This window comes from Lottia gigantea, assembly GCF_000327385.1.
Source record: "Lottia gigantea unplaced genomic scaffold LOTGIsca_63, whole genome shotgun sequence".
NCBI lineage: Eukaryota > Metazoa > Mollusca > Gastropoda > Lottiidae > Lottia > Lottia gigantea.
Window position 1 is genome coordinate 1,099,424 of NW_008710145.1, and position 72,089 is coordinate 1,171,512.

The 72,089-nt window shown below is 31.8% G+C and overlaps 6 protein-coding genes across 6 annotated transcripts in view; 4 read left to right on the forward strand and 2 right to left on the reverse strand.

Annotated features, from left to right (window-relative positions):
- LOTGIDRAFT_220592 (hypothetical protein) overlaps positions 1-651 on the reverse strand; it is a gene marked incomplete at its 3' end in the record, with an annotated part of 1,455 nt that extends 804 nt beyond the window's left edge. Inside the window, exons 1-2 of the mRNA XM_009064538.1 lie at positions 596-651; positions 1-121 (exon numbers count right to left, since the gene is read on the reverse strand). The exon at positions 1-121 is cut by the window's left edge and continues 804 nt beyond it. Of these exons, the coding sequence (XP_009062786.1) occupies positions 1-64 (64 nt within the window). The remainder of the gene's footprint in view (positions 122-595) is intronic.
- Positions 652-15,118: 14,467 nt separating this feature from the next.
- LOTGIDRAFT_220594 (hypothetical protein) lies at positions 15,119-21,585 on the forward strand. Its single transcript, XM_009064539.1, has 6 exons — positions 15,119-15,295; positions 15,416-15,503; positions 16,604-16,633; positions 17,419-17,533; positions 18,434-18,614; positions 18,856-21,585. The coding sequence occupies exons 1-6, from the start codon at positions 15,235-15,237 to the stop codon at positions 18,996-18,998; spliced, it is 618 nt and encodes a 205-aa protein (XP_009062787.1). The 5' UTR covers positions 15,119-15,234; the 3' UTR covers positions 18,999-21,585.
- Positions 21,586-32,906: 11,321 nt separating this feature from the next.
- On the reverse strand, positions 32,907-37,676 carry LOTGIDRAFT_235351 (hypothetical protein; the record flags this gene model as incomplete). The annotated part of the gene is made up of 10 exons (XM_009064540.1): positions 32,907-33,015; positions 33,428-33,506; positions 33,833-33,887; positions 34,350-34,409; positions 34,703-34,816; positions 34,973-35,062; positions 35,201-35,242; positions 35,582-35,705; positions 35,933-36,023; positions 37,625-37,676. 9 exons carry the CDS (start codon positions 37,674-37,676, stop codon positions 33,430-33,432), a joined length of 705 nt encoding a protein of 234 aa, XP_009062788.1. The 3' UTR covers positions 32,907-33,015; positions 33,428-33,429.
- Positions 37,677-38,000: 324 nt separating this feature from the next.
- LOTGIDRAFT_235352 (hypothetical protein) lies at positions 38,001-42,826 on the forward strand. The gene is made up of 11 exons (XM_009064541.1): positions 38,001-38,034; positions 38,663-38,816; positions 39,096-39,196; positions 39,391-39,597; positions 39,847-40,017; positions 40,196-40,321; positions 40,525-40,617; positions 40,968-41,057; positions 41,329-41,466; positions 41,595-41,694; positions 41,967-42,826. Exons 2-11 carry the CDS (start codon positions 38,801-38,803, stop codon positions 42,038-42,040), a joined length of 1,116 nt encoding a protein of 371 aa, XP_009062789.1. The 5' UTR covers positions 38,001-38,034; positions 38,663-38,800; the 3' UTR covers positions 42,041-42,826.
- Positions 42,827-45,390: 2,564 nt separating this feature from the next.
- On the forward strand, positions 45,391-58,949 carry LOTGIDRAFT_235353 (hypothetical protein; the record flags this gene model as incomplete). Its single annotated transcript, XM_009064542.1, has 25 exons — positions 45,391-45,483; positions 45,859-45,961; positions 47,087-47,231; positions 47,582-47,639; positions 47,890-47,995; positions 48,232-48,320; positions 48,475-48,586; positions 49,098-49,229; positions 49,455-49,739; positions 49,903-50,127; positions 50,346-50,489; positions 50,637-50,746; positions 51,194-51,312; positions 51,692-51,813; positions 52,535-52,651; positions 53,295-53,435; positions 53,675-53,854; positions 54,037-54,193; positions 54,425-54,528; positions 54,839-54,967; positions 55,652-55,786; positions 57,041-57,223; positions 57,396-57,603; positions 57,989-58,286; positions 58,777-58,949. The coding sequence occupies 25 exons, from the start codon at positions 45,391-45,393 to the stop codon at positions 58,786-58,788; spliced, it is 3,507 nt and encodes a 1,168-aa protein (XP_009062790.1). The 3' UTR covers positions 58,789-58,949.
- An 11,552-nt stretch (positions 58,950-70,501) lies between these two features.
- LOTGIDRAFT_71258 (hypothetical protein) overlaps positions 70,502-72,089 on the forward strand; it is a gene marked incomplete at both ends in the record, with an annotated part of 27,104 nt that continues 25,516 nt past the window's right edge. The window contains one exon of the mRNA XM_009064467.1: positions 70,502-70,861. Within this exon, the coding sequence (XP_009062715.1) occupies positions 70,502-70,861 (360 nt within the window). The remainder of the gene's footprint in view (positions 70,862-72,089) is intronic.

Consider the following 72,089-nt stretch of genomic DNA (forward strand, 5'->3'; position numbering starts at 1 on the left):
CAAAAGACATCGAAATATTTATCAGCACTTTGATGGTGAGCAAGATAGTGGACCAAATCTCCATCTTGTATTAATCTGGTTTTTTTTTTGCACCTCCACCACAAATTCTTCGTTATATGTTCTAAAAGATGTTTAAGACATCCGTTAAACATAAGAAGTCTCGTTGAGATGAAGAATCTGGACCTCCAACAAATTTAAAACCAATGTTCTATATCAGAATAAAGGATGGAATAGTAAGATCCTACAACCAAATGGCTCAATGTAAAATAAAATATCGCGCTGTCTGACCCTTTTAAGCGATAAGATTAGTTTCAGATGAAATGTGGCCTATTTTGTAACTTTCATGTTTTTTCTGTAATTTGAAAACTATGGGTTTTGTTAAAATACGTTTGTGTTCCTCATGTTGATATGGTTTAGTAAAACGGACGAATTTTAACTTTCTGTGTGACATTGTGTACGTAGTGGTACATAAACTATACAGTATATAAACAGACGATTGCATCAATGTTTGTGGTAAAAGTCCATACTGTAGCGACAATTTGTGACCTACATAAACAGAAGCGATGATAACAATTTATAGTTTTATTCTACTTACCACCATAAATTCTAGTTCTCTAATCTTGTCTTCTGTTCGTCTTCATAATCTTTATTTCGTATATATTCTAAGGTATGACAATTGCGATGACATCATTTTGATTTTAAGTATTATACAAAACCGGAACTATACATCCTTGAGTGGGAAATGCGATGTAAAGATAAGTAAGATAATGGGAGTTGTATAGTTGTATACGAAACCTCTTATATCTGTCATTTAAAATATCAAAGAGTAAGTATTCACTATTAAATTATGAATCATTTTGGATTTTCCAATCAACTCAAATCCCACGCGTTTCCTCTTTACTTAAAAAAAAATTATTTCATAAGATGAAACAGTATTTATCTGTTAAAGGTTATGAGTTAAGTTAATTGTGTGTCATATTTATAATATTTATGCATAAACTGAAAAAGTAAGGATCTAACATACGACCCTGTCTCATGCCTTTTTTCTCTTTATCGTTGCTCATATCATATCATTATATTATGATTTATTAAGTTACTTGGTGTAAAATTGAAATATGGCGAGGAAATACAAACAAGGACAGGCGAAATTTCCTAAGTTTAAATACAACGCACACCACTAAGCTAAAACCACTCTTAAGATTACTTTTCTGTAAAATAGTAAAATTATAAACTTGAGATTTGAAATTCTGAACCAATATAGAACATATAGGAAGGAAATATTATTATATAATTTCCTTTAACTAATACATAAACAAAACACTTGACATGAATTTATATAAAAAATACTTCACTTTTTATCGCTGATTTATTGATAGTCTGGTGGTTGACAGACTTTTATCAAGAATATCTATTGATATGCATCACATTTAAAATAATTCATTGATGCAATATGGAATGAACTGGACAGCAAGTGCTGTTTGCTTACATAAAATAAATTATCCACAAGAAACGCCACCAAAATACAATTCATAGTAAAGTTTCCACATTATTGTCAATCTGCTTGAAAACGGATAAAAAAAAACCTTTCCCAAACAGAGTCTGTCTATTCAAAGTGAACAAATTCATGTGCTATGTCGTGTTTGGCGAAAAATGGAATTTGTGCACAAAATTACCCGTATGAAATGTTAAACGATTCACAGCAATTAACATCCGCGATTAACCAATGCACAGCAGGGAGAGAGCAATCGGTGTGTATCAGATGGGAGCAACACACGAGCACGTGGTTAGAATCGTGAGATGCTGCAAATCGCAATCTAACAATGGTGCTGACAGTCAGGAGTGGCACACACAAGGTCCCAAACAGCGCGGATCACCAGAAACTTTCTGAACACGAACAACGTGGACTTCTTCCTACCGTGGCCAGTGAGATTACCTGATCTGTCTCTGACCATTGACGAGGGTCGCTTTTGCAGTTGCCGTACAAAAGGAATGCAATCTTATTAAAATGAGACCTTTTTTTTTTTAATATAGCCACTTCAGTTAGAGTCTAACGTCTAATGAAAGTTATAAAGACGAGACTGCCATATATAGAAAATGCACCTATAGGAATAAAAAAAAATGAAATGGATGGAGTTTTACGTCCTACTTTTCTGCACCATGCGACCTAATGAAGACGTGCAACGCCATGCAGGGTGCATTGAGGAAAATTTTGCCAGGACAGCGGCATAAGCCTACTCTTTTTCGATTTCCAAATGTCGAGGGGTCTTTAACGTGCACAGTCTGTAACACACGGGGCCTCGGTTTATTGTCCCAACCGAACGACTTTTTTCCATGTCAGCCTCTCTTACCTGCATTACTGACAGGGGGAAACCGGGTTGAAAATCGACTTATATTGGGATTGAACCCTGGATCTATCTTTAGGTCAAGCGTCTAACTCGCTGAGTCACCGCGGCCCCCTCTGTAGCAATAGGAGAAGAAATTCCCAGTTTGAGAAATTTAGAAGGAATCATACGATTTTCGTACATTTCTACAGGACTCCTGAAGACTATTTACTATTTATTCAAGGCTTAAATCAAACGCCTAAAATGGGGTTGTTAGATTGATAAAAAAATAAAGTGGGAGTACAATTGGAGATGCAAACCCTTTCTCTAGAGGGGCAAATCCAATCCCCCCTCCCCCTCCCCCACCCCATTGTACCACCACTGACTATTATCTTTTTAGGTCAAGGCCGATATCGCCTGTTTTATTTTTGTTTATGTTTTGGCTGCCACGAAAGAAGCATTTATTTAATTATAGAGTGGTTGTGATTGGTTGCAGATAAAACACTTGTAATATATCAGAACCTCGACGCACGCTGTGGTATACATAGTGAATAATACTGCAAACTCTTCTACAGTTTTGTCAACGTATTCAAATTTGTAGAGTAGTATAAATTTGTTGTGCACTAGTTAAATATCAGGGTATGATAACATACACCTGTCAAGTAAATTATGATTTATTGCAGTAAATTAAACACAGGTAATAATGACTCTACTGGAACTAAAGTCTATATATGTTACGTGCATATCGCATATTCAAATTCAGTTTAAATGGGATTCAGTGCACTTTACACAACTGTTTAAATAACAGCTTGACATGCCCTTTAACTAGTCTACCTTTTCCGCAATTTGATATGGCTAGGATCAACAAAAATAGTTCATTTAAAGGGTTTGTAGTGGTGTGCTACGGATTTTTATTCGGTCCTTTTTTGAACATTTTTGTTTAAATCAATATTACAGCACTGGTTTTGACCATACACGACTGTAATTACAATATATATTACGTCAAAGTGTGCGGAACTAAACACAGGATATGGAGATCTGATGTAACTACAATCACTTCACGCAGTGCATAAAACATAATAAACTTGAGCGCTCTGAAACTTTAAAACTTGAATATCAAACCCACTGAGCAATGTTTGACCTGTAAATGTATTTACTTAAATTAATTTATGAGAAGAGTAAATAACAATCATCTCTATTGGACATGGATCAAATCCGGATACATTAAGGAACTAATGGGCCTGGTATATTTCTAAGCAACAACCAACATACCTATAACAAGCGACTTACTAATTCATATACTTGACAATGACAATAATTCTTATGTTAATTATATTTTAAATACTTATTATGTACTAAATGACTAACTATACTTCCTACACCCATTGTCTTAACCTTTTACCCTGTATCACAAACAACCCAACCAACAATTAAATACATTCTATTATGACCATGACTCAGTAAAGGAATGATAAAACGTACAGGGAAACAATCCATGGTTTCATAATCCACAAAACCACTGACAATACATGAAATACTTTGTCTGTCCAGCTGAGATATGTATGGATACATTATGACCTTATATAGTCATACTCGTGTGTTAAAATCGAAAAGAGATAGCGAAGTGACTTTTAGCACGTAATGTGGTGTACGTTTGACACAAACATCGACCTAAAACGGTTATCAATAACTTTAAACCTGGGCTATTTACGTCAACTTAATATACAAATTAAGATTGAAACAGTCTCATCCCTAACAACTGTCCATGAAAAAGGCTGTTAGAACATTAAAAGGGCATATTTTAAGTAAAGTTCAACATCATTGAATAACATTAAAACAAACGAAAAGAAATCTTAGTAGATATTGGGAAGAAGGTAATTCACCAAACTCCTGTCAGAAAGTTATGATAAAACTTGACTGAAATGTTAGTCCTTGAATCACGATGCTTCCGTGCTGTCGTAGTTTATTATGTCGATTGGGTAACTATTTAAATAGGCTGTTTGACTGGCTTGGTGTTCCACAGAACTACAATGTGGTTAAGCTGATGTATTTTGGTGCTATTTAACAACTGCAATAGGTTAGTCAGATGATGACGATAGGCCTAAAAAAAACCGCACTCAAAAAGAGACAGATACACTATTTTTGGTATTAGAAATCGTACGATTCCTTCAAAAATACCACGAATTAGGAATTTCTTGTCTTTTTTATGGCAGCCTCAAGAAAAGTCAAGTTGTCATGTTAACTTTCAAACGCGGATAATTATGGACACACACAGGCTCACACTATTTTCTGATTAGCTTACCTAGGAAATTTCCGTTTCTAAGGCTAAGGTAGGATTGTTCAAAACGGATGGCGAACCTGTCCGATATAACTATATCAAAACCTTTAAAAAATGATGTCATTTTTAGCTATTGAATCTTTTAAATTTGTGAAGTGACGATAACTGAATCATATTGAACTAACCGAATAACAAGTTTCACAAGAATGACCAAGTACATTGAGTCTAATTTTAGACCTGTTGACACTAAATTTGACTGTAAATTCATTTGATTTCACCAATGTTCTATTACATATATTATATTTTATATATTTATAAGGCATTAAGCCTGCTTCAACTGTATTCCAAGTATCAGGTGCGATATTTCGCCCCCTTCTGACGTAAACCTAGCTCCGTCACTGCCAAGTATCCAATGTAATGTCAACAGAATTTTTGTTTTGATGAGTACACTGTTTTCTCACTGGTTAGTGGGTACTATCGTGATTCTCTAATAATGTCTGCACGTTTCTTTGAGATCGATCCAAATTGTTTCACAGCAGGAATCGTGATATCTGGGATGAGGCTTATATCTGAAATTCCCTGGTAATAATTGAATCAGATGTATAAATATCTTCAATAGGATTACCGGTATACTTTAAATACATAGAAGGATTGGCTTACTATTTGCCTGACACTACCTACACTATTTTATATTAATATTTAAATTATTTGACTCATCTATTAAGCATTTATTTCTAAAATAGGTCTCAATTGCTGTTAATGTCCATTATCCATTATTAAATGACATGGTTTGAAAGATTTAATTTGTAATGAAAGTAATAAGTATAATATACTATTATATTATTGAATAGTGAAGTGTGACAATAGATAAAAGAGAAAAGGCTATACAATATTATCAATAATGCGGGTTATTCATTTAACTTTTTTTTTTCAAGGAAATGTTTATTAGTTTTGATTATAGTTATATGGGTGTAATTAATGTATGTCAGCCCGTACAACATTACATGGAGTAACCTCGCAATTATTTATAATTTACAAGAGAAAATCAGAAAGTGTATCGCTAGTTGGCAAAGTTGCGAAAAACAATGCTGTCATAATGATCTTGAGATCGCTGAAATAGGTGTCTTTTTATATATTTGTCTTCATAACCAAGGATTAACTACCAAACCAACAGCACAGAATAATCAAACTAATCCAAACCAACTACCAACTACTACGACATACCAATAGCTACCTACAGTTTGCGTAATCAGCATCCACTGGAAGCGAACGTTAACTTGTCATCCACCAACCAACCACCATAATCAATGAGAAGAATTGTGATTTTAATGTACAGTAACTCGTGTTGTTCCATTCGTCAGAATCGCCTGAAATAAAACGAACAAATGCAAAAAATTATAAATATAATGTGAATAACGCACTTCTTGCAAATAATACAGCCTTGAAAATTATTCATTAATAATATCTGCGTAAGCTATCTGTACAGAGTAGTTAATGATATATTACCATGCCTGCGGTATCGTGTTAACCACACTTTTAATCGAATGTGGTCACTATAAAAATACCTGACCAACTGACCATCTTTTATATACAAAACTTGAAATCTGGCAGACATAAATACTATAATAGGCCAAGTAAACAAATCCGCTATAATATTCAGTTTTTCGCAAAAGCCATGGTTGTAATTACATGTATTTAGGCCTACATGTTTATATTTCAAGAAATGTGGACATATTCACATGCCCACAATCATACGAGTTTGGTAAACATGTCATTTTATATACTTCCAAACATATGTGGTTTTTTAACACGTGTTCTTTTGGTGGCATTTCCATGGGCATAATAGTGTGCACCTTCGAAACAGATTAAGTATTTTTCACAAAATTTTCTTGTAATAGACTTCATCAGCCGCATTTTTCTTATAAAATGATAAGATATAGTACTCATTTATGAACACTGAACATAACCGAGATATATTTGAACATGACCAGCTTAGGGCAAATATTAGACATGTTCATTTGATGCTTTATATTGCATAAACATTTTAAATATAAATGTTCAGTATAAAAGTTGAATGATACCAAGATAAACACTGAACATCACCAATATATCAATTGAGAGATAGCTTGCAGGGCAAGGCAACATACGCCAGCTATAAGCTGTCAGAAATAATAACAGTCTTAAGTGAAATTTTACTATTTTAAAGAACTTCATAATCGTTGTTATATTTATTTCAAATTTGTTGTTAATCAATAGCAATAACCCAAAAGCCATTCATCGAACTTCTCATCAATATAAATGATCACAACAATTTTCATCATAATCGGATGAAGACAATCGAATAATAACTCAAAAAATGTTCATCGAATAACCGTTAAATTTGAATCAGTCCAAGATCAATATATATGATCACACCAAGATTTATTGAAATCAATTGAAAACTGTAGTCTTTAATGTATTCACAAACAAATCTTTCAGAAACACTTGTTTTGATATATAGAGTAATCCACTATATACTTTCTTTTGGAATTGCAATGGACTTGTGGATCGTAAAGTTGACAAATTCGTATCATAATATTACCTCCCTTGAAATTGAAATTTCCTAATTTTTCCATGTTAGTTTTGATTCGAACCAATTTTTTGTCATGAAAACTATCTTCAAAAGATCTACCTACAATTGTTTTGTTATCCTTCAAACTTCATTTCTATACTGTATAATGTGAGTAAAGTCAGCACTTTGAGGTTAGAAAATTATTTCTTTCTTAATAATACCCCTTGAACTTGGAAGAGTTCTTTCAATTCAGTGTCATTCTTCAATCTTCTATATTTTAGCCAAATAACCAACCTAGACTTATATATATACTTTGACGAAATCTTTGACAATGAGAGCATCTTGACGATTGCTGAGATACGATTAACCTTTTGACAATGTTAATTTTCCAGTTTAGCTTGTGTATCAGTTCTTAGCCTGTATACGAAATACATTTTCGAACTGGCACAATGCAGGAATTAAACAATAGACCAAAACACCGAACACTGAAATACTGACAACAAATATGATCACTATACATCTATTTTTTTAAACGTGATCACTTTAAAATGAACATGGACATGACAATTAGTGAACACAGTCAATTAATGGAATAATATGCATAATTTAGTTGACCTCAGTCATTTGACAATAGAAAGTTCAATTTAGTCAAGCTGTTAGGATGAATAATTAGATTTGAAGAGAGGTTGAAAGATAAAAGTAGTGTTATGTGTTATCTAGAACAAACTTATCAATTACTTCATGAATAATTGAGTATATTAATTACACATTTCGCCAGATAGCTTCTTAGTACAAATATAACTGTTCTATGGATTGAGGTACCATCTTTAATTGCTTCGTTTATTATATGAAATCATCCATTTATGACAAACTGAAATTCTAAACATGAAATGCATGCATGATTTTTTAAAAAATGTTGATATATCGATTTCTAGAACGTTACTTTTAAAATAATAATAAAGCTATTCATAACGTTTTTCACTCATCACATCTTGTGCAGTTGCAAAAAATGTTGAGTTTGTAAACAATGCAGAGTTGACTTGGTGTATGTAAACACGCGGTAAATTTGAGTCATTCAATCCTCTTCAAATTAGTGTCAATATTTTGATGAATAAAACAACCCTTTTGCAGTGTAGCCATTTTCAAAACGTGTTGGTTTTTTTTTCAAATATATGATGCATCTTGCAAGGGTGATGGGTTACCAATTGACGTGATAAGTGACCTAAATTTGAAGAAAGGCGATGTCAAATGTCCTTGAAATATGTTAAGAAATTTAGTCTGTAACAACCATTTTGTTAAAGTTTAAGAGAAATAGCAAGCAGCTTAAAGGTTTGAGCGTGTCTTTAACTCATGCATTTCTTGTTGGAACTATATAGAGCGCCTGTATGTCTAAAAATAATAACTTCTTGAAATATAAGTGCAACTTTAATGAGGTCATTCTGTTTTGATAAAGCTAGGTATAATACATATAGGATGTTAAGGCACAAAAGTGTCTATTGTTTTTCCTGCATACTTAGTCCTGTATAAAATATTCTTTTTCCACAGAACAAAGTGTTTTTCTCAAGTTCTTATACAAACAAAATATGCCACGTATTTCGACAAATAAAAGGCAAGTTGTTCAGATAAAGACTGTCACTGGCTAGAAAAATAAACTACATCTATTGTATGTACCCCGTGAACTTTATAAGAAGTTTATGCTTCAAGGATCTGACAATAATAATAAGTAAGAATGATAAACAAGATAAAAATAAAATAGTTTGTGACATGGACATCAATCAGAAATGAACGATGTTATAGAAAGGTGAAATGGTGCCAAAGTAGTCCTACTAATTAACCGCACATGTTGATATCACAGTCAATATATCTAATATAACCAGTATATTATTTAGTTTGGAAGAAAACACCAAACAACATATTTCTCTTGTTAGTGTCGAAAACTGTTTTTTTCGATTTCAGTAATTTTGGGGGGAAAAAAGGTTACAATTTTAAAACAGTGAATATGGGTGCAAAAATTGCTTCCGTTGTATATCTATAGAGACGACACTGCACCAAGAAATACATTGCGACTGCCACAAAATTAATGTTGTCTCACGATGGTTAAATGACTTTAGATAGACCCTCCTCGTTATTCATGGTTAGAGAAATCTCGAAGTAGACAATCGAGTAGGCTAATGCCGCTATCATTGAAAAAATTTCTTTCATTGCACATTGGATGGCATTGACAGCAATACCCCAATCATGTGCAGGCATAGCTTGTAAGCCAAAGTGTAACATGAAGGTATTCGCCTCCTTTTATGATCTATTAGTCTGGTAGACATAATTTAATCCCGATTTACACACTTGTCACTCGTCACATAATTGATAACCTTTCTGCGATCACCGGGACAGTAGAAAGTGACCACAGTAGCATGTGACCTTCAACACTTCACAGAAGGTGACATACTGTGTCATACAATTAGGATGTAAAGAAAGTTAAATACGCACTAATTGCTGTGAAATCTTCATTAATTAGGATAGGTTAATGTTAATGAAGTTATTGAGTGTAAATCTTATTATAGTACACTACTGTATTAATAGTGTAGTCGATCTGAGAGAGAAGACAATATTGTTCTTCAATCTAAAGTCTACCCTCATTATATTTGTACAACGTAGATATTCGATATAATCGTTACCATTTCAATCAACTACCTATTGTTAGTCTATTATCATCAGACAATAACTGTACAGATCTAGAAGTATGGCAGGTTAAAAGGGTAATATTTAGATAGACAATGTCTTTGTGAAGTTATTTAAACATTGTCAAGGTTGTTACTACCATTGCATGTTTCTTTTGTTTACAGTATACTAATGGATAATTTAGATATTTCAGACGTAATTATTTAAATATGTTTGTTCATGTTAAAACATTTCTGTTGTTGTAAAGACTGAAAGTCGAAACAGTTTTTTGAATTGTCCAGATGAGTTGATAGTTACAACTTTATTTATTGATATTTCTCCATAAGTTGCCTCAATAAAGTGCACGTAATATAAAATATTAGTATGATAAACTGCACATTGCTCGATTTATTCAGACCAAAACATTTCCTAATAGGATTGTACTCTCATAAAATAGGCATTTCCTGTACACACAGAAAGACGTAAATCTCAAATCATTTCATTTTCATTTCTTTTATATACGTGGTTTCAATATTCGCATTGTGTCGCTGTAATTAATGTAACGACCCTCAGTGAATAAGTATTGCTTAATTTACGCTACTGTTAGATACAATAAATGTAACGCATTAATGGTGGCAACATATTTATATTAATTTATGCCTAGTTACATGGCACTTCGATTGAATGGTTCTAATATATTTTCTAATTCATAATATATATTATATTAAGTTCATATAAATAAGATATATATTACATTTTCTGAATCGATGTATGTTATAACATATTGTTCGTCATAGGTAGATTCATATTATTTTTAGTACCTGTACTAATTTTAAGCCTGTACTAAGCCTGCCCCCACCCCATCTTCTCATCATTGGTACTGTATAATAATAAGTAGAAATATAAACAACTCATTCTGGAAATATTTACACTGAAGATAACATAACAATTGGTTATTTGTTTTAATCTCAAGTTATATTAAAAGTTTGTTGACCCCAGTCACCTTTAGTTATTAGAGTATATTATCAATGTAATATTATATAACAATTAATCCCGTATTATACCTATATACCTACCTATTGGACAGATAGGTGTCGAACATAAATTATACATGTTATTATATAACCTACATAGCTATGTCTTATATTAAAGGGCATTTTAAAGTGAAGTGAGTAGATTTTAGTCATGTATTTTGGCTGTCTCGTTATATCCATCTATGATTTAAATTCATGTCTTTTTACACAAATACTAACGTGTCCAAAAGGTTTGACGTCCATTAAGACCGTAATAATCAGGGTTAAAGCGTACCCCCTCTTTCTGAAATATCTAGATCTGCCCAGTGGCGGAGCCAGGTTTACGTCCGAGGAGGGGGGGGGGGGGCGAAATATCTGAGGGTTGCCCGTATTTCTAACCTAGTTATGAGATTTTTGCCCGAAAAACATGCCCCTTTGGCTCCACCACTAGAACTGCCACAACTGAAGTCAATCCATTAGGATTACAGCCTAAAATGAACTTGCGTAAGAATATTTCAAAATGTCTATTTCATAAGCTTTTTTCTGGTCGAGCCATTTGATATTCAAGGTGTGGAAAATTTACATTAGATAAAATTATAATAGATCCATAAAGTATTCCGTATGATCTAAAATTGTTTACAAATTATCTAGGCCTTAATGTAATGTGAGACACAGTGTATAGATAAGTAAACTAATATATACTAGTACATGTTTATGGAATGTTGTTGGTCAAAAAGTACTGGTGTTATCTTTTGGCATGTGACAATCAAATTGTTGGCTCTCGATAGGGTGCATGGTTGGTCAAATCCAAGGGCAAACCGTCTAAATCATTTCCAAATTGATATTGAAGATAAAATAAAATATCTTATACCTTGTTATCAGTATTTGATAAATCAACCACCGCCTGCTGACCTCATCATTTCACTTTTTTATGAGAAATAACTTATGATTGTGTATTTACAGGTTACTGTCAATCATTGGTCAGTTTAATACTTACTGTCAGGTTGAAGGAAAGAAAAGATGAAGAAAAATATAAAGATACTTTGTCGAAAAAATCCATTTTTTACTTTTCATTTCTGATCTTTCTATAAAGTAAGAAGCTAATCAGATATAGGCTACCCTACTAAATTTTTGGACATGTTCGAAATAAATCCAGACAATATCGATCAAATACGTAGGACTAGAGTAGTTATTATATTATTTACAATAATTTATTGTATTTATTATACAATATCCCTTTAAATATATGAATTTGCTGATAAAAAATGATCTACACTCATACAAATGTACTGGCACAACTCCAAAATCATTTTATGGCTGGTATAATTTACCAATTTACCAATGAGCATGTGGTAGGAAACTTCAAAATATATGCTCTCTGTTTCCCAATCTTGTTTATTAGATCAAAGCTAGTTCTACAGCTAGGAATTCCATATTATCGATCAGTATGGGACTTCAAAGCAATATTTCTTGGCTATCCATTGAACCGACATAATGGCATCAGTCACATTAAATATGCCTTACTGAATACTGTGACCATAATTGATGAACTAACGACACTGAGAGGAGACGGCCGAAAAACTGCTTCTGCAATGCCAATGGCAAAAATACATTTCAACTCTTTGACAAAGCAGAGTATTTGTCATGCTCACAAATGTTACATCAAGTTTCTGGTTTCTTTCTTTGAATAACGCGATCAGGTCAACATGTATGTACGGATGTAAGAACCAGTGGAATCAGTTTAGAAAGGGTAGTACAGATTTGAAAGGTTATTTCAGGTTAGAAAGGGTAGAGAAGGTTTGAAAGGTTACAAGGGATTGAAATATTAGAAAGGGTGTATTAGAACATGTACAGGTTTCAATGGCTAGTTTGGATTGGAAGTAAAGATTTGAAAGGGCAATACAGGTTTGTAAGCTTAGTTTGGGTTATATAGGCTTGAAGTTTAGATCAGATTAGAAAGATCTTGAAAGGTTAGTTCAGATTTGAAGGGGTGGTACAGATTTCAAAGGTTAGTTCAGGTTTGAAACGTTAGTTCAGGTTAGAACGGGTAGTAAGGGTTATTTCATGTAAGAAAGGGTGGTGCGGGTTTAAAAGGCTAGTTCGGGTTAGCAAGGGTAGTGCAGGTTTCAAAGGCTAGTTCGGGTTAGCAAGGGTAGTGCAGGTTTCAAAGGCTAGTTCGGGTTAGCAATTGTAGTACAGGTTTCAAAGGCTAGTTCGGGTTAGCAAGGGTTAGATCAGGTTGGAAAGGGTGGTACAGGTTTGAAAGGTTAGATCAGGTTAGAAAGGGTGGTACAGATTTGAAACGTTAGATCAAGTTAGAAAGGGTGGTACAGATTAGAAACGTTAGATCAGGCTGGAAATGGTGGTACAGGTTTGAAATGTTAGATCAGGTTAGAAAGGTTAGTACAGATTAAAAACGTTAGATCAGGTTGGAAAGGGTGGTACAGGTTTGAAAGGTTAGATCAGGTTAGAAAGGGTGGTACAGATTTGAAACGTTAGATCAGAAAGGGTGGTACAGATTTGAAACGTTAGATCAGGTTAGAAAGGTTAGTACAGATTAGAAACGTTAGATCAGGTTGGAAAGGGTGGTACAGGTTTAAAACGTTAGATCAGGTTAGAAAGGGTGGTACAGGTTTGAAAGGTTAGATCAGGTTAAAAAGGTTAGTATAGATTCGAAACGTTACATCAGGTTAGAAAGGGTTATGGTAAGTTCAAGTCGGAAAGGTTATTTCAGGTTGGAAAGGGTAGAACTAGTATGGCTAGAATTTGAAAGGTTATATGGTGAAAGAAAGGGTAGTACAGAGATAAGTTCAGAATTTAACGGTCAGAAGGAGCAGTATAGGTTAAAATGTACCGGACAGCAAGGTAAAGTTAAGTAAGTAATCGTGCGGGTTAGCATGTTTAGGTTCTGGTTTGAAAAGTCATTTTCTTATAGCTTATAGAATTGTTTGCACATTTAGAACAGAGTTTGTAATGGTAAGCACGGGTAATATATTTACCGAAATTGGGGTGCATAATAGGTCAACACTCTCTCTGTATATAATTCCATCGTTGTTCATGACACTTGTATTCTGCCTTACTTCAGTTTGGAAAGTATATCAGCAATTGGAGTCCGATAGCCATTTTGACCACCTAATAATTACAGTAGACTTACATAAAGATAAATATCAAGTACATTTTACTTGCCAGAAATAAACTAGATTTCGTCATCACTAACTTGATAGATCGCGTGATACTTGTATTTATAGGGTATACCCATTCTTATTTATTTCTTTCGTCAGCATTGTAAATATCGTACAATCTATTACATTAAGCAGGTAGTCAAACTTATCTGATTGACCATAACTAATTTAGAATTTAAAACTTCACATTTTGCATTCCTGTATTCTCACTGGGAATATGAAATAGGTCAGTCAAATAAGGTCCATGTTGCCTACAACTTATATGTCAGCTGACATTCAAATGTGTCGAGAGAAATAAATTCTTTTCTAGCCAAGGGCAAATAGGATTATTTTTAGATCTAAACTTTTATTTCAATACAGGTTATACATATATACTCATTTTTCAAGTTCGCATGAATTATTACCTAAGGCATAGGACAGATTTTAACATTCGATACTGATGTTTTGATACCTACTTGTTCATGGTGCCCCAGTGCAGATATATGCTAGGACAGCTCTGCACTACATGTGCACCAAGTCCGGACAAATTTTAATTGCACAATAATAGCACTTAATACATATTCGAAAAATCAAACTGGTTAACCATTTTTGCAATGGATTATGATTTTAGAGTTACGTAATAATTAAGACCGTTTCAATGGTCAAGAAGTGATTCCACTACGTATTCGTACATTGCAAACTAAATTTGACATTGCTATCAGTATGAGACTAGGAAAGTAGACCACTTTGTTTACAAACCACTGTGTGTAAAAGGCCGATATGACCCAGTTTTCACAAAAACTGTACATTTGTTTAGTAGAATTTGGAAACTGGCAATCATACTGTTTTTTATATCTAACACGCACGTGAATTATTTTTTTTTCCCTTTTTCGTAAGATGTTTATTTCCGTGATTGGCCCCAATTCTGCATACAATCAAAGTGTAAAAAATCCTAATCGTCACGAGGTCATGAGATATAAACACAGAATAAGGCGTGGCCCTTTCACGTGGTTACCATCTCTTCTTTTTTATTGGTCCATTCTGCTGCATATTATTAGTAATTTATGCTGACGTCATCAGCCAATCAAATCCTTCGTTACAATTTCTTATTCAAATAGAAGGTAAACAAAACGATAGCTCGCGCTAGTCTTGCCTCAACGTGCGTTTATTTAGGTCCAAAACATTCGGGGAAGCAACTTTGTGTGGATTTTATCATCCATTCCCCATCGATTAAAGGAATTTGCAAATTATTTTAATGATGCAGAGTATTGCCCAGTTGTTACAAGCTGCAGATTTCATTGAAAGAAGAGAAAGAGGTATGTATTTTGTGGAAAAAATACATTTTTTCATAACATTGCCACGTTGCATTGGCTCCATTTTGACACTGACAGCTCTCATGTGGGATTCTCATGCGTTTGTTTTCGTTTCTCTTTCAGAAGCCGAACATGGCTATGCATCCACTTTACCTATGCCAGATACGTATTCCAAAAAGAGGACGAAAGGAAAGAAAGGACAAGGAAATAGGTATGCCAAATTCGACATTTTATGAAATATGAAAAAATGGATCTTTGTGATTTCAGGTCAGCTGTCAGCTGATTTTGCCCGCCTGCTCGCCTGTCATTTTACCGCCCATAATTCCATCCATGGAAAAAGGAATATTTTAGTTCTATTTTTCACTCCAATTGGATTTTGTGTTAAACTCTCATGTGGCAACGTTGATTTATTGAAATTTAGACTCCAAAAGAGGTGTTGAAAAAAAAAATATCATTCTTGTCAAAAGTCATGCGGACGGATGGAGTCCGCCATCTTCGTTGTTTTCATTTTGTTAGTATCTTGGAGAAATAAATCTAGGTTTATTCCTTGTAAACATTACAGTTTCCATCATTGACTTATTCTAATGAATGTACGTTTCGTAGTGCAAAACATGGGTGCTTTATTGCAACCCTGTTAATCGACTTTTTTTTATTGGGTTGAGTGAAGTCATTTTGACAGGTTGAGTGCTGAGAGGTTGTTTATGACATTTACGACTGTTTTAAAGCAGTATTAAGTTGTTTACAATGGTTAGCATTGCATATCTGGATTTATTTACACTTGACATTTGTTTCAGCGTAGGAAACGTAATATCTTAAATCCCTCTGGGAAATACTTTATGGAATTTTTTTCAACTCGCCCACATAAAATTTGCATGTGTTTTGGCGCGTGCGCCAATGGTAACTGTCGATTATTTATTGTCAACAACAAAGTGTCTCTTTGTGTCAATCTTGTTGAATATGACCGTTATTATTTACTTCTTGTAAATTCTGAAAAATACTGCCAGCCCTTTGACTCTCCTAAACAGCCTCTTTAATTATTATTATGAATAATTTAACATTTAGTTTGGTCCCATCTGCTAAAATGATGTTCTTCATTCATATGAATTCAAAATTTTGTAATATTCTTTCATAATGATAGATATTTCTTTTGTTTTTTATATGTGTGTATTAGGACTTTTGTTTTTTGGAAAGGGGGAGGGGGAGCGTAGTGTTTATGTTTATCTCGTTTCTCATTATCTCTTTGATAAGTTAGTTGCTATACTATAAGCATATTTCATCATGCATAATAAAATCTTTTTTGTTATATTTCAGGTCATCACATAACGAATTGGAGAAAAATAGGTAGGTAATAATGGAACTTTCTAGCCATAGTTCGTATTGATTAAAATTAGGTCATCCTATTAGAAAGTAAACAATCAGGTTTGAGGAGCTTAGTACTAATCAATTCTGTTGGAATATTGATTATTTCTTTGTATTTGGAGTCGGTGTGGAAACTAGTGATTGGATTATCATTAATAATAACTAGGAATTGACTTGGATTATACTTACTGAAGTCCTGAGTATTTTCACTAATGTAAAGGATATATATAATGTGTTGAAATAGGCTGCTGGGATACAGAGTTTATAAATAGATTTATAGGTCATAATATAAACAGGTTAGCTTGCCTCTCTGACATAATGTATACATTACATTGTATATGTTTATAAGTATGAGATAACAACAATCATACAATATTGTAACTGATGGTTTCATATCCCTGATACTCAAATATACCACAAACCTCATTTAAAAAACTCTTTATGCACAGGGTATTTTTATGTCTTGAGCCTGGTGTTTTGAACATTTACTTTTGAAAAATTTACAGGATTACCAGGATTCATTTTTTGCAATTTGAAAGCTAGTGCAGTTGATCTGGATATGTTAAATGGATTATTGTAGAAATAAATATTTGCATTTTCTGGCGATAAAGCTCAATTCTTATGCTCATCTATTCAGAGGAAAGAGTAGGCTAGTGGTGTGGAAAAAAAATATTAAATTCCTGAGTTTTATAGTGAAATTGTTATGGATTTCGAAGAAACCATTATGGGACCTATATTAAATGTGTTAAACTATTTATATTTTGCAGAAGAGCTCAGCTGAGAAATTGTTTAGAACAATTAAAGTCAATAGTACCATTAGGTCAAGATACCTCACGTCATACCACATTAGGTCTTTTAACTAAAGCAAAAGGCTTTATCAAGGTAAGTTCAGTATGATGTTTAAGATTTTGATAGGCAGCCAATATCATGGGCTATATAGAAGTAAACTTATAAATAGACTAAATAACAAAACAACCCTCAATATCACTAACAAATGGCAGTAATATTTTGTATTGGCTATAATAAATACAAAAGCATAATCTATATTTTGTACTACACAGTAACTATGCTATATTTAAAGTAAAACATTAATGTCTATATACTCCTGATTTAAAAAATGAGACAAAACATTAAGAAAAGTAAAACTTTGTATACTGAGTTAAAATATCAATGTTTTTTTACTACTGTAGGTTTGTTAAGGTATCATTTGTAAATTGTAATGAAATGAACAAATTCAAAGGTCTGTAATAAGTAGAAATGTGATGTTGGGTCGTTAAAATCTCATTTATTAGAAAGAAACTTAAACTTATAGCACAAGCTCATGAGTTCATTCGGTAAATAGAACAGAAATGTCAAAATAACTTTGTTGCAGTAAGCTATACAATCATGCTGACTGTGAATGGCATATTCTTATACTTGTATAACTAAAATATGTATGTCAATGCAATAGGCTGAAAACAATTTAAATATATATGTGATAAAGGGGTGTTGGTGTCTTTATGTGATATTTTCAAAAGCAGTGACATTTTTAAGCTTGAAATCTGAGCAACTAATTAATGCATAAGATTATGCACTCAACCATGTGTTTTCAACTTTCTAAATCACTGATGCTTGTTATAACAGAAGGCCTATTATAATTTTTTTTCTTTTTTTCAAAGTGATGAAAACCTGTATTTGCCTCAAGTTTCTGTAATGTGTACAGGAAAGTCAGTATGGTTTATGTAAACTTGAAATTTTTTTGAATATTGATAAATTATAATAAGTTACATTTTTCTTTAACAGCTGTTGGAAGATAAAGAACGAAAGCAAGCATGCCAAAAAGAAAACTTACGCAGGGAGAGACGCCATTTACAGCGTAAATTGGAAACCCTTACTGCTGGCCAGTATCGGGTTAGACAGGAGCGTAGTATTAGTGAATGTAGCACTTCAACCAACTCCACAAGTACCTCAACATCAGAATCTGGTAAGTTGTCTCCCTTTATACTGATGTTATGACATAATAATGTAACAAGATTCCAATTTCAAAAAAGGTTTGTGACACTTGTTCAAATTTTGAAGAAGATTTTTTTATAAGTAATATTTCTGATCTAGATACTGTGTATTTCTGAAAAAAACTTTTACCTCTGAATATTGAAAACTGAGCATTTCATAGGCTTTTAAAGTATATACCAACTACTTATTGGTTCATTGATTTCTCCTTTCAGATGAAGTAGATATTTTGGGCTATAATAGCTCTCCTAGTGATACCGATGATCATAGCAGCATTCTCAGTGGTGGCAGTGATGGCTGTGGTTTAGACAACAATTTAACTTATATGGAAGATTCAAATAGTTCTGATGTTCTCTGATATGAGTTCTATACATCCCATCATTGTATTAATGCTTCCTAGCATTATGATGGATGTCGTAATGGTGATAAAAATATAAAAACTAAAACTTACAAAAAAAACATAAAATACTTAGAAATGAATTGAAAAAAAGTCAGATCTGTTGAAAGAGGAGGAGTATAAAGATGATATGTACATGGAGACAATATGTTCTATTAATCCAAAGTTTTAACTTCTGCCAATCTTTCTGATGGAGTTGATGCCGTATTTGTTGCCATGTGATACTGGTTAATATAGGAATAGTTCTGACAGCTCACTAGTTTTAGACTCTAGACTGTATTTGTCTGGTTGTCTGGTAGATGAGATGAAATTCATAACGATGTTGTTGGCAGCCAATGGTTATACAGAATTCTTTTATTTTTATGTTGTGTTTTTGCCAGGAGTTGGCAGTCATGTGACAAGATGTCTAGGAAAAAAGACTACTAAATATAGTCCAGAGTGACTGAGGTTTAAAAAGATAGTGTACATGGAATATTAATTCTGTTATTACCATTGACATACTAGGCATATCAAGTGAAAAATAGACATTGGTTTTCAGCCAAGAAGGAAAAGTGAACATAAGTCAAAAGGTGGTTAACCTTGAATGCCTAGTATTTCACTGGTTATATTCTTTATTTATTTATGATATCCTTCCAACTATATCTAGTAATATTATATAACCAGTCCAGTGATTATTGCACGCCTTATGGGGAATATAACATCATAGTAACCAGTTACTGTTGATATGTATAAAACCATAGGTATCTTGAGGTAGCTATTATATATATTTATATTGAAACGATAAGTAACAAAAAACCGAGCCTAATCAATTCATGTTGATATGTAAATAGATACTTACTCAACAAGTCATTCTATGAAATTTTGCTGATCATTTATATTTCATCTGCTAACTGTCTTATTTTTCTTGTGGGAGTCTATATTGATTCTTAGTGACATTGACTGAGACAGTATATCTGAAGATTGTCCAAAACTTTAAGATGGTTGATTTATCTATTATTACAATGATATAGAAGTAATAAGGTTCTAGTATATATTTTTGGTTGAAGAGAGTGTTTTGATTCTGTTGAAACTTAGTGCTGCTGTAGAACTCATTCTTAATTTCAATTCATGTAAAATTATCTCTTAGAATATTCACTATTCTTAGATAAGAATTGATATGAAGTTGACTTTGACCTATTTTATATGTGCAATGAATCTATTGTGAAAGAAATGTGATATAATGTGGATAACGGATTAAGATCAAATATTTTGTTCAACATGTGCCAATTGTCAGTTGTAATAATCTGATGATAATTTGTTCAGGATCTGATAATATAATAATATTTAGCAATATTTCTATAACATATCTTTATTCTTCTTACTCTCTACTCTTTCAGTCAATACTGCTAAAAACTTTCTTTCCTTATTTATTATAGCACCTTTTCATTTGAAATCTAGTTTGTAAGATAATACACAAAACATAATTTAAAGATATTTTGTTTATTGACTTTGGTCTATAAATTAAGTAATAATATATTGTTATTTGATAAATCTTTTAAAGATTTAATTTTAGTTTAGTAGCAAATCTTAAACATTCATGTACTTAATTATTTAACTAAAACAATCTTACTGCATGCTTAATATTGTCCAATTTGTTTTCTTGTTAAATTTTCCTTTTAAATTCTTTATTTTTCTCTATCTATTTATATTTGAAGAAATTCAAACATGTTTTTAACCCAATTTTTAGAATGAATCATATATTTGGTGTTTTTAAGAAGAAATTTTAAAGATTTTGAAAAAGACCAGTATTGGTGATCATCTAATGTAATGTTATTAGAACAGGGTATATTATTCTCTATATTATACCTTTCTCTTTGTTTTTATTTATTTATTCCAGAATTTTAGTTGAGATTATTAAAAGAAATATAATGAATTATAGGGCAAATATGACCACCTCAAAACATTTCCATCAAGATGTTTTAAAAATAAAGAGCGCACTAAACAATACATGGTGCTATTATTTAAGATCAAATAATATCTAGTATAGTCTGTGATACCACCAACCTTGTCCTACTGTAGTTTTCAGGAGTATAAAAGATACACAATAAAATGTGCCTACTTCATTCTCTATCTTGAGTTTGATGTAGTTTGTATTATATCTATTACTCCCGGTTTCCTATAGCTTTGAGGTTAAAGGTTACCATTAACTCTCAAGTGCTAAGTTAGAAAAAAAAAACATGGTCAAATCGTTAGATCATGACTTGTTGTCATTATTATTATTTTAATATTATTATTTTGTGGGAATTCCATGTACACGTGGCAAGCGATGCTGTAAGATTATTTGTTATTATTGTATGTTAAAAACTGAGTTTTGTTAGAGAGTATGAGGTTGTTATCAACAATACAACTCAGTATATTTTAACATTTTATTGTTGTTGTATCTATTACCAGTAGGATTCCACTGGTCTATTGTAGAAACCTAGACATTTGTGTACATATGACAAATTAATTTTATTTGTTCAAACTTCTCATTTTGAGGAATAAAATGATCATTATAAAATGACATTTGAAGTTTTTGTGTATTATTTTCTATATTTATTACCCATGGATTTATAAAAATAATAACTGGGGCTTTATAAGTCATAGTGAATCCATTAATGGCTAAATCCTGGGATCACAAGTGAATTAAATCTCCACAAGGGGCAATATTATATCTCTAGCATGTTGAAACCAAGCAGTTTTATTATGGTCTCATGTTGTGAACAATAGGGTATTTGTATGATATGGTAAATAGAAGGATTGTTGTAAGACAGGGGCCTGGAGCAAGCTTTAAACTAGGCTTAATATTGTTTATACTTCAACCCTTGATAAGAAATTTTATCAGGTTGATGTTAAAATAAGAGTAAATGTATGTAATTATGTCCGTTATAATTAATGTGTGATCTCTTAAATTTAGTTGTCTTAGCAACCTCTATTCTCCTTCTGACACAATGAAAATAATGGCTATAATTATTATGTACTGTGATATATTATTATCTTGTGGTCAGTGTTATATCTCTAATATATACCTACACATGCTATTCTATTCACTACGCAGTTTTATTGTCACAATTAATGTAATATTAATGGTTATGCACATGAAAGCCTGTGGTTTTTGGACCCCAAGTGTGTTTTAATGCATAATCTAAGCTTGCATTATGATTATTTCAGTCAACATAATATGTTATCATATAGTTTACTCTGACACTAAATACTAATGAGCTTTGTATGTTATGTTAGGCCTGCATCATAGACTACATCACGAAAATCTAAGCTTTGGTTTAAAAAGCTTAAAGTTGAATTGCGGTCGATATGAAATGAGACATTATTATCCTTAATCATTGGGATGATATAATATAGTTTGGACGATCCCAAGGGTTCATCTCGTCTCTAGATTATCTTGCTACAACTGCACCAACAACTTTATTGTCATAATATAGCTCTATGCCTAAGGCTAGGTAAGACTAATGATGTATGAGAACCATTTACAATTAATATCTAAAATATTTTAATGCTGAGCTTGCTATTTCCACTCATAAAAGTTTAGGCGGTAAAAATCTCCATAATGTCTAATGTTTCTGCTTTAACAGCTGTCAAGCTAGATTGAACAAAGAAGAAACATTTTCTTCAGACGACCATGAAAAGAGGCACATTATTAAATAGCAAGACGATTAACACCTGGCTATTATTCGACATGAAAATAATAACTTTTCACAGGAATGTTATATATCAATTATTGATCCTTTAATCTTCAAAACTTCATCTTCGGCTGACAAATGTTTTTATAAATGACTACAACGAGCTATTATCACCGAGCCTCTTATCGGACATATGTTGGGACAGGTGGTTCAACACGCGTCTTCCAAATACTTCAAAACAACAATTGAAATGGTGTTGAACTTTGAATATTGTGTCGAACATTAAAACTAAATTCATCTTGAACCAAAGTCCACATTTTGATTTAAAATAATACAGGTCAATTGCCGTTCTAATAGCTCGTGTCATATGTTGAAGTAATTTGATGGTTTAACTGATTTATTATATGATTTCAGAATATATTCCAATATCTATTATTTATTTTAACAATGGACAGATGCAGTCAGATTTTAAACAATGATACTACATTGTACAACACTGCAACATTCAGTTAGGTGTATATGAGATCAAATGATATGAGGATAATTTAACTATGTGTATGATCATATTTATACCACTCGATGAATTCCTTAATCATTGTGTATGATCGTACTAATAGAAGCCCGATAAATACCTTAAACACTGGTTATGATCGAAATTATAGCAACCGATAAATAACTGAAACACTAGATGACATTTAGATGGTCGAATAATTTGAATAGGATTCCTGACATGAGATCCAAGATGAGGATACATGACTTACCCATACAAAAAACACACCTGGCCTAGTTATCAGAATCAGATCCTCAGAATATACCAGGCTTTCAAAAGGCCTACTATATAGCTACAACCCTACCCTTCCTTTCACCCAGTTCTTGTTTTAATGCAGACACTGGAAATTTTCAGACTGTAATTATAAGCATTATATAATAAGATTAATGCCCTTTCATTATCACCGACTGTATAATTTCACTCATGGCTAATGACACGTATTATAACACGCTCTCAAAATCTGAACACGATATGTTCGCAGTGGCTGAGCACAAAATAATTACAGTAGAGTGGGGTGGGTGGTGTCTAAGAATAATGTAGAATTTTTTAATTCTCAAAAAATCGATAAATGTCATTTCATCGACTTGAAAAAAGACTTGGTGTATATTGTGGTACATGTATATTGGTCTAGAAAACAACCACATCTTCACAATGTCAAGCTATTATGAACTTCATATTATATCTTGACTGCAGTAGCCACCTTTCTTGTATCATGGAATGCAGCGATTCGACCAAAAAATACAGCCATTCAGGTTCCTTGATAGTTAGACTGCAGACATTATGGCTTATTTTTTTACAGACTTTCTGTCGAGGCCTGACTGGCTGTATTCGCTAGCGTACAATCCAATCAAATCGCTGTATTTACAAATTTCTGTGATATTGATATCAATGTCAATTGGATATTGAAGTCAGTGTATAAAATGTTCATTATAGCTTGACATTGTGGATTGTTACGACTCAAATGGAACAGGTACAATGGCAGAGGCTTTATTCTTGCTATCTAAAATATTAGTCTTTATGCTGTCTGTAAGGGAATGCTATTCTTATGTTATTCTGCTATACTTGAAAAGGACAAAATTATTAAATATATTGATATTTTGTAAGTGTGATTAAAGAACAACAACGGACTCTTCAAATATAACTGGAATTCCGGATAATTATAATATGCTAAAGATGCTAAGACCAAGTTGTACCAAACCAAAAGTATATTTTTTGTTACATAGGCAGGACCGGTACAAATTTTTATCCACGAGAATAGTCGAAAAGATCCTTTTATTGACTTCACCAAGTCCGTAATGGCCTTATCGATCCATGCTAAGTCCTTTCCACCTGTTGATATTTAAGTTTAATTGCTAAAAGGATTACTACTAAGCGATTATTTTTTAAATTCAAATGATTAGAGTTCTGAAATCTTTTTTGACAATATAATACAAGCTTGTCATTATCATTTCGATTGTATGCTCTTTACGTCGATTTTACATAGAAACTAAGATTTGTTATTTTAGTGGCCATGTCCTTTTAATAATATAATAATGTTGATTATGTGACAGAACATGATATCATTATGTCGTGTTTGGATCTATAATGAAATAATAATATTGACATTATATTTACAACATATAATATGATATATAATTTCTCCTTTCCTATTCTATAATATGTCAATTTAGTGTTTTAGACCACGACTGCTTACTAAATAACTTGTCGGGGTAAGGAATTGTCATGGGAATGCTCCAGGGAAGCGTGTATCATAGTTCTAACCCCAGTCTTATCCCCATCCTATCCGTGGGCAGATCTATATTGCTGCCAATAGTGACTGAATGCCTATGGTGATTCCCTTGATTAATTAATTTGGGTTAGATGAAAGCCATTATGGTGACGTCCCAGATAGAAAAAGTGTCAATTTACAGATTTGTCTGAAATCTATGATTAGTTGACCTAATACGTGTCCATTTCATTTTACTTTTTCTATCCTTTTTATTCTGCACATCAAAGGAACTCCCTTCTTTATACAATAAGTCCGCATCCAAAGGTATCTAATTAAAACGAAATAAATAGGCTAAATGAGACGGGGCGTTTTGAACCATTCTGAAGTGTGAAATGAAGTAGAATTGCTGCAGGTGGTCCAGAGGGTCTGTTTGTTTCGGTTTTAACGAATCCTCTGACCCCTGTCCTGTTATCAGTTCATGTTTACCAGTACTGGCACATTATATTTAATGGCTCATTCAGATAAATACACTCTTTAATAATTATTGTCTAATTAATCATGTGGTGTCCTCATTAGTCTAATGTCTATTATTTTAAGAGTATACTGATATACCAGAAACAATATGATCTAGTCTTTGATGAATTCTGACAAGAAATAAACCAAGAATCTCTAAACTCATATGGTATCAATTAGAAGGAATGTGAACATTATTCTCAATCTTCAAATAATGGTTAATATTCCCACATTCTTCAGGGCCATTTTAACACTTCAATGTCCATAAACCAGTGTAGAGTATGCAGTTCCATCAGTTCTTCAAGATACCAACTATCCTTAATTAACTCTCCACTATTCTTTAATACCGTTTTAGTCCTAATTAAAGCTGTAAGACGTCGATAAAATCAAGGTAGACTTAAAAAAAATATTGACTGTTTTATACAGTAAAATTGTATTGAAAGAACTATGCTGCAAAATATTGTATGTTAGCAATAAATTGTCGACTGGAATATACAGGGATAGAAAGAAGACCATAGTGTTTTGCTGCACAATACTTTAGCAACTAGAGAGGAACATAATATACTTCAGAATATTGAGCAGTAACACCGAAACCACTACTTACAAAAGGGATCGACATCTAAAACACCTTATACTCTGATGAAAGACGGTCGTCTCATTTTCTGCCAGATACCGCCATTCTGTTTCTCGAATACTGTAAAAAAGAATCAGGAGGATCTGTGTTATTAGGGAAACCAGATTTTAACAAGAGAAACAGTTCGATCGAGAAGGAGTGCAGGATCTGGTCATTGGTTTATGTTTTAATATTTAAAGGCATATAGTCGTTTGAATATTTGCTTTACAAACTGACGGAATTTATTTCGGCTATCACCCGAACAGTTCCCCTCACAACAAAAGCAGAAGTCCAGTCTATAGTCATTTTCAAACCGTTATATACATATTTATTGGTGCATACTGATGTTTAGTATCACAGTATATATCTGGATTATACTGAAAGACAACAAGGCATCAAATTCTAATAGTGAAAGTAATACTGCTCAAATCTATCATTTCGTAAAACAAATTTTCAGATGAGTAAATCCCTTTCTTTGCACCAAATGTGTTTAACATATTTTAGCTGGTCTCCAATTGACAAAGCTAATGTGTTCCAAATCGAATATATGCACAGACTGTATCCACATATCGACGCTGCATCTTAATGAACTGAACATGATGTCTGACACTGAAATCTTGAGACAGATTGTTTATTTGGTTGATGGTGTATACAATATAGGGTTATTTAAATCACCGATTAACAGTCAGGTGAAAAGCTCTTTAAATCCCACAATTACATCCCCGACATGTTAAATGAGAGGTCCAGTTTCCGCTTGACCATGCAGAACACATATTTTATAGGGTTGGCACTTATTTTGAACAAGTTAACAGATTAAAAGAGACGAAGTGAGTATTATATTTTGTTAACTGAGATGGGTTATAAAGAACGACTTGAAATAAGAAGACATGTTATAAGATATGTTAACAATACATGGACAGTGTCCATTAAATGTCTATAAATTATATTCATGCCCAGTTTAAATAATTACATTACACCCAGGAAGACTATAATTATGTCCATGTTTATAGCACTGTATCGAATGAGAAAAATTGAATTCTACTCATTATTTTTTCTTGAATTTTGTCCTTAACGAGCAGAGCTAGTGTGTAGATCCCAATTTATGTGTTTTCGAGGCTTTCCGATGGATTCGAGGCTTTTCCACACCAATCTTTATGAACAATCCGACGATACCTACAGACCTCCAAGCTAACAAGCTTCGTACTTGAGTAAAGCCCGCATAAGACGTCTGTATTAACAAAGGTATGAAAAACTCTTGAACTTGAAAGAGGACACAGATTCAAAAGCCATTGTCTTGGGAAAAAAATCTGCAATTTTGATTTTGTTCGGCTTTTCGATACCCAAATCATTAGACATTGAAGTCGGAACCTCTTGTAAGTGGTCCATACACGCACACAAAGACGATAAAAACGATTTCTAGATACAAAAGAAAATATCAAAATATTTCCTCATCAAAAGAATAATTGGTATAAACAATCCTTTACAAAAATAAGTTCTGAAGGCATAAATTTGTTGTCTTAGCTTACACGATTATTCCTCTTCAACTCGGATAATTCAGCTCAACCCAAAATTTGGCATTATTTTGTGTGGCCATGTGTTCAAATTCTCGTGTATAATTGAAAAGAAAATATTAAATCTTTCTACATTATTAGATTCAATAAACATGTTCAGGGTCAGCTGTAGGTTAAATTGTAACAAGTAATCGATTAGAAAAATAAACAGATAGAAAGTGACCATGGAAAACTAATCCCGCTTCAACAAAGTCTTAATTAAAATCACCTGTAAGACGATATTTTCATATAATTAACTTAAACAAATTTTCCCCACGATTCATTAACTTCCGATGTCTTCATTATAATAGATTATTTTCTTCATTTTAAATTCTACTGTATTACTAGTTTATTATGTTGTATATTGACCTAATATTAGGTCCAAGAGACTCTCTAGTTTCAAACAAATTTTAAATGCATCCAAGTTTTATGGCGGTTTTGAAGCTTTAGCCTTCTTTACATTAACATCAGGGAACATACATGCTACCCACCTCCCCCTTGCCATGAAAGGTGAGTGAATTGAAAGATGAACTGAAGAAAATGAATTTAATTTTCAAAGAGCGAATAATTATTGTGCTCTATTGAAGGAGAACTGTCTGCAATCACATGATCCAAACGTTTTCCCGTCACATTAGTCGATTAAACCGTATCAACGATTGCCAGCATTATGTTCAGAATATGACACAATTAGGTAATGCAAATCGATGTTGTCTATAAATTTGGTCATAATTTAACTGCTGTTGTCAATATTGTGCACCCGCTTTATTGTGAAGTAAACTACATTGCATTTTCACAGTTTTTATCTAAACGAGTTTCTGAACTCGCAAAAAGGTACCACCAAATAAAAATAGACTATTTTGACGTTGTTTTAAAACAGTAGAATCACTTGAACGTATTAGGTAGCTGATATTTCAAAAAATCATGAACTATTAAATAATGGAGAGTTAAGATTTTTTTTAAATGAACAAGATGAAGTTAATTCACCAGCTGACTAAAATAAATTGTATAGTGGATGTCAGCATCTAAAGTAGATTCTTAAATTATTTAAGCAACAGCTTGATCGTTTAAATGTTTTTGTAAAAAATTATACTTTTCGGATATTCTGGTTAAATGAGTTTTTTTTATTATGGAAAGCTGTTTAAAGACATTTACTAATTTGTTGGTTTATTTGGAATTGTCAAATATAACGAACCATTTTGAACTTAAACCTAATATGGTTTTTTTACAGACTATTGGTTCGTCTCCATTTTAATTCAATACTCTCTCTTTAGTTCATAAGATGTTGGTTACAGAAAAAGAAAACGACAAACTTCATTCACATTAATATATATACTCTATTATTTTAGAATTATTTAATTTATAATTAGTATTACTTTATAATTTAATTTCATTACTTTATAAAAATTACGTTGATGTAACTGAATTTTGACCTCGGCCTGTGCTTTCGTAACTTCAATTATATGCTGTTGTTACAACAACTCTTACCTAATATGCACATCAAGCTCATCAAATGGGGATACAAACTTGCATAATGATTGTATTCACGACAGTTAATAGGCGGTCGGTCGGTCGGACAGAAACATTATAATATAGCATCACGTATAACATAACGATAAAAGATATATAAAGGTATAATAAAATAGAGTTCACAAATTAACTTTATGCCGGCAATACATCAAGATGAATACGAATCAGTTAACCAGTCAAGAGAACATCAGTTGCTTTGATTTGTATAGGTATTGATATACTGTACATGTATTAGTCTTATTAAAGGCCTACACATTCCCACGAATCTCTCCTTTAAAAACAACACAGTCAATATTGTATACGATTACTCTAGAAATATCAATATAATGATATGCTTGAAAAACAGGTTATTTTTAATACGCACTCTGACCGTATTTTCAATATGTATTTTAAACTTGGCACGTATATAACTAAAAGTAAACATGTTTATTAATGACTGTATATAGAGAAGTAGTATTCCAAGGTCATCACCTTTTTTTTTTTAAATTTGGTTTTATTGTGTTCATTAAAGAGAATGCACAGTTCTTAATCTATGACGGGAAACCTGGGAAACAGTTTTACAATAGGCATCTTATCGCATATCTATAAAAAAAAAAATTTGAAAAAAATGTCGACCTTTCGGACAGATTTTGAGAGCGACGGCATATCCAAAACTGCTAGCAAACACAATAATCCGACTACTCTGATCCTACCCAATTTCGTAGTCATGTACGTACATGATATCATTGTTTAGGGCCAAACATAGAATTGATTTAATGTCGTTTTACGTAGGCGTTGACCTCAAACTTTTAAGGTTCAGTATTTGTAACTGCTACGGATGTGATGAGATGCTAAATGGCCAATCGATTGAGCCTACCTGTAACTAGTCCACTTTGTGATAGGCGTTTCCCAAAAATTTTGTTTGTCAACTAAAATATACGTTTTATTATTTCATTGAAAATAACAGAAAGAGCATCAACCTTCAATTATAGTGCTTTACAATTGTAAAATAATGTTCTGGATTTAAAAAAAAATGAATCTGCTTGTTATTGACGGTTACATTTATAAATAGGCTAATTTCATTTTTATCACCAGCAATTACTGAACTATAATATAATAAATCTTGCAACTTGTTTCTTATTACTATTTTTGATCAAGTCAACCAAAACTAATATGACTTTCCTATAAAAGATCTATTATAAATTCACACCCTGGTAAATAAATGTTAAAATAAATGGGAAATTGGTTTTGTTATTCATCAAAAATGATTTTCACAAGCATGTATCAAACGGTAAACAAGAACAGAATGACAATTTAATGAGACATAAAAAATAGTTGTCAAAGTAAAAATAACTCATTGATCATTCTCAAGATTTGTTTCTTCCACATATAAATTGACCTACAGTATATTCTTAAACGTGTGACTTTGATTCATTTGAAAAGACTAATATTATGCTGTTCTAATGTCCTGATGAGAAATATATGAATTTGTATGAATGAATGGGAGGGGCCAAAGACGGGTCAGCGTCTTTTTTAGAAGAAAAAATTGTTTGCACATAATACAAGGGGAATAACTCCATTATTGTAAATTTAAAAGAGACATGTATCATGTACATAGAGACATAATTAGCCTTCATGGAATTTAATTCATTTTCCTCTAACTTACACAACCTTAATAAAATATAATCTCACAATTTATTAGTGGTTATTTTGATTTCTTGTCTACAAAAGGCAGATATATCTACACATGTATATTTACTATAAAGATGAGTCTACATGATACAGAAATAAAGACTAGAAAGGAATGATTTTTTATTTCAATAGTATCATATATACCAGTAACATAGAATGGTAATATAAAATGTTAAAGAAAACCTCTCTAACAAAGTTAGGAATTAATTATCCTAATTAATTTTGATTTATTATAAACAAATAGTTATTGAAGATTTTGTCAAGATATATATTTATATATATATATAACTAGAAATGGAAATGCATCAAGAAATATTTTTCACAAAATAAATATCAAAAAAACAAATCCATACTTTAATTGAAAAAAATATGAAACAAATTTACTAGAGCCATTTTAATGTCATATTTGATATGACAGCCCTGAGTATAGGTTACTATAGCTACAAGATAATATAGCATATCTATTTAGTATAATAACTTGAAGATTAACTCTACAGCATAGTATTAAACACTTTCTAAGATAACAATGAATAAGCTTTATTAGTTGTATAGGACAAAACTAACATTAGTGAAACTTTGATAGGTGTTACCACACAAGTGTTAAAAACTTGCTGTTTGGATGGTTAATTTAATCTATAATCACTGGTACAATGTGGAAGGCAAGTAATATTGATATTATGTACACTTATTCATACCTCTTATAACTAAAAAGTGACCAATATCTCAAATATCCTTACAATAAAAGAATAAAAAAATTGACTGAGTGTCAAAATACATTAATAAGTCTCTCATGAAGTTTTATGTGTTTTCATTTAGTTTTGATTAGAATAATAACAAATTTACTTAATATTCTATAAACTAAAGTCTTTGACAAAATATTTAACTTTTTAAAATCATTTGTCATTGTTTTAATGCCTTGTAACTCCAGAAATATTTTGCAATGCATATATTCAAAACATTACAAATCAGTTTACAAACAAAGAATAAATGTCTAGGTTTGACATTTTTGATTAAGATGTATATATAATACAGCTACAAACAATTCAAATTATAAATGGACATATGGTTTGATGGTATCTTGACCTATGATGTTCAGATTTCCAGAACTTAACACAAATCTATTCAGGTGTATCTTGGCACTATTCTATACCAGTATTTATAAAGCAATGTTCATAATTCTCCTAAGGTTAGTCCAGTGATAGTCTTGATCCATGTTCTGCTATTGTCAACAAAATTTGTGCAATACATATTAACAATTATGATATTTACAAAATGGATGATAAAGTTTACAAGAACAGATATAAAATTCTGATTCCAGCATAACATCAACCTGAATTTGATAACCTGTTCCTTGACTGTACATTGACACAATCTTGTATGCTTGATTCAGATTCCTTTACATAAATCCATAATTATAGTAAGTCAAGTTGTTCTTATCATCCAACACGATCAGATCAAATTACAATTCAAGTTTCAACATCTGTTTCAATCTAATTTGCAATATTTAAAGCTTGAAACTATTATCACAAGTGAGAAATATTAAGCTAACTAAGTCCTAATATTCCCTTTTGGCCTGGCAACAAGAAATAGGCGAAATAGCTTCTTTCTACTAACTCTGTGATAATCAGATTAAAAACTACTTTGGACAGAACTACCCAACCTATTGTAGTAATTAAAGTTTTGGTTTTGACATTTTGATTTCGACACAAAACTACATAACTAATGGCAATAACCATCAATAGATTTCATGTATTAGCCAATAACCCATTCTTGCTATCAAATCATTCCATATGTGTATTTTGTCAAAGGAAATATTGTGCTATATTGATATGGTATTGATATTTACAGCACCAAAATATAATGAGCATTGGTTATATTATTTTGTCAACAAATGAAATCAAATGTAAACAAAATTCATTTATTCCAAACATTTAAAACTTAATATCAGTTTTCTAATAATATTAGTAAGATTCCTGAACTGGATTTTTTTGTACTATTTTTCAAAGAGTACCTGCTCAATAGAACATAATAAGTGAACTAAAACAATAAAAAAGATGACTATGATAAAAAGAAATAAAGCTTTCAATACTTGGTATAATAAGCTTGATATAAAATTTTCATTTCTGGCACTAACTTCATCATTCATACACTTCAAATATAGCTCTTTATATAAAAAATATGTCTATTACTCTGAAATATAAAAATCAAAACTTATATTAACATACTTCAAATATAGCTCTTTATATAAAAAATATATCTATTACTCTGAAATATAACAATCAAAACTTATATTAACATACTTCAAATATAGCTCTTTATATAAAAATATATCTATTACTCTGAAATATAACAATCCAATTCTTATATTAAAATACCTCAAATACTTAAAATATAACTTGTTTAAATCTCTCTGAAACCCAAAAATAGTAAACAATGGAATGTATATTGTTGAAGAAATCAACAGTAATCAAGAACTATTTCTTTTTTCCCATTTGTTTAAGTGCACCAATCTCATAACATGTCTTGATTAAATAAAACTAGTGAAGTCCAATTAAATGTTCAAAAATACCAGAAAAATTTGACATATATATATGAAACATACCATCAAACTAAATCTTTAACATCTAAAATATGTGGTTTTAAATCTTTCATCATTCCAAACATTCTCACACGTTTTCTTCCTGCAATTAACAAAATCAAAACCATATATCATTTGATGGTGATCAATCAAGCCTTTTTTTTGTAGTTATAAATTCTAGAGATTTCATTGGACTTTATCAGATAAGTTTTAGAATATCCCATGAATTGAATAAAAAGTCTTGATAAACTCAAGTGAAATACTCTATAACTGGTACACAAGGAGATTTTATATGGGATAAATAAATAACTATTTCTTGAAGCTAACTGTTAACACCTTACAAATAAATGACATCACATAAATAGAGTGCATTAAAACAGAATGATTCATTAGACTTCAAACTACTGTAAATGATTATAATATACTAACCAAACACTTTCTTTAACTGATCATCGCATAGCATAAACTGTTTATTTTTAGGATCCTATAGAAAAATAAAGATAATGTTAAACAGGTTAAGGTGTGTATGTCATATTATTTTCTTAGTAATTCTGGTAAAATGTGATCTTAAGATAAGACTAAATCATTCGAAAATATGGCTATACCTAGCAAAATTACTGCCAGACTCTGGCCATACTACTATTGCAAATATTAGTGAGATTGAAATTTGGACAAATAACCCACGAACAAGGTGATGAAGTAAGAGATATAAATCCACCTGTTCTTTAATCTTGTGCCTTTTTACATACACCTCTTTTTAGAAGTCATATAAACTTAATAATTAGCTGTGCTAATGTGATAAACAAATTCAAGGTATCTCAAATCAAACATATAAATCAATATACATAACATTCACCTTTATTGATATATGATAATCAAAGGTTGAGCAAAACTTAAATAGTCCATGTGATTGTATAAATTTTTAAATGAACCAATATTGATTTACCTGTAAATTTCTCTCTCTAGCTATTGCCCACATTTTCTTCACCACATCAGATCTAGCCAGCTAAAATATAATGTTTCATATTGTAGGTTATTATTTCTCTTTTGTGGTCAATTCATAGTTACAAATCTAATCCATCTTGAGAAAAACAACATGTCTGTGAAAGATTGGAAAGATTGGAAATGTTAATGAAAAAATGGACAAATCATTTTACCTCTTACAAATGGAGATTAAGGATGGCTTTACTGAAACCTACTATCAATGTCCAATAGAGTGTAACACTTAGTCATGTATCCACCTGTTTGCTTAGTTCATCATGGGGAAGAAATTCATTCCAGAAATAACCTTAATATTACCTGATCTTCTCCCATTATAGCTGCTAATTCAGGAGATAGCTGACATTTCTTACTGTACATACTTGTTCCCTTTCGGTCTTTCTTTTCTTTCTTAGGTTTTTCAGACTTGGCTTTCTAAATTTAAAATCACAATTAATTCAATCAAAATTTACATTGTATTGACAATCACAAACTATCAACATCACCTTCAGGTTAAATGAAATTCTTGTGTATTGAATGACTATTGCATAAGTTGTTAGAAATTTTATTAGAAGATTCAGAAAAACTCACTGCTTTACTCTTTCTTCCACCTCCTCTGGTTCTACTTAGTTCTTCATCTTGTAATTTTTTAGCTAATTCTTCATCATTGTCATCACCATTCTAAAACAATATTTACGAAATATTAGTACATTTTTTTTATGTTTTTATTTTAAAGAATTTCGTTCACAATTTTCGAATTATTTTCAAAAAATTTCTTCTGAAACCTATAAAATGGTTCAAAATAAAAAATTAACTCACTTTTGATACTTTCTTTTTTTTTCTTACTGGCTCCGCATCAAGCTGTTAAAGCAAAAAAAATAAAATTCATCAAAAAAAGCCAGTACTTGGCACAATACCAATATTACAGATCTAGGTAACAACAGTTAATTATGATTCATTACATGCAGTGTGATACAGTGTAAAATGCTATAAATCACTTTTTTTTTAAGACATATAGAATTAGACCTAGCTACAGAAGCACATGATATATGGTAAATAACCATTGTTTTATACTACTTGCAAATTTATTTACTCAATGTTTCAAATATGAGCATATGAAAAGTCTGGTTCAATAAATATTAGAAAAAGTATAACCGTCCATATTATATCTTGTGCTTCTTTGTGTAAAATGTCACCTACCACTTCATCATCAGAATCACTATCTGTGGTACCATTAGCAGCACTACCATCTTCTTCATCTTCTTCTTCTGTATTCTGACTCTCTGATATCTGATCCATAACCATCTTATCTATCTCTTGCTTTCTGCAAATTGGAGTCAATATAGTGTATTGTAAGGAATACAATATGAATGACCGCTAGATGTATTGAATTATTATTCATTTATTATGAATGATTGTCAACTATAGTTTGTCTTATGTCCAATTATCTAATGCATAGTTAGCACATACAGTATACACAATTTCTTTTGCAAAAAAGTCAATAAAGAATTTTGAAAACCTAGTTTACATAGAAACTGCAAAAAAACTAACCTATCTGTAAAATCTGCATCAAACTTTGATTCCAACATCTTCCTAACTTTCTTAGCTGATAAACTGTCCAGATCGGCATCTTTTAATATATCTACAAAATCAAATCAATTATTGATTAGTTTAATTATCATAAAACCACACATATCTAAAAATCATCATCATTGTATAATAACTAAGCTTATTCATTAATAACCCACAATCAGGTAGGTTCTTTGAATCTATATAAAGAATGTGCCTTAAGCTGCGGGCAGACTTGGTGAATGGTTCGGGTGAGTCAATCGCCAGCGAACTTCGTCTAGTGTGTCCAGTGCTATGACATTCGCCCGATCATCAGCCAAAGCGATTTGCCAATATCAAGTGTGTTTGATATAATTCGTCCGAATATTCTTCACCCTCAACTCGTTCAGCAAGTGCGCACTCTGGCAAAGTCTATTGTGAACCAATCACAGACGCCAAAAGCTTCTTGTGACAAATAATATGATGACCTTCAGTGATGCATTGTGGAGTGCAGAAAAGAAATAGAAATAAATTATGTTATGTGAGTCAAAGCTCAACTTATACGATATAACAACTGCCACTCTTCGCTTGTTTTTGGACACCACATATTTTCATATTTCATAAGTGCAGTGAGCATGCGTAATTTAATTTGCATGCGAGTCAGTTGAGGCTTTTGCCCTGTGTGTCCACTGCCTCAGCCAAATGAATTCGGCAGTGAATTGTTCGGCCAAAGTACCAGCAAGTAAAATTCGCCATGTCTGTCCTTAGCTTTAGATTGTTTACTCTCTGGCCACATTGAGTTTTTAATTGAATTTTTTCTCTCATGTCACAAATATTCAAATATGATTTTCAAGTGCATACCAATTGTCTAAGAATGCCTTTGGGTACATAAATATACAAGTTTTGAAAATTTTGCACTTGAAATGAACACCTTTCTCTCGAAGAAATTTCATGTGAAAATGACACACATTTTGAACTGAAAATCTCCCTCTGTAAAATCATAGTTTCAAGTAATTTTGTTTTCAATGGTTGGCATTTTCATCAACCCAAAGACAATCTAAGACTCTCAGCAATATTTGGAGATTAATATTTCAATTCATACAAAAATGATAGCCAAAATGTGATTTAGAACTTGATGTCACCAGAGAGTAGATAGTTATTGAAACAGTGGAGCTTAGTAGGGTTAACTTTTAAAATCACTGTCACTAACTCTCACTTCAAGTCAATGAGGACATCCTTGCATGGTTAAAGGTCTGACCTTGGGTGAAGTCTACCTAAGTAATACACCACTAGGCCTATAAGATAACCAAGTCCAGATGGAGATGACCATTATCACTCATCAGTCATGTAGTTTGTACAGATTCTATGCTATTTACTCTGCTGCATAATTCTCAAGATCTGATATAATACAACATAATACTGAAATACTTAAAGAAAAGTACTACTGTTTTAAAACCTAATATTATTTCCCATTACAACTGGTGCTGTGTGGCTACAAAATTGCCACACCGATGACACCACAGAAACTCGAGCCAAACCCACAAACAAATAAAACGTGATCACCGTATGAATAATAAAAAGGAGGTAAAAACAAATTTCTTCCATGTTAGTTAAACATATTGAGGAAAAACTTCTAAGAAACATTAAAAGGATTATTCCTGAGTCGAAAAATATGAAACAAGCCTTGAAAATAACCTTTTATGCTTGATTTTAATTCAGCTGTAGAAACTTCTTTCGACTGCGCCATGTTGACAAATAAAGCCGAAGGGAACTAACTCTGATTAACGAGGTCATTTCGACCATATACAATATCGACCTAAAATAGCGCAACAGAATCTAAATTAGACGTACATTACGGACTATTCTTGTGAAACCATGATATGATATTAAAAAATTTCTTAAGTCGATCCAGTCAATATCAATGTCACGATTTCCTGCAAATACAAAACTGAATAGATGTGATAAAAAAGCAAAGATTGCTTTAAATGTAAAACCTTCTAATGACCGATTTGTCTAATTTTGGTCCAAAGAATCTCAGAAAAGATTACTGGACAATCTGCAAAAAAAACATGGCAGCTTTTTGCACTTTTCGGAATTGTCTCAAGGTTGATTTATTTATTTTTATTCACATACGTCAATCATAAACATTTTTTAACTTTGAAACATAACCATATCGATGTCGGCATCCTTTTGATCTTAATGACATATTTACAAGCTGTTACACTGCGACATTTTCGAATTATAGCTAGTCATTTCGGCATTTGACATTTGTTTACATAATTTGACTGATGATCAAACATTGAAAGTTTGGCAGTTTAAAACTGATAAACTGATCAATAAATATTTATTCAAGCCAATGTAACTAACAAATGGCATGGCTATCTCATAATTATGTAGGCCTATTGATTTTTTCCGATAAATTAAAAGGTGTATTATGTAAACCATAAAAGGATTATGTTTGTCTAAATAAAAATGTATCTTCCTGTTTGACTTCCAAGAATAAACTTTTGATGTCCAGGTCAAGTTCATTCTCTTCTTAAAACCAAATGAGATGTAACTAACTAATAGAATGGATAATAATAATAAAATAATGATATCTTTATTACAAAAGAGTAAAAAAATTACGCCATACAATATCGATGATAATTAAATTGATGTCTACATTTGAGAGGGCAAAGTTCGTATTTTGCAGCTGATTTTAACATTAATTTTGTCCATATTTTATACTTACAGAATCTGACAACCAAAAATGTTGGTCGAATAAACCAGAGTTTCAGAAATGTCAAATACTCCACAGTGAATGCAAGTGTAAACCAAGATGGTGTCGTCTATAGATCATCACCTCTTGATTTACTCTCTGACGAAGAAAAAATGATGAAAGAAACAGGTAGGGATTAGAGATATCAATTCTAACTATCAGTACATGTACTTTTATATAATGTACATCCTTAAAATCTTTGAAGCAAGCTTAGAGCTGTCTTTGTCTGGAGTATTATTTGTCCAGAAATGACATTAGTTTTGAACATTTCAGCTCACAGATTTATAGATCTCTTGTCATTTTGCAGGTCAATCAGCCTAGTCCAGTATACAAGACTAGTGCGATTAGTGTATCATCCTTCTGATGCAATTATTCACCTCATTTCTGGTAAATTATCTGTTATTTTAGTTTCAAGACTTGCAACAGAGAAAATCAAACCATTAGTAAGAAGTATGGATGAAAAGAGTGAAATGGATCAGAGTGTAATTGATGCTTTATTTGAAAATGGGGTAAGAAATGAAGTAATAATTATTCTAAATAAGTAATATCATTAGAGAGCGGGTTAAATCACACCATCAGAATCCAAGAAAAATCCAAGATAACCTGTTTTTTCACTTTGAAGTTTTTTTGACAGCTAAAGCACTTATCCACTTATCCCAGTGAAGGAAAATGATATACAATCTTATTAAATCATTTATTTTAGTTAATGGGTATTGAAGTAGATAGTGAATATGGTGGAACTGATACAACATTTTTTAATGCTTGCTTGGTGATAGAAGAATTGGCTAGAGTAGATCCATCAGTTAGTGTCATGGTAGATGTACATAATACTTTAATTACAGCTTTATTTATGAACTATGGTACTAAAGAACAAAAAGAAAAGTATTTACCGAGATTGTGTTCTGATATGGTAAGAAAAAACTTATTTATTGGTTTATACTTTATCATACTATTCAGTAACAGCTTGTTAAAAAAATACCGGTATTTATAATAAATAATGATCTTAATTTTTTTTCTTTTTCATTCACATTCTACTCTATAGTTTGTTTTTGTCTAGTTTAATTAAGAACATTATATATTCTTAGCTTTTGAATAAGGTAGAAGTGTTGTAAAATGGGTGAATTGATTCAATTACATTATCACTGTTATCTGTTTCCAGCTTGGTAGTTTCTGTTTATCTGAAACAGAGTCTGGTTCTGATGCCTTTGCTTTAAGAACAGCAGCTGTAAAACAAGGAGATTACTATGTTATAAATGGTGAGAAGTGTTGGATTACCAGTGCTGGACATGCAGGTGTATTTCTTGTTATGGCTAATGCTAAACCTACAGATGTAAGTTTCATATCATGTGTGTATTAACATGTGGTAAGATGAAATTATAATTGGTATATGAAAGGAATTCCGCTAGGTAAAACATCAAAGATAAACTCAAAAAACTAAAAAATTTTACAAATTCTTGTGAAAGGTTTGTCTATTTTTCCAAAATATAATTGAGGAGCTTTATTTTCAGGGTTATAAAGGTATAACATGTTTTATAGTAGACAGAGATACAGAAGGTTTAAGTATTGGTAGAAAAGAAGATAAATTAGGAATCAGAGCATCATTTACAGGAACTGTTACTTTCGAAAATGTTAAGGTATTTCTTTTTCTTATGTTTAGTGCTAATGATATGTAATCACTAGGTAGAAGCAGACACCTATAGAAACTATGATGAAAGAGGTTAGATCTCTATGAAAAGAGGAATGAACATTGCACTTAATGGGTGATGGAAATACATACATTTCCTAAACCTTTAACTACCTAATAGCATTATGAGTTTATTATTTATGTATTATATAGGTACCAGAAAGTAATATATTAGGTCAGTTTGGACATGGATATAAATATGCTATTGGAATGTTAAATGAAGGAAGAATAGGAATTGGTGCACAGGTAAAATACAAAATTTAATGCAGTTTTACATTCCACTTTTCTGCACATGTAAGAATATAAAAGGATTTAGTGTACCACCATATAAAATTGATTCTTGTGTTAAGTATTCTCAGAGTTAAAAGTAGCTATGACTATGTAAGTGTGTGTCAATTTGAGTTGTTTTTTGTAATAGGTGCAGAGTGTTTCCAAAATGTGGTGGTACACCTAATACAACCAATTTAAATGGAACTTTGTTAAAGTTTCTCATTTTATCAATCACTGCCAATGTTTGGATATTTAGGCATAGTCCCCAAATATATCGAATTATTTGTAGATCTTATTTTTATAGAAAATTCTTTTCTGCGTTTTAGATGCTTGGTCTAGCTGAGGGTTGTTTTGAGAACACTATACCCTACTGTAGAGAAAGGAAACAATTTGGTAAAAGAATATTTGATTTTCAGGTAATTTTAAAATCTGTGATTTTGACAGACTTATGTAATACATAAAGGCATCGGTGTTAGTTGATTTCTTTTAGACACTCATGTAAAGATATGCTACATATGATATTAATATGATATCTATATGTAGATAATTATCAATATTTGCTCATCAAAATCAAATATTAGTTAATAACACAAAACAAACCTGAACATATTAACCCAATGTTCCAGAGTTGATGAGTAAGACCAAATAAAATGTTGAGTAATTATATGCTATTCTCTAAACTTATAGGGCATGCAACATCAAATAGCTAATGTAGCCATGCAGATAGAAGCAGCTAAATTGTTGGTTTATAATGCTGCTAGAAGAAAAGAAGCTGGTCTTCCATTTGTTAAAGAAGCTGCCATGTCTAAATTATATGCATCTGAGGTACTTTCTTTTCTTTCTTATTCTTAATGATAAAACATAAAAATAAAGATTGTACTGGTTATTAACAATAGCTATATTGGCCTATTTTAGATGTAATATTAATTGTAATTAAAATGATATTTATTTAGGTAGCTACATTAACAACATCTAAATGTATAGAATGGATGGGAGGTGTAGGCTTTATTAAAGATTATCCGGTTGAAAAATATTTTAGAGATTGTAAAATAGGTAAGTAATAGTTTAACTGTTGTAGATATTCATCATCAGACTATGAATTGAGGAGTGACATGAGGATACAAGCTGATAACATTATATCTTTCAAAAAAGCTAAGATTTAAATTGATCCTTAATATTTCTATTGATTTGGTATGATAATGTGTATTATTTTTTGAATAAAAGTTTGGAAAAGTCCTATTTGTATTACAAGATATCCATGAGTAGAAGTAGTAAAATATTAAACAATCTTTTACACATATTTACATATATATCTGTAATTACAGGAACTATATACGAAGGAACCAGTAATATACAACTCAATACTATAGCTAAAAGTATAGATCAAGAATATCAATAAAACAACAGAGATTAAAAGACTGATGATGATATGATGTGTGAACTATGTGACATTCCTATAGTGTGAAGGTGCAGAAGAAACTGACCTCATTGTGGAGAAACCATTTAAAACTTTGAAGTGAACCAGCACAAATTTCAAACTATCCTTAGATAGCCTGCACTGTAGATATAAACAAGAAAAACAACTCCATGTGAATTTTTTGTAGACTACAGAAATTCTGTACCAAACTCATCAGGTGATATAGAACCATCACAAATGTTTAACCGCTGACAATTTTACTGCGCTGTTTCAATGTTACTATCTTCGATGTATAAAAAAATACAGCTCTTTGTACTATATACTTTGTGTAGACTAAGGTGTGTTTGTTAGGTAATCAACAGTAATATTTTTCAGGTTTAAAACTGACAAATTGTTATTGTTATGGGACACTTTGATTCTCTAGTCTACTGCAATGTTCCTGTGCTACTATCTTTGATGTAAAAAAGAAAGACAACTTTGTGTAGACTAAGATCAAAATTTATGTGAGATGAAATAGATTGAAATATTTTCAGACTAGTTATTAAAAGAAACACTCATTGTATTTGTAAATTATATTTCACTGAATGAACGTTAGTAAAAAATTTGTGATAGTATTATGTTTAATCAAAACAACATTTAAGAAATAAGAGAACTGATTTAGCTCTTGATAGTCTCTATGACATCTTGTTATATAAGTTGACCAGGGCTGTTTCTAACATTCGCTCTAGATACCAATCATGGCATCATATTATTACTTACCAGTATATCATAGTTTAAACCAGATAAAAAAATGTACCAACTCACTGACTCAATGAAAATCAATAACATATAATTGCGAATATTATGCGCAAGCTTGTATAATTCGGACCCCTTCTAACCCTCTAGTAAATGTGGACAAATGTTTGTCTCACCCAAATTACACACCCTGTCCTATACCTAAAGTTGGTATAACGCAGACCCCATGATATTGATTGGTAATTTCCTGTATTTTACAACCCTACATTACTAAGGCCTACATGTAATCTTTGTACAATATTTCTTCCATGTAGGCTTGTCAAATACTTCTTTTCATCGTATCACGAGTACGGGTTATGACATGGTCCGAGGAAGGATGACGAATGGGGGCGTGGTTTGGACTTCTTTTATAATCTAATGTTAATTGTGATGTAATTTATATTTGTATATTTGTTATATATATATACTTTGAGTCTAAATTGACAAGGTAGCGCGCATACGAATCTCGATTGAAAGAAGACAAACTTTTACAAACATATCACTCTGAATGGCATCTGCAAGTATAAAAATAAAAAAAAACATAAAAGCAAAAATTGAAATCAATTTTGTAAGGTTTCTGTTCATTTTTCAAATTCTTGCTACAAAATTTAAATTATTGTGTAGGAAGGGGAAAATAAAATTGAGTAATGAAACTCTGTTTATTTTTATTTGCTTTGGTGGCTTTTGATAAAGAAGTTGTTTTGTCCACTTATTTTGATTTTGTAAAATTGATATACGTTGTTTAGAACATTAAAAAACGTCTTCAGCTTTATATTTGAATATTACTGATATCTGAAAAATTGGCATGTAACTTTTATTCCTGTGTACATTCTTAATTTTTTTATCTGGTCTTAGTTAACTTGAAGATTTCCAGCCATTGAAAAGAATCTGACGATTTATATTATAATTCTGTACAGTTTATATGATACGTTAGTCTGACCACAGAAAACATGCACAGAGATTTGTAGCTGTGAGCGTTCATATTAAATGTGAAGCAGGCAGGGCTTAAGCCTCTAGTAGTCAGTAGCAAAGCGGAATAAACGCAACAAAACGTGACATTGTGCAAAATGGCATAACAAAACTTGCAAGCTGTCCGCATTGCGACGAACGGCATGTGTCTTCCCCCACTACCTCACGGTAGTTCCAACATTGTTCTTTTTGACGAAGTTAAGCTACTTCTATAGTCCCTTTCTGAGTCACAATTGCTGTACATTTTACTCCAGTTTATTGCGTTTGCTCACGACAAGGTAGGTTGTATACTTGAAGGTTTTTTTTGTGTGTTCAATCACCGCGTATGGCAGTTTATGAGCGCAGTCGCTGACTACGTGACGGACCGAAAGGTTTCGTGGTAGAGGACTAAACTGCTGTGCCATAAAAAAAAATTACGTTTTGGGAAATAAAGCTGTCGTGAATATGGTAACTGAACGTAGCATAAGGAAGGGATTGTGCGTACCGCACCCACAAAGATGGTATTTACTTTTTATGTATGTATGAAAGAAAGCTAGGTGTTATCACTTCAATAAATTTTACCGGGGTAAAACACTTTTGTATACACTGTTAAAATTTCTCAAGAAAAATAATAGCGAAAGAAGGATCAAAATTTACGATGCGAGAAGCATGTTTGGATGTGAACAGCACTTATATGTGAAGCTATTGTATAAAATATATGTAGGCCTACATTGTATTTAGTAGTTTTGCTTAATGATAAAAACGCAAATTTATATCATGATCGCAATAAGTTCCGTGATCAGCCGCAAATAGACGATGTGCGGGGTACGGTGCAGGGTTATAAATACAGAAGAAAACAGAACAAGTGAAAACACGAGGAACGGGCCTAGACACGATGCGGACACGATTCGCTTCTACTATTTTCACTGTATAGATAATCCCGCACCGCACCCCACCGCACCGCACCGCACCAGAAACCACACCTCGTCTATTCGCACCTTTAAGCCGCGAATAGACGAGGTACGATATCCGGTGCGGAATAATCGATACAAACGAAAATAGAAAGAGTGAACCCACGGTACGGACACGATCACTTCTTCCCCGACCAGCTTCAATTTCTTGGTTGAGAGTAATGAACTTGTGTCACCACTTAAGTATGAAGGACAAAATAAATGTTAAAAATAACGTTATTGGCCTTGAAGAGTATATAGCATTGTGACCGTCACATTGCTTAATAATGAATACAAGAATTTCTATGCCATGTCCCCAATCCTTGTATAATTAATTTGTGAAATGGATATATGAAAACTTATTAAATTCATATCATTACCTTTTGAATAACTATATGACAAATAACCGTTATGCAATGGAAGGTTATTCAAAATTTCTATTCAAAACATATTCTTTAGAAAATAATAAATCCTTAAGTATAGACGCATTGAAATGATAATATATACCCCTTAAGACTAGACACACTCGATTGTAAAATACAATAACCCTATTGCTCATACTTGGTCAAAAGTAAAATTAACTTGCCAAGGATTACATACACACCTTGTGAAAGGTTGTGGGAACTTTTATTAACTTGTTTAGAACGGATAGCCTCAAGCATGGATTCAAGAATAGTAAAACTTGTGTTTTTTCTTTCTTGTTTTTCTCCGTCCGTTCAAGATTCGGATAATTCAGCAGAATCTCTAAAAACTGTAAGTTTACCACATATTCTTTAAGTTTCGGTTGACGACACTGTATAATCTCAAACAATTCATATTTATATACACAGTTTTGTGTGATTGTATTAGACAGAATATACAAGAAAACATATTGAAACTTTCCTGTGTTCACTACTTTTAACGATACCAATTCTCATTCCCTTATCTCAACCAAAAGCATAATGAAGAATAAAAAATGCTGAAAAGTGTAACACTGCAAGATATTAATCATTGTTGGCGGCATTGACATATGCAAAGGCTCGATGATTCGGTATAACCTCAAAACGAGGAAAACTTTTGGCTTAATGCGTCGGTACTCACAGAAACCCAATCGAATTACTTTGCTTATAAAATTGTTTGTGTATTTAGAGCAAAAAATCAACAGAGTTATTAAGTCGCCATAAACGTCTAGTTTACACCAACCATGAATGGAAGAACGGAATTGTTCCTTATATTTATCTCCAAGGGATAGGTAAGATTTAAGTTCAATTTTGCCTAAACACTGTTGAATTTTAAAGGGATATGCCTACTACGTCTTAGAATAAACATAAAATTTTAAAATTTTAAACTTGACCAATAAGAGCATATATTCATCAGTAGATATACCTGATGTCATAAAAAACATAACAGGATCCTCATATAATCCGATAAATCCCAAAATTTTAGTAAAAATGCAATTAACTATTGAAAAACGCTCAAGATTATGATTAAGCGTTTTTCAATAATTACCTAGTTTTATGAATTTTCTAGATTTTATAGGGATTCTGTTGTAATTTTATGACGCCAGGTAAGTTCACTGATGAATATATACGCATATTGACCATTCTTGAGAATTAAATTTTATGTTCATTCTAAGACGTAGTATCACTTTTAGGTGGAATACTATCGATTCACCAATGATCCACCAACTTCCATCAACCATGCGAAGTTCAGCGAAACTATTTGCAAGTTTTGTCCTTGATATAATAAAACAACAAAATTCTCTGTTCAATAATAGCTTTTAATACGAGATGTTAGGGATATTGCTAAACATTGACTGATATTGTAACAATTTTTTGACTGCTTAGCTTTAAATTTGACACAATTGGGTCATAAGTCAGAACATGATTTAAGGATGAGATTCGGGTTTCGAGTCGCCACATCTACCATTTTCATCTAATTAGACTCTTAACAGTAGTATAAGATATGGAACACATTAAGACATTGGTTTGTGATTTGTAGAAAATAGTAACCGAATATTATTAAGTGTACTTAAATACCATTAATAGAAGGGGTCAGATTGCTTCAAAGTAAGGCGATACATCATTATAACAAATAAACAAGATATTACATTACATATATATATATGTAAGTTAATCCCAAGTCATTATAAGTATAGTATTATCAGTGACGGTTAATTGTCAATAAATTGAATTAAAAATACAAGACAAACGAACAATAATGCTACTTAAAACCCTGGAACATCTACACCACTTAAGTTGACTCTGTTAATTCTGCTTTAGGATTATAAAATAATATTGTTGGTTATGGATTGTACTGTATATTCAGAAAGGATTCCTTGTTGACAAACTGATTTTGGTTTTATTATTTAACACAGGTGATAAAGAACAGAATGAAATAGAATCAGCTATGTATTTTGTGGAGAAGTTTACATGTATCAGATTTGTACCATGGACTACTGAAACTCGTTCCATGTATGATCTAGATCATAATGGTTATGTTAAATTTTCAAATGAAAAATCGTAAGTTACAAACTCCTGCAATTGATAACTAGTCTCCCTTAGATCGTTACACTTTTATACAAAATTTTCTTGGATTGGTCTGGTGCTCTTAATAACGATACCAAGAAGAAGCTATTTCTGTTCATGTCAATGAGCATCAGAGAATTTTATATCTGGCTGACATTCATTTATATATATATATATAGATAAACAGATATAACAAACTTCAAATTAAAAGTCAAAATATATCGCTAACATTTGGCACAGGTTCAGGTTTGCTGTGACCATTTTACGACATTAACGACAAGTTAATAATAATGGTAGCATTTATTTATGGGATAGCTACTTTAAATATTGGAAAACTATTTTAGGTGTTTTGCTGATGTTGGGAACAAGAAGAAACCTCAAAGGTGCTCATGTTGTGATCGGGTTGGTATCAATAATTTATTCTGTTATATATATCTAATTTCTTGTTAATTCATTTTGAGTCACACCCAAATCTATATATTTTTTGCCATTTATATTCATTTACTTTATATCATATAACTTGTATCTTGTTTCGATGTTGCATGGAACTAATCAACTAATCAATATATTTGAAATGGCTCATTGCTATGAGATTCATTTATACTTTAAATATGACAGTAGTTGTTAGAATATTTCCTTTGGTGTATTTCAGTTTTCTTGTGTTCACGAGTTAGGACATGTACTAGGTTTATATCACACTCATCATTCTCACCAAGCATCTGGATGGATCAGAATTAACTTTAATGAACTGAGGAAAAGTAAGATGGACTATTTTCTACATAGCCATTTATTGGAAAACCTAAAGATCATTTGATAAAATCTGCCCTGATCAGTTGAAACAAGAAACAAAGTCAAAGTATCATTTATATTAATATCATTACTTTTTTGGAACCCAGAAGTTGGCCTACTCCAAGGTCTTGAGACTATAAGCAATGAATAACACTAATTCACTACCCATATGACATCCTATCATCCTATCCTATTCCTTTCCCAGGTCACATGTACGTATATAGAGTCATGGAGGAAAAAAATATACACGATTATGCTTATGATATCACATCAATGATGCATTATCCAGAATATGTACGTATATCACAGATATTTTCTTTTCCGATTGGAGTAATGATGCCAATGATAATAACAATATCAATTTCAATAATAATTTAACGAAGAATAATATTTTCAAATATTGAATAGTTATGGAAATAATGATATAAAATTCTTAATAACATTGCAGATGTATAAAACAAGTTACAGACCAACGATGAACAAGCTTATTCGAGGACTAAAAACAACTTCAAATAGATTTTATGCTTTTAGAGATATAAATTGGGTACACAACTGTAAAGGTAGGGAATATAAAGCCGAATACTTCTTGTCGACACATTCATAATGTGGCAAGCTTTTTAACATTACATTAGCCTGTTGGATTTGCATGTATAATATACATTTATGATGGATGCTATTGGAAGTGATAAAAGTGATAAACTCATCTTTTGATGTTTTCATTCGGTTTGACTGTTGTCATGTTAGAGGAGAAAGCTGAGACCGTAAGACAGTGCATTGACTTTAACTTAATTTTAACACTAGTAATAGCCAGTACATATTGAAAACCGAAACCGGCAATTGGCTCATTCATGTGAGAAACGCCTTTCGAGTTCTTTTGGAGCATTAGACATAAAATCTTGATATTGACAATTTGATATTGAAAACAATCCACAGTCTCTACTTGTGGTCAGTGCTTCTATAAGAGAGTTTCCCTTATAAAACCTTATACAAGCAGCGGGCTTCATCGACACATACATGAGGTTGACTTATAGTTTAACTATATCATAATCAAAATTTTCTCTGCAATTTCAGATAAAAGATGCAACTGGTTCCATAAGAAGTGTGAAAATGATGGTTATATAACAACGGTAGATGGGAGGTGCCAATGCAATTGCCCTCTCAGACTAGATCCTGAAACCGGATGTACTCAAATGATAAAAAGAAGTATATTTATTGTTTTATTTCCAAATCACCAAATCCAAGAAATATTATGACAATATCATAAGAACATTCATAGTATGGGATGATTTTAAAAATTCAGAATCGAATTGCCAAAAGTTCAAATAAGTTTAAAAGAGATCCACGTGATCGATGGAAAATTAGCGAAAATTAATTAGTGACCAGAATAATGATACCCTTCCTTATGGTTTGTAATGTACTTCATTTCAGGGAAAAAATTTAGCTGGCCTGCAGGACATTTTGCTCTTATGGCAACTGAAAGTGGATGTCCGGAGGGTAAATTTGGACATGGTTCGTTGACTCATTGGGGAGATGGTAGAAACTGGCATTCATATACAACTAACAAAGCAAGATCGAATCTCCATTTAAAAGGGGTACATAATGCTAAACGACATACGTATCATTTTTGTATAAGTAAAAACTATTCACCATTAGGAAAAGAGTGGCCTGCTGGATCCTATTGTATTTTACGAGAAGGTGGATTCTGTCCATACAGTAAGTATCACTTTTAATGGTTTTCTAATAAAATCTTGTCTTCCATGTTGCAAAAATTCACATCCGTACAATGATACGTATTGTACTCACACTGCAGTATATGTTAATCAATGTAACCACTAATTGTTAAATTCTGATATTTTTTGTATTTTTTTGAATTCAGAATTTAAAGAGGGAAGTGTCCAGTTTGATAATGAAATTCGATCTAAAAGACAAAATAACACATTTCATGGCGAATTACCTGATGGTGAATATGGTGCAGATGTGAAATTAATCTTTTGTTGTCGTGATGATGGTCTTTCAGAATACCCAATGACTTTACCCAATGACAAGCCGTTGATATTATTTCAAGCTAAAGCTCTTGGATATAAATGTCAAAAAGTCAATGGTATGTAAAACAATCTACGTTTTAATATCAATGAATCAATAAAACATGAACATAAACCTGTATTACATACTTGTTGGGACCATTTACATTTCGATCTTTTTTTTCTTTCTTGGCCAAACGAAAACAAAAGTAATCCGTTTTATTTCTTTTCATATCTTAAGCTTTAATTCAGGCTTTGTTTCCTAGTTGTATATTATGTTAAATGTATGTATTTTCAGGAATGTCTTATAAACTGGAATTTTTTACGTTTGATAATCATGATACGGGGAAAGCAAATATAAGTGGTACTGCACCTCGAAATATTATATATAAAGGAGATCAGTTTTTAATGTATTATTGTTATTATGAACCCTCTGATTACAGTAAGTATTTTAAAGCAACATTCCTACCATGCAATTTAGATTGATGTTAACAAAGCATTTTTTGTTTGTTAATTAACTGTGTAGGATATTAACAGTAATCACAATAATATGTTAGTAGATTCTCATTTGAGTTAATTTTGCTTGCAGATTGTGGTGGTGTTTATAATTTAAACAAACAGAATCCATCAATAACCATAACATCACCTAACTACCCTAGAGACTACGGACCAGATGAGGAATGCACGTGGTTAATAAAGGTTTGAATTTTTTATGAACATAAACATCACGTTATCTTTCAACCACTTCATAACGAATACTGTCATAGTACAGGTGTGGCTAGATCGGGAAATCACCTTCACATATTCATACATAATCACTTTCTGACCACATTTGACAACTCAACATTCCAACTTACCCACACTGTCTGACGCTTCTGAAACGTCTTTAAAACTCCACGTATCAATTATTTTACTACACAACAAATAGGTACCAAATCTACAATTTGAATAGCAGAAAGCTTCAACAACCTACATAAATCAAAAAAATGTTTTCGATTAGTTTAATTGATTAAATAAGGCTATTTGAGTGGGATACTACAAATGTAAGTCATTTTTCTCGTAGAAGATCTGCATGTAGTCGAGTTAATTTCATAAGAACCTTTCCAATTATTATTACCAGGTTTCATTGAGCATATTCTTTTTAAGGCACCCGAAGATTCCAAGTTGATGTTGAGTTTTGAAGATTTTGTGATTTCACAGGACTTAGATAAATGTTATGAGGCAATAGGAGTTGGAACTGGTCTGATTGGACAAGAAGGGCAATGGTAGGTTATTTTATATTCAAATGTCAAGTTGATATGGATTTATTGGTAAAAGTTTCATCAGACCAAATGTGTTGATACCTTGGCATTTCTCGATAGATGTATATCGATACTACATTGACCATAGTGAACTGATTTCATATTTTTCAAACACGCTGTAAGAGAATTTGTCGATTCCTGGAAAGGAAACAAAATATAAGTATAATTGAAAATCATCAGTAATGTTATTAAAATGACGTACATTACACAGAAAAAAACTGACCTGAATAAGCATTTGAACATAGAATAATAGCAGTGTATTACATTTTTTGAAACAAACAAATTTTTACATACTAGCATATGATAGCGGTGGTAAGAGGATTTGTCAATTTTCTCTTTTAAGGATGTGTGGTTTGTGGAGTCGAGATAATTTCTTTTCAATCTTTAATATAATCAATGTTCGTTTTCGTACAAGTTTAAGCACTCCTCGGAGGGGATTCAAAGCTAAAATATCACTTATATCACGTATGTATTCCTTAATTTGATAAATGACCCACTAATTCAAAATAGTGACTAATTACCTTTTTATTTTACCATAGCTATACCTTTATCGAACCATTAAGCATTACCACGAAATGTGGTGAAATGTAGATCTTTACAGAAGTCATTCTTCGGAAATCAGAAAAACATTATAATTGTGAGACAGTTTCCTGAACTTACTTGATATTATGATTATCTGGCAATTGCGAAATTTGCAGCAAAGTTTGTATCTCTGTATTTTCAGCTGAAGACATGTGTTATAGTTGGGATGATCAAGGAAGTAGCTATAGAGGAAAAGTTAACATCACTGAAACTATGAAAGCGTGTTTACCCTGGTCTTCTGTTACCCATTGCCCACATCATACTTTTAAAAACGGGTACATAGAATGTGGAATTTTTGTTGTTTTATTATATTATAAGCTAAATTCGAACCATTCTCGTGGAATACCTCCATTTCAGAATAAAGGCGAACCCACTGATACGACAGATTTCTTCGATCATGTTTCAAATTTATGAAATTACCAACAATAATTGGATGGGTCATTTGAAGAGAGGATAAAAGGTAAATTAGATGGCATTAATGCCATAAGAAGGTGGACGGATGAAGTCACTCATATGTTTTCTCTTCATTTACTATTCACTACTCTCTAACTTCTCTAATGTTTCTGCTTATGTTAATTTGGCTGGCAAATTGCTTGTTTCAGAGATTATGAAGATGGTTTAGATGGGAATTATTGTCGTAATCCCGGTGATGGATTAAAACCATGGTGTTATATACATGCTGATGGTTGTGAGAGAGAATATTGTGATGCCTGTATGCATGGTAAATGACTTGTTTATACGTGTATAAAAACACTACTATAAAAACAATAAAACAATATAGTTATCAAATTGAATTATTAAATTGAATGTTTCTAAAACCAGTTTTGATCACTTGAATGATTAAATTTCTAAATGTTTGGTAATGAACGAATTGTATTCAGTAAACTACCAACCTTACAAAACTTGAGGATAGAAACGAACTCATAGAAATATTGGAAATGTATTATCAATGGTAATAAACAAAACGTTCTTGTACTGAAATTATAAATTATGAGTCTTCAGGACAGAAAATTTATTGTTAATCTTAGTTTGGTTATTTCAAAAACTTCAGAAGCAATTTAATTATCCATTAAAGGATATGACAATTTGCTGAAGTAACTGCAATAAAATAATTCATAGAATTGCGTAAAATTGAATTGGGAAATATATTATTCTTACATGTATGAGAACAATTATGTGAAAATAATCAATTTAAAGATTATAATTGGCCGATACTAGAAATAGAAAAGAAGTGTGTATTGAAAAAATGTGACGAAAGAGGCGGCTAATGACAATTTTATTATGTAATTTCGATTTTTCCCTTATTAAGGAAGTTGTCAATCTAATGAAGTGAAATAAGAAGAGTATTTTTTTTTCTATTTTAGGACCTATTCATGATACAATTAATAATTGTGAGGAACTGAAAAATGATACAGCTGATTTTTGTGAAAATGATTTTAGAGCCTTGTCGCATTGTGGTAAAACTTGTCAATCAGAACTTCCACAGATACCACCAGTTATTAAAGGTAAAAAAGGGCAAATAACCAGATCTGCAAAATAAAATGATTATAAGGAGGTAGCGTTTTGAATTACAGATAACCATTGTATTAGGCCTGACATTCAAAAATGGAACCTTTATCATTCTGATCTCGGCCGAAAGGTTATAGACATCATTTGAAACTTTTTTCAGAATATTTTAATTATCTCCTGGATTTATTATTATATTTTCTAAATCTATTTGTTCACGTTACCTATATTTAATTAGAAAAAGATATAAGATGTCGACTACCATCGACTATGAAAGATGGAATCATTGTTAGTGATATAAAACAGTATTATAAAGTTGGAGAAGTAATACAGTTTAGATGTGTAGATACAGGAGAAATAATAAATACAACATGTTTAACTGATGCTACTTGGTCTGTCGTTAATCATGTTTGTGATGGTTTGTATCAAACTCTTATTTATTCAACAAAATAAAATTATTTATGCTTTCTGAAGACTGGAAACAAAATTTTATTTTTTATTTCAATCCCCTAGCAAGAAACCTGTATTCAGTTCAAATCAAAATTCAAAGGTAGCCCAGTTTTTTCCTTGAACGATTTTCAATGGACTGTTCCGTTTCAGTGTGTCCAGTCGGTTGGTCTGTATTTAAAAATCACTGCTATAGATTTTTCCCAGAAGCAATATTATGGGTCCAGGCAGACGAAAAATGTAAATCTCTGGATGGAATCTTAACAACTGCAGCTGTACCAGAAGAACATGATTTCATTGTTACTTTGAGGTTGGTTTCAATTTTCATATTTTTCAACACCACTAATTATTTGCACCATAATCTTACCAGATTTTCCAGGAAATACAGAAACCACAAACGTCCAACCGTCCAACGGAAATTAGAATAATATCAATAGAAGCTAGTCTAGGAAAGCACTCAAAATTCAAACTAATTGTACTTATATTAAAAAGTCATTATGATACTGATAGAAACACATGAATAATATTTCCTGTCTTGTAGAATTCCACTCAGAACAACCTGGATTGGTCTACGCAGAGATAAACAGACTAAGAAATATATGTGGAGTAATGGAGAAGAAGCTGTGTGGACCAATTTCAAGAAAGGTAAACATTTATGACATGTTTTGACATATCATTGAATGCTTTCATATTCTTCCTTCCACTTTTGAGTGGTTTGAAAGTTTACATCATAGTAGTGTTCCTTGGATAGCTAAAGGGTATATCTAAATCAATATCCATTTGACTTATGACCAGTTGAGGGTTGTCAGACTTGTCAAAAGTAAGAGTCGTGGATTTAGAGGTATGCAATCTAATAAGAATTGTAGTTTACAATTTCGAATCTTTTTTGTTTTTGTACATTTAATGCTTTTTGTGACTGTGTTTCCATTTAGCACTCACGACATATGAATTTCAGGCGGACCAAACCATAGATCAAATGAACATTGTATTGCTATAATGGGCGAAGAAAATGAAAGTAAATGGGAAGACGTATATTGCACATATACTCGGAAACATCCTTATATTTGCAAAATAAAGGCAAAAAGTAAGTAAACTCTTCGATAAAAAAGTCTTGACGATCGGTATGAAATTCTATGAAACATTTGAAACAATACTATACAAAGTCTTTGAATGACATTTAAAACATAAAACTTTAACCAGTGATTGTTGTTCCATGAAGCTGCGTCTATACATAATACTAAACAAGACATTTACTGAAAAATGAGTAGCACAAGTTAAGCTGTTAAAGCTGCATTCTAAATACAGAACTTTCTCTAACCTTGCTATCCGCGAGTTTGTTGTAAATAAAGTCGAATGCTGTGGAAATTGCAACAAACAACAGAACCATAAAAATGATTTATCCCTTTATAAATATTTACAAGAAAAGCCATAATTGATGGAAAGAGTAAAATTTAAGAGAATTTTAATGTAAAAAAATAATTCAACATTTTCTTTCTGAAGGTAATCTAACATTGAAAATGGCATGATTTAAATTGAACGGTTATAAATCATGTTTTATTGTACCGTTTTCTCTATTGGATGTTGATGACGGAGATTATCTTTTAAAAGCAAAACAAACTTTCATGGCTATGAACACATCTGAACTTTTCCATTTTCCATTAGTTTTCTACACTTTCTCACTATCACTATACCTCCATTTACACAAATACTTGTAATATTGTTTCATACACACTAGTATAACTAAACTTGTTTTTTTATTGTTTTATAGAAGCCAAACATTGTTCAGACAGAATACCAAACTGTGAAGAGATTCTACACGATTCGCCGACAATGTGTATGAACCAAACATCATTTGCCTCGTCTCAATGTTCTCATACATGTGGAGTATGTGACAAACATTCGAGTAAGTTTATCAGCAATATCATCTTCGACCTTTGTTCTCCAAATTAACAGTTTCTTTTTTCAATTAAATGAGGTATGATAGTCATTTTGATCAACGAATTTGTGCTTTTGCACGGTTGTTTGAAGTAAGCACTCATTTTAGATAAGACAATCATTTTTCGGCCTATCATTGTCCCGTGGATGTTACCAACTGTGGCTATCAATGATTTAATGCTACCATCTAATGTTCTTTCAAAAGCCATCCAGGAAGTCTATAATCCCTATTGGCATTTGAGACCTATGCTAGCTCACTGATTGTGTCAAACTTTGTTGACTAATAGCACACGTATGATGTTGAAGGCTGTTTCTACTACATAAAACTTGTTGACTTCTAGTTTTTTTGAATATTAAAGGTACAGGTACGCCATTTTTTTGACCGATAGTCACAGAAACTGGAATTTTTAGCCAAAATATCAGAAATAGTGTTCACAGCTCACCATCGAAATTTGACCCTTCAAATCCCTGTGTGTATAGTTTTATCGGCGTCTTAAAATTAAAAAGATGACTCTTCTTTTTAAGATACTCTGTGAAATAAATATAGCATTAAAGAGTGATTTTCCTAGTGTGAAGGAATAATGCGAGTTTCGTACATTTCTAGTACTTTTGAAGACTATTTACATATATTCAAGACCCGAATCAACCCCCGAAAACGGTGAATTTGTCCCTTTAATGACGGAAGTCGGTCAGATAACTAACAAATATAGCTAGCATATGAAGAATCGGTAGGTTTAAGACCTCGGACATCCCGAGTCAAGGATATTTATTGCCTTCCACACAGATGCGAGATGAACGAACTTTGAATAAGTATAACAGTAATCAATAATATAGACCTATGATTTACTAATGTGTCGAATCAGAGTTATACAGGTCATAATTTACTATGATTATTGCTATAAAGCTTCACTCCATGATGAATTATTACCTATCGTGTTATCCATAATCAGGAAATACGTTGATAAAATGTTCGTATTAATGTTCCAAACTAATTTCCATATATCGGCCAATATTCACAAACAATTTCGTGAAATACGTCACGATGCTGGAGATCAAAACCATGTCAAAGATTAAAGATTATTATGTCATTTACTACAACTATGAGAAGAGCTGAACATGTTTTTTACAATGTTTAATTGTATTACGATCAAATCAATTAACCCGATTTCTTACGACAAAGTAACAAGCTATGGGGAATATAAGATCTTCATAATGATTTCAGCTCCTCATTGCGAAACACCAGAGATACCAGAGAATGTACGAGTGTTGGTCACCAGAAGACACCTAACTCGTGGTAGAACTGTACAGTATCAATGTATTGATGAGCATACTGTTGAATCTGGTAATTTAGACAGAGTTTGTACTTCCAATGGCAAATTATCAGGACAGCCACCTGTCTGTAAACGTAAGTACTAAGTTATTATTTGAACTTCCAAGTCCACGACATCTTTCAGATCAAGTCAATCACAAGTCCACATTACATAGACGTCTCAAATATTTTTTAAAAACATACTGGTTGTTCGAATACAGTACAAATGAAATTCTTAAAGTTCTTCTACATTGTGTTTCATTTTCAGTATCAAATCTTGCTCGGTCATTGACTAGTGAAATAGCAATGAAAGACAGAGGTGGCTTTGGAACCAAATCTTTTGTTTATGCTGGGAGAACACCAGAACTATTAATTCAGAGGGATGGACGTGTTGTTGAGTGGCACTTGTATAGTCCAATACCTGGAAATCTTCATCTACAAATTTATAGACCACCTACAAATGAGTCTTTAAATAGGTTAGTATATAGAGTTTACATGGTTTGTAAAAACAATATGCAGTCGTATATAAGACGAGGTTCTTGATAGCTTAACATCGTGAAGGAAGGAAGGAACAGATTGGGTAACGTCACATGTGTGGTGAGGAATACAGCAACAAGATGGAAACTACGTTTATAAGCAGTACACTGTACACTATTTTATCTTATTCGATTTTCGGACACTCTGTTTTGATACTGAATTCTAAATTATAAGTAAAGGTTTCCATTTCACAACACGTGAATATGAAATGATGATTATATGCAATATATCATATGGAAAATCTATCGTCTTATAGAGGGTTTCAGCAATTGATTCAACATCCCTTTATTTGTTTTTACAATAATAATTTTCCATCGTTTTCAGCTTTGAACTCTTAAGTTCAAGACCTGTGACAACAAGTGAAAAAAGAATTGAAAGAATAATAGTACCAGTTCCTGAACAAACTGTGGTACAGCCTGGAGACGTATTGGGCGTCTGGGTAGAAGCTGGTAAATCTGGTATCTCTATGGAAGGCTGTAATGGAAATTATTATGCACCGTCCTTTAAAATGAAGAAAAAGAAATATCTAAATGCTAATTCGTTTAAACCTGGTCACATCGTAGAGTTTCCAGATACAAACGATTGTACTATTATCTCATTAAGGGCTGTAATAGGACCTGATGTAAGTAAACAATCTTTTTTTAGAATACAGGTCTCGTTTTCTGCAAAAACTAATTACCAATAGGCTACTTATTTGATAATGTGGACGCATGCACTGACTGGCGGGTGGTCAGAGGCGACGACATTGTAATGTGGGCGTATAAAAACGGGAAAAATTAAGCCTTGAGTTGGGACAGTCATCAGCAATTAGCTTTTTCGATTCTGAGCAGCTTCACTGAATGGATGTTTTTTTCGCGAGAGAGCGAAACAGTATTTTATTTTAATGTATCAAGATTGACAGTCATTTTGTATTCACCTTGTAATAAATGGAAATTTAAGACTTTAAACATATATCATAATCCATAGTTGCATGAATGAATCACCACACCCGTATTTAAGGTTCTCGGTACATTTTCTTTTTACATTAACAAATGTTATATGATATTATTATGTAATACTCCAGATGTACAACTCAATAAATTTCTATTATAGAATTATTATTATTTTTGTAGGTTGATGTGTAATAAAGTTGTTACTATTTGTCACCAGCTGTGCAATTTGTAGTATTGTGAAATATATTAACACGTAGTGCTAAAGACTGCTAATAAACTTGTATATATTTAGATTGACTGCTCTGCATATAGGGTTGTTTTATGTTTTGATACAATAAATTGATTTGATTTGATTGTGGAACTATTTACCTTTGATGATATGAAAAGGAAACCGCACTGTATCTTAACATGTGTAAGTATATAAAATAAGGAACCTGTAGCAGGTCTAAAATTTACATGGTGTAACGAACAATGTCACTTTATATTTATCTGTTAATATTAATATTTATCAGGTGAATTTGTTGTCCTGACTGTAATTCCTTCAGTAATTCCAAAATGCCTAATCATATATAGTCTAGCTCAATGGTCGTGGACTGAATTGACTAAGTTTGTAGATATGAGTCGCACCCCTTTGCCAGAAAACGTCTTTACGTGTTTTTGATTTATATTCAATAGCGATTACTTTGGTTAACCCCAGCAGACACTATCAGGTGAAAGTTCTGTACCAGCTATAAGATTTTTCTTGTAATTGATTGAGGGCCTAGCCCGTTGTCTACATATTCACTTACTTTCTCCGACTCACGGAACTATTTAGCAAGTGGTGTAAATTTTCCTTGGATGTTAGCCAGAATTAAATGGTTAATGATAGAATAATAGTGGCGTCGTCAGCCTCCCTAAACTAAAGGGTACACAGGGTATTGGGAAATTATTGAAAACTAGAATTGATTTGGTGCATTTTGACACGTATCTTACGTCAAAAACGTATAAAAATCATATATTTCTTAATTTGGAAAAAATATAGATCACTTAGATGCAAAACCTCTTCCATGTCCTTTATTATAGTTGGTGTATATTGTTTCTTTTTTAAATAAAAAAAAAACTTGGTTAATAAACATTGGTGTAAAATAGTGTAGCCTGAACCTTTCGTCAGAAATTTGTAAGTAATAACGTATTACAAGACCTGCTGTTGCTCCATTTCAATAACTTGGTAAGCTGTTGTGAAATTATTTATATCAGGAATCGGGTGAAAACAACACCCTACAATTAATAAATTTAACAGTATAAAATTCAGCGTAAAAAAATTAATGAAACTGAATATTTTCAACTTGTCCAGATTGTCGTGTCTGTTTATTTCTACTCGTGACTGTGTATTAATACAGAATAATAAAGTTGAAATATGATTTTCCCCACAGAGACCTCTAGGCCGTAATTTATTGTGAAAATTTGCAACTTATCTAATTAATATAGCTAGATCATGTAATGTAGGTGATTCTCATTTTATGCAATTATTCAGCGTGAAATCTTATCATAATGATCAATTATTCAATGTCACTATTGAATGGAATAATAGCAATAAATGGTTTGGCAGTTAAAATAGTGTAAAAAAGTGAATGTTTGGACTACTTTCGCCCGAATAAGTTTAATGGCATAATTCAAAAACCATGTGGAAGACTATTCATAATTGTAATATTAACCATTTAACAAAAGCGATTATTTCTTGTCTCGGATGAGAAAAGTCAGTGATGTAATTGACTTTAGTCTTTTTATAAGGTATTATTTTAGTTGTGCTGTGCTCTAACATGTATCTACTCGTATCACTCTATAATATATGCAAACTATATAAATTATATATATATTACTCTATACCCGACATATTATTTACATATTACTCTATATTAGATATTATTTACATATTACTCTATATTAGATAGTATCTGCATATTACTCTATACTAGATATTATTTACATATTACTCTATATTAGATAGTATCTGCATATTACTCTATACTAGATATTATTTACATATTACTCTATACTAGATATTATTTACATATTACTCTATACTAGATATTATTTACATATTACTCTATACTAGATATTATTTACATATTACTCTATATTAGATAGTATATGCATATTACTCTATACTAGATATTATTTACATATTACTCTATACTAGATATTATTTACATATTACTCTATACTAGATATTATCTGCATATAACTCTATACTAGATATTATTTACATATTACTCTATATTAGATATTATTTACATATTACTCTATAATAGATAGTATCTGCATATTACTCTATACTAGATATTATTTACATATTACTCTATATTAACTAGTATCTGCATATTACTCTATACTAGATATTATTTACATATTACTCTATACTAGATATTATTTACATTTTACTCTATACTAGATATTATTTACATATTACTCTATATTAGATAGTATCTGCATATTACTCTATACTAGATATTATTTACATATTACTCTATACTAGATATTATTTACATATTACTCTATACTAGATATTATTTACATATTACTCTATACTTGATATTATTTACATATTACTCTATACTAGATATTATTTACATATTACTCTATACTAGATATTATCTGCATATTACTCTATACTAGATATTATTTACATATTACTCTATAATAGATATTATTTACATATTACTCTATAATAGATATTATTTACATATTACTCTATACTAGATATTATTTACATATTACTCTATACTAGATATTATTTACATATTACTCTATACTAGATATTATCTGCATATTATTCTATACTAGATATTATTTACATATTACTCTATACTAGATATTATCTGCATATTACTCTATACTAGATATTATTTACACATTACTCTATACTAGATATTATTTACATATTACTCTATACTAGATATTATTTACATATTACTCTATACTAGATATTATCTGCATATTACTCTATACTAGATATTATTTACATATTACTCTATACTAGATATTATTTACATATTACTCTATAATAGATATTATTTACATATTACTCTATACTAGATATTATTTACATATTACTCTATGTAGTCATATAAGTCTGGGGAGGTTAGGGTATAAGATCTAACGTCTCTAAAATTGTAGGAGCAATTTTGTCTATTTGATTCAATATGCTCCCAGTCTGATGTCTAGACTGGTAAGAATAAGATCGTTTGTCTCGAGGGTGGTAGGGATAAGCTCTCTTATGTCTAGTTGAAAGTGATGTTATGTGTCTTGAGTGTAGGTAGGGTGTTAAGGATAGGTGGTATATTAATTACAGGAATGTAAGGCCTTTGACCTTTTGACCTGGGGCACCTTTTGACTTTTGAAGTATTAAGGGTATGTGGTCTGGTGTCTCTAGGATGGTAAGGGTATGAGATCTTCTGTCTCTAGAGTGGTAAGGGTAAGTGATATTTGTCTCCAGAACGGCAAGGGTAAGTGGTCTAATGATTTTTAACCTTTTGTCCTAGGGTGATCTAGACCTAGGGTGGTAAGGATAAGAAATCGTATGTCGCTAAGGTCCAATGACTCTAGGAGGATAAGCGTATGTGGTCTAGGGGGGGTAAGGGTTTGAAGTCTAATTACTCTACGGTTGTAAGGGACTGTGACCTTTTTACCTAGGGTTGTAAGGGTAGGTGGTCTAATGACTCTAGGATAGTAGGGGTATGCGGTCTTATATCTCTAGTGTGGTAAGGGTTTGTAGTCTAATGACTAGGATTATTAGGGAATGTGACACTATGACCTAGGATGGTAAGGGCATGTGATCTAATAACACTAAGGCGGTAAGGGTATGTGGTATTATATCTCTAGAATGGTAAAGGTTTGTGGTCTTATTACTAGGGTGGTAAGGTAATAAGACCTGTTGGCTTAGGGTGGTAATTGTATGCGGTCTTATATCTCTAGGGTGGTAAGGGTCAAAGGAATGTGACCTTTTGGCCTAGTTTGGTAAGAGAATATGACATTTTGGCCCTGGGTGGTAAAGGTATGTAATCTAATAACCTTAGGGTGGTAAGGGTATGTGGTATCATATCTCTAGAATGGTAAAGAGTTGTGGTCTTATGACTCTAGGGCTGTAAAATTAGTGACCTTTTGACCTAGGTTAGTTAGGATATGTGGTTCAATGACTCTAGGGTGGTAAGGGTGTGTGGTCTAATAACACTAGGGTGGTAAGGGTATGTAGTGTTATATTTCCTGGTAAGAGTTTGTGGTCTTATGACTAGGGTGGTAAGGTAATGTGACATTTTGGGTATGTGGTCTAATGACTCTAGGGTGGTAAGTAAGAATATGTCTTATATATCTAGAATAGTAAAAGTTTGTGTTCTTATGACTCTAGGGTTGTAAGAAATGTGACCTTTCGATTTAGGATGGTAAGGGTATGTGGTCTTATGACTCTAACGTGGTAAGGGTATGTGGTGTTATTTCTATTTCTAGGCTGGTTACGGTTTGTCGTCTAATGACTCTAAGTTTGTAATCAACCTATTTTTATTTCTAGGGTGGTAGGTCTAATGACTCTGGGGTTTATGACGATGTGAACTGTTGACTTAGGGTGGTAAAGGTTTATGTTCAAATCACTCAAGGGTGGTAAGGGTTTTGGTCTAATGACTACGTAACAGTTGTAAGGGACTGTGAATGTGTTAAGAGTGTGTAGTCTATTTACTTCAGGGTAGTAATGGTAATTGGTCTGATGATTCCAGAGATCCCTCCTTAACACCCTAGATACATCAGATCACATATCCTTACCACTCTAGGTCAAAAGGTCAAATTCCCTTACATCACCCGAATCACAAAACCATTTACCCTTACCACCTAAGAGACAAAACATCACATACCCTTAACCATCTAGAGACATATTTATTGGACTACTTATCCTTACCACCCAAGGTCAAAAGGTCGCAGATTCTAGATTCATTAGACCACTAACCTTTACCATCCTTGAGACTTAAGATCTCCTAACCATCATAGAGACACCAAAATCAGTTCAAAACACAACTCGACAATTCAGTTGGCTCTAAGCTGGCTTACAATTCTCATTGTCAGTCAAGCTTATTAGAAATAGTGCTCATAGTCGAAATATTAGACTTCTTATACATTTGTGCCCAGAATTTTCCTCGCTAAAATGACGAGTCGTCTTTTCTTCAGATTCTGTCACATAAAGAAAAGAAATATATAGAAGTAGATCGTGAATTACCTAGTTTGAGGTATTTTTGAAGGAATAATGCGATTTTTGTCCATTTCTAGTACTTCTGAAGATAGTTTACACACTCTCCAGGCCCAAATCAACCCATTGGAATCTGTCCATGCAATATTTTGTGTATCCTATATCTGACTAAGAATTAAACTCCCTATTCCTAGGGCACTTTGGTCACCTCTGCTCGCAGGTCGTTGAGACCTGACTCTTTGTCCAAATATATTTGTTCATGCTGTTATTTCTTTTATTTCGAAGCGCCTTGCATACAAAAAAACTCTGTAAGATATTCATGTAACTCTATTATGTATTATCTAATAATATACCTTAATCTTACAATGCAGATTTTATTTAAAAATCTGACCAGGATAAAATAATCGCTTTACTCTAGTTCGGCTTATAATGCAGACAGGCATGACATGCACTCTCTTTAATATATCACCGACTATCAGGCGAAGTGTAAAATACAAACTTGAATTATAAAACATTGTCATTTATGTATGGCTGGTAACAATAGATCTGAATGCTATGCTTGAATACAGACCATTATCAATTTAATTTGCTCTATTTATCTGCGCTATAGCGTGCAGTAATAAAGTACATTTAGGTCAGTAATGTTGTTAAAAAACCTAATTTCATGAAAGTTATTTAAGTGGTGATAGGCATTTTGTATTGACATTCCATTAGATCTATTGATATAAATACAACTGATAACTGTTATTATATTATTGATAATAAACTCTTTATTCTTGTTATTCACATAGACTAAATGACCAATGACAAAATACGCTTCACTAAGAACAAATTGTCTACTATGACTTTAACAATGTTATATTAGTAGAGGTGAATAATGCAGATTTAATCAGCTACCTTCTCTTATTTTTTACTTTATAATAAACCTACTGTATGATATTCGGCTAGGTTAACTTGAACACTAAACAGTCAATCTTTTGTGGACTATTTCTCACCTGGTTTGACCTGACTTGCCTGCTGTTTATTGTTATTATATTGTACAGGATTAACTGATGAGATAAGGTAAAGTCTGAACTTTCATATAGATTAATTCGTCTTCGTCAACTCGCATTATTTCTACAACAACGTTAGAATGTGGGTCATTACTTTTAAAAAATTACAACAAATGAAATCAAACCTGTTTACATGTTAAAATGTAAATTATTGCTGTACGATAACGATGCATATTTTTCTCTAGAGTAACAACAAGGGGTATATCTGCTGCTAGGTAGTGTATAAAAGTATAGATGTTGGAAGATAAATTAAAGCTCAAATTTAAGGTAGGTCTTAATATGTAATCTCCAATGAATTATACAAACATGTATCGTAGTAACAAATATATTTTATGACTTTAAATATTACTGACGTAAATCAAAATCGGATTTATTTAAAAAATAAAAAAACCCACTTCCTATGTAGATATTGTAGATAAACATAAAGTAAAAACTTTTATAATGTAAAGATAAACTAGATCATGTTATTATAATTCTCGATTGAAAGTAGATCTAAAAATGTATATTAAATTCATTGCAACAAACCAAATTCTTTAAAACTATTATTAGATTTTACACTTTCAACACAATCATTTCTCTTTTAAACAATTGGATTTGAAGCTGTTTGAAGAAATATAATGATCATGTCTAACAAGTTGTGTACGAAGAATCGGTGATCCAGTAGGAGTAACGTATCTAAAATGTCATCAATTTCCCTCTTTCACAAAAATAACACATCTTATTCAATAACACGGAAGACTGTCTTGACAAGAAAGAAGTGTGAAAGATTTAAACTGATTTATTATAAATGGTAATTAGCTAGCCACTCTCTTTAGATTCTGTCGAATTGGTTTCATTTGTGTAACGTAGTTTGGCGAGTAAAACCTCTTATAGTTATCATACAGTGAGAGGCTGTGAAAGAGATAAGTTGAAACTATGTGACAGAGTAACTAATTGGGATCTCACTACCAGTCTGATAATGTGCTGTTATAAGAGGAAAATCTAATTCTCGAGACGACCATTTTACCCTTTAATAATATAATTACTCCACAAGTTTGACCTTTCTTAACTTGAATGTCTTCTCTTAATCTTGTTATTTCTTTAGTCAGACCATTTATAGTTGATGATGCTCTGAAAATAGACCCCTCTAAAACAGATTCATTAAGTTAACGTGTGACATCCACCATATTGCAGATCACACAATCACATAAACATTGAAATGATAAAGTTCAATATTGATGTTACTATGTCAAATTCATATTTAAACAATTGAAAAGAGAACACAATTTAATATTTTTAATCTAGACAATATTACATATTATTGATATTATAATCAAGCGTTATCATAACATTGGAAATGTAATCTTTATGCATGTATCTCGATATCAACTGCCCTGATGTTCCAATCTATCTTCTTAACACATGTGGGAAGTAATACGATAAGTTTTTATGAATAAATTATGAGGCAAAAAAAATGAAAGTTCCACTCAATTTTCGTCATAATTTCCCTTGATATTTTTAATTAATGAGTGTTGTAAATTTTCTTTGACATGTTGAAAATTCAATATGATAAAAAAAATTGAAAATATATTCTATTCTATCAAAAGCTCAACATGACACAATAATCAATAAAAAAAATGAAATCTAATGAAATATTGTTTGTGAAACATTTTCAGAGCAAAAAATTATTATTGATAAGTTTAAGTGTGGATACCACATGAAATATGTCCTATATGTGATTTACACCCTCTTGATTGGACTATCTGATTGATTGATGAATCATTTTACCGTCAAAAACATTTGTCGCTGTAAAAGTTGCTGCAAAGTCATCATGTAAGTGACAGAGAACAGTTTATCACTTCAATCATGCCATATAATTTACCACCTATAACGACAATAATCTACAGCTCAAAATCGACATACATTCTAACTTATCACACCGCAGATTACATCTTAGCAAGACATCATGCAAATTAACTTCTCATTGCAATTATTAGTATATCAATGCTTGTCTCAATCATGCTGTATTTGCAATCATGCTTTATGAAGTACCAAATGAATCATACATAAATATTGTCAAGATTGTATGCAGCATAAATATGAATAGTGTCATGTTGTAATAGACATTTTTAAAATATTAATTCATTTCACAAGTATGAACTAAAATCTTGTTTCATTTAGTTCCAATAAAACTTGAAAGTGTCGAAGTGTGGATATCTCCATTGATAATTATATTTATATATACAGTTAAATTATTGAGTAATATAATAACCTTTAGAGTTTATTGAAATTTATTGCATTAACATTATTTCTTTTTATGAAATGATAAATTGGTCTGGCTTGACTAGCTTATTGCTTCATTTTGTCATGTTCACCTGCCTTTTCATCTGTAATTATACCTGTCAAAATATATTAATGACTATTTTGATAATTATCTTTCACTAGATTAAAAATATAGACATTATGAAGCATATTGAAATTGATAATAAGCAGATTTAGGGAAATATCTAAGTTAATGAATACAGCTTAACCTGTCAATCGATGTAAATCTAATAACTTTTTGTTTATCATATCCTTGGGCAGTCATTTTCATTAAATAAATATATGTATTGATTTTAGAGACCAAGAACTAATTGGGGTTATTTGTCATTCATGGTTTTATCTTGTAGGATAATCAATTTGATAATAACTAAAAGCGTATCATTTGTCTTCTTTCTTTTCCAAGGTAAGTTGAATCAAATACTTTCCTGGTTATAAGCAACAATATTGTATGTTAGACACCCGATATGTGGAGAAAAGGATTTCTTTCGGCCATTTTTTCACCAATTGCGATTATAGCTGGTGTCAAAAGTCAGCTGTTGTGGAGGACTATAGATATAAGTATGTTAATAAATGCTTCTAAAAGGGGGCTGATCGTCATACAAATCTTACTTTTTTACATAGTAATGGCCAACTTCAACATGTATACATTAAATAGGTGAAATATTTAAGTTTGGATCCCTTGCCAATTTTACGTATGTATAGAGTTTGCCAGGTATATTTTAACAAACATCACCTGTTCAGATATAACATTTCAACTTCTGAAAATAGCGATGAAGTTTGTTTTTTATAAACAGACTTCTAGAATTCTTGAATAATCTGTGGACATAGAGATGTTTAGATACCCTTTCCTTCAGGATACTTCCAAAATATCATAATCTATCAAAAAACCAATAGTAGTTAAAATAGAAAACAGAGAATCGTCTATCACTCCTCTGGTAGTTTATAATTAAGCATGTTGATCCAACTCTGTGAGGAATGCACAATAATAGATTCACAATTCCATTAAAGAAGGAAACCATGCGATGAATAAGATTGATAAATTCAATCAATAAGATAATTAAAACTAGGTTCCATGTGGAATACCTACCCACGTCTTTTTTTTTTGGTAATACCATTTTGTTCTAATAATAATGATAGTAATATTTAGTGAGGGGATTATCTTAACAATCATGCTTTATCAAAATGTGATATTTATCCATCAATCATACTTTATGATACAGTATGGTTCGTGATAGTGTTAACAATCATACTTAATGATACAGTATGGTTCATGATAGTGTTAACAATCATACTTTATGATACAGTATGGTTCGTGATAGTGTTAACAATCATACTTAATGATACAGTATGGTTCGTGATAGTGTTAACAATCATACTTAATGATACAGTATGGTTCGTGATAGTGTTAACAATCATACTTTACGATACAGTATGGTTCGTGATAATGTTAACAATCATACTTTATGATACAGTATGGTTCGTGATAGTGTCAACAATCATACTTTATGATACAGTATGGTTCTTGATAGTGTTAACAATCATACTTTATGTTAGTGTTAAGAAGTCTTTGTTATTACACTTTTTAGCACTTGTGTGGTTTATCTAACAAATGATAATGTTTTGCTACTGTCACGTTTAACTGAAAAATAATACTTGGTTTCTGCGTGAGGTTTATCTTAACAGTCATGCATTATGGTTTTGTAATCTATAAAAACCGACACAATTCTTTATACAGTGAAGTATATCAATTTTGGTAGTTTGAGGATTACCTTATTAAGCATACTTTTGGGTTTGTAGTTTACTGATACGAATCATATGTTACCACTTTAAACATACTCACATACAATACTTGTATGTCAAACAAGGTATGCCGATTGTTAATAATTACCAAATTGATCAATAATACAATTTTATGTATGAAAGGAATATTTAGAGAATTTGAGTATTCAACAAATCTCCCACACTTTGTTAAAGCTGAGCAAGTGAGATCGACATTTAATTTCCCTATTTCGTTCCAATCACTTGTTCCCATAAAGTATTCTTAACAACATCTCGCAACTTGATCACAAGATAGTTATCTTGGCATGACTATTTGAATTCACAACAAGGTCATTTTGGAAATAAATTAAAAGATTTATAGTGCGTGTATCTTGATATCTATGTAGACATTCAAATTTCTGAAATTTAACAGAATACAATGAGCAAGAATTTCACTCCATTTGTACATACATAGTTTCATTTATTGATTTCTGTGTTTATACATAAAATCTAATTGTAATAACTTGGTATCATATAGTCTATTTTATATTTCAGGTAACCCACCTTCGACGGTATAATCTTATAAAGTGGATATTACAGTTTGAGTTATTGTAAAATATTGAATTTACAGTCAATAATATTAGATAATGCCATTAGTGACGTATATAATATCTGAGAATTAATAAGACAATAACATATTTATTGAAATCAATTTATTAAAAGGCTATGGTATTAATGAGAACATTGAAAAAGGTCAATAACTAAATTGTGATGAAGGCTGTATATGTTGAAGAAGGACTATTGATGAGTTGTATATTATAAAAGATCAATATTATACAGTGACAAGGTACCTTGTCGTCAGTGTAAACTCGTGTACAGTCACAATCACTGTCTATTCTTTCACTTTCATGGTTTACTCTTTTCCAGTTCGGTATAACTATTATAACTAGGATCTTAGTTCCCAATCGCTTGAAGGAATTTATATCAGCTTCATACACAACAGAACATTTAATCAGTGACATGAAGTAGGTTTGATTACTGGACTCGGTTTGCTCCGCAGATTCTATGAATACTGATGATGTTCAAATGAAATCTAATGAAAGTGATCATATTATCTGGTAGCCATGTGAGAATTTGAAATGCCAATCAGATAATTAATCATTCAAATATAATTACTGATGGGATTTTAATCAGGTCGCTATAACTTTAGTGTTAATTGTTTTCCAGTTGTACGGACGTTTTTTGTAACATAGAAGAATGTGCAGATTTAGCTAAAGTTTTGGGCCAAAAAGCTGGAATTTTTTAAGGATAAGGTTCCAGACGATCTGTGAAAATGTCTGGATTGAGTGAAGATAGTGTGGGACAGTATTTGAAGGAGCATCCCGAGTTCGTCACAAAATGGTTGTTAGAAAACCCTCTACCAGATACAGGACAATTAGTTCCCGATGCTCCTAAAAGAAAGATCAGCGAACAAGTGGTTAAAGAAGAAACATGCGACTCTCTTCTGTCGGGAATCACAAGTTTTTCCCAAATTGTTAAAAACTCCATCACGGGAAGTATATTTAAAAGTTACATACAAGGTGAACGGGCGAGAAAAGTGTCCGTTAAAAAAGACCGATCATCCCTGGTTCATATGTCAGAAGAAGATTTGTTTATGGAACTAATTAGAGACATTGCTAGTGAATTAGATGTCAATGTTTTATGTCACAAGATCCTTCAGAATGTTAGTATATTAACTAATAGTGATAGAGGAAGTCTTTTTCTATGTCGAGGAACTAAAGAAAACCGTTATCTAGTCTCAAAACTGTTTGATGTTACTGACACATCTACTTTAGAGGAATCTATACACACGGAAGAAAACGAGATCAAAGTGCCTTTTGGAAAAGGAATTGCTGGACGCGTAGCTTTAACTAAAGAAACAATCAACATTATAGATGCATATCAGGTAAGATTTCTTTTAATCTCATGTTTTACCCTGCCCGATTCAAACTTTAGGTTGCAGAATTCTGTGGGTTTTTTTTTTGGAACACCGAAAAAACGTTACTTGCACGCAGTGTCCAGGCTACGTTAGTAAACCCATATATAACATTGTCAGTCATATCAAGTTTTAGATTGGGCGGTTGGTAGTTACAGTTCATAAGCTTAACTTTTGAACTATCATATTTACATATATGTAATAATGGATCCGCAATTTTATTTAGCAATGCTTGCATACTTCAATTACAGAGATTCTGCTATGTTATGAAGATACATGTGTAGCCTACCGAGATTAGGTTTTAGCTTCGACAATTAATAAAACTCATAAACTTTCGTGGGAAATTTATTGAATACTAGTGCAGTGTGCTCCGAGTAAATCTACATGCATTGAGAACATATAAACATGTCAGCAAGTGTTGTACAACTCAATAGTTCAGGACTATAACATTGCTATATATAGCTTTCTTCCTATACTTGCAGTAGCTATGCATATCTTGTACTTCAGTATCACTATAAAACAGAACAGTGAATCAGTTTTAACTAATACCATTCTGTAAATCAAGAAACAATTATAGCATAATATATTACATTTTTCAGTATAGATTAAAAGAATATTGCCTCTTAGAAAAAAAGAATATAATATTCTTCTTTGGACCGACCCAGAGCCATAACTACCGGGTATACAACAGAATCCCTCTTTTATCCGATATCTAAGTAAATAGATGCACATAAATGCATTTTAAGTTCTCAAACTTACGCAATAAGAGTATATAATTTATTAAGTTGAGAAGTTACATGCATTTATGTGCATTCTTAGAGGTAGTGTCTCTTTAAACATGAAATTAAATATCTAGTCTATATGGCTTTCATATTCATTATTTATTACCTGAGTACGGGTATTTTTAATTGTTAAATATTCATCATATTACCACCCACACTCTCTACAAATATAAAACCAATCTGTTATAATTTTATATATAAAAAATTTGCATCAGAAAAAATCACCCACTGGATAGTGGATGGGATAGAATTTGTTTTATACATTTATACATTCAAAATTATCATATTGGTAAAATTTTCGTGTCATTTGTAACCTGATCCAAATGCCAAATTTGCTACCTTTTAGGTTTAATGCTTGAAAGGAGAATAAATATAACAACTACTAACAGTAGTCCGGTCATTGCCTGATGACCGTG

Coding starts and splice junctions, on each gene's coding strand:
- LOTGIDRAFT_220594 (XM_009064539.1), top strand. CDS start 15,235: ATGATGCAGAGTATTGCCCAGTTGTTACAAGCTGCAGATTTCATTGAA. Junction 15,504..16,603: donor AAGAAAGGACAAGGAAATAG/GTATGCCAAATT, acceptor GTTATATTTCAG/GTCATCACATAACGAATTGG. Junction 16,634..17,418: donor AACGAATTGGAGAAAAATAG/GTAGGTAATAAT, acceptor TATATTTTGCAG/AAGAGCTCAGCTGAGAAATT.
- LOTGIDRAFT_235352 (XM_009064541.1), top strand. Junction 39,598..39,846: donor CGAGATTGTGTTCTGATATG/GTAAGAAAAAAC, acceptor ATCTGTTTCCAG/CTTGGTAGTTTCTGTTTATC. Junction 40,018..40,195: donor CTAATGCTAAACCTACAGAT/GTAAGTTTCATA, acceptor CTTTATTTTCAG/GGTTATAAAGGTATAACATG.